This window comes from Salmo trutta, chromosome 33 (genome assembly GCF_901001165.1).
Source record: "Salmo trutta chromosome 33, fSalTru1.1, whole genome shotgun sequence".
In the NCBI taxonomy this organism is placed as follows: Eukaryota; Metazoa; Chordata; class Actinopteri; order Salmoniformes; family Salmonidae; genus Salmo; species Salmo trutta.
Window position 1 is genome coordinate 15216993 of NC_042989.1, and position 72089 is coordinate 15289081.

Below are 72089 nucleotides of genomic sequence, written 5' to 3' on the forward strand. Positions count from 1 at the left end.
AAACTGGCTCAAATCACCATTCTAAAAAAGAGAGAAGGAGAAGAGGTAGAGCAAGAGAGCTAGAGAGAGAGAGAGAGAGGGAGAGGGAGAGAGAGAGAGAGTCAGGTGAGGTATCAGTTCAGAACAGAACAATGGTGACTGATTTAACTATGGACATTTAGAGGTGTCAAATCAATGTTATCATCAGTGTTTTAACGCAGATGAATCTGGATAGAAAGAAGGCAACAGTTGTGAATAATGACATGTATAGTGACATGTAGAGAGTAACAACAGAAAGACAGGGGAAATTGAAATGAGACAATTATGCAAGACCCAGTAAGAGAGAAGAAAGGATGGTGGTACAGAGGAAGTGTCAAATAAAATCAAATCAAATTGCATTGGTCACACACACGTGATTAGCAGATGTTATTGCGGGTGTAGCGAAATGCTTGTGCTTCTAGCTCCGACAGTGCAGTAATATCTAACAAGCAATATCTAACAAATTACACAACATATACCCAATACACACAAATCTAAGTAGGATTGAATTAAGACTATATACATATGGACGAGCGATGTCAGAACGGAATAGACTAAGATACAGTAGAATAGTATAGAATACAGTATATACATATGAGATGAGTAATGCAAGATATGTAATCATTATTAAGTGAATGAGATACTGTAGAATAGTATAGGAAACAGTATATAAATACGAGATGAGTAATGTAAGATATGTAAACATTAAGTAACTAAGATACCATAGAATAGTATAGAATACAGTATGTACAGTGTGGGGTGAAAGAGAATAAGACTTGAGTTAAATCATCCTTGTTCCTTTTCTGAACCCCATGCTCCCCTTTCTCCTCTCCTCTCTCTTCTCCCAAAAAGCACAAGGGGTCAGAAGGGACAAGAATGTATTTTCTTTTTAAACATAAGATATTATTTTCCTCTCCAATAAAGAATCGCTAAAGCGCTATCTATAGCTAGACTCATTTGAAAATAAACCCAAAACACTGTCCAATGCCTGAAAAAATACATTATCTGTTTCTCTCACAACTGGGGTCCATCACAGACAAAGTGAAATGATTATGTTCTTGCACTGTTATGAATATATTAAATGTTATTACAGATATTTTCACCCTATTTAACATCCAGGTTTTGCATTAAGAATCTATTTCTTCTGAGACATGGAAGGATAGCCTCCCGCTGAGTGTCACATTGACATGTTTAATTAAAAGCCATGTAGGCTATTTCAGGAGGGACTTCTTGTGTCACCTCTTAAAATGGTGCATTAGCTTAAATACTTATGTGGCACTAATGATGGATCATGTGATCACGGGTTTTCTTTTTCAGCTTGAGCTTGCAGGCACCATTAGGGGCTCCTGAGTGGTGCAGCAGTCTAAGGCACTTCCTCTCAGTCCTAAAGGTGTCACAACAGACCCTGGTTCGATTCCAGGCTGTATCACAACCGGCCGTGATTGGGAGTCCCGTAGAGCTGGCATTGAAACAGAATGCAGTGAGGTTGTTTCACAGCACATATTTCATGCTCCTTCTGAAGTCATGCGCTGACCCTTGAGAAGTTTACTGGTCAACCCCTAGCCAGACACTCAGACACTCAGATAAAGTGCATGCCACAGGGAGCAGGTCATGGAAAGTCTTGAGTTTGACTAAGTGCTACTCATGACACATGCTTGCTTGAACATTTGCAATGCTCTAAAAGGCTTGGTGTTTGACTAGAGGAGGAAGTTTAAGAAAGCTTTTTGAGTCCCCTTCGACACAAACACGCTGTCCACTTTTCCTCACCCAACCCACATAAACAGCGTCCCCTGTTGGCGCGTGCGTGCAGGGACGGGTGAGAGTTGGAAGTTGAGAGGTCATAGTATGAGGTAAAAAGGTAGCTAGCTGGTGCTGCGATAGCTGCAAAGCTTGCATCCATCTCGCGCTGTTAACTTTCATAAATGCAAGTTTTATAACCAATAATAATAGTTTTGCTTCTACTTAGCATGCGTTTACTACAACCAGGCGTCAGAAAAATTGTTTTCGCTTCAGCAACTGGTTTTATGCTTGCTAACGCTAGCTATCTAGCTGGCTAGTATGTCGCAACCAAGTTGTTGACATTTCGTCTGGCCGCACCCGACTGGTGCTCATTTGTAGCGAATTTGGTGTGAAGAACATTCAGGTGGGTGGCGATTTTTTTGTTTTACGTTTACATTTCTTACAATACTCTGGTATTGACTGAAATTTTGTTTTACGAAACAGTTTGCAAATCAGTGTTGTCAAACCAACTCTTGCCAGCATCTGTTAGTTAGGCTAGCTAGCTAACAGGCTAGCTGTAATGGACTGGCAAAGCTGAGCTAGCTAGCTAATTTAGCGTGTTAGCTAAGCAGCTAAAAGAAAAGCAGACGCATATACGTAACTTAGATTACATTTCAGGTAAATTATTACTTTGTTTTGTTTTTTTGGACAAACCAACTAGCAAACCAAATAGCCAAACAATTGGCTATGTTTACAGCTGACATTATTTCACAGGACACTGTAATTTGTGCAGGTGTGCAGAACTAGGTATTCCATGTGAAGGTGGAGAAATAGGCTTCATTGCAACCAGTTAAGGATTTATCCAGTATTGTATCCAATAATCCCTGTCTTTGAGTTTAAATAAAGGTGTGCTGTTAGATTGCGAAAATGGCTTGGCTCATGATCAAATTAAGTCTAACTATCCTTTTGATTCGTTTTTTTTGTTTAGACTAAATCAACCTAATTAAACTGCTTTCTCTCTGTCAGTATGAGTTTTTCACATGGATTAAGCAGAGCCCATTGATAAACTCACATGCCCTCTGTCACCAACCCAAATCCTCAGTGGTGATGTCCATTAGCGAAATGAGCAGGCAATCTCATGATCTTATTTCAAGCATTTCTAGGCCTATTCACTCTTGATGGTATTTTTGAAGAGCTTTCAGGTTGTTGTTATCCACGCACATTCACAGTACACACACGTTCTTCACAAGGTGTTTCTTTCAGGAGGAGGGAAGGCAGTGCTTTATGTGGTCCTCTGTGGGCACGGTATCCTGGCCAACTTCCCTGACCCTGATAAGAGCCCTAGCTGAATGGTTTAGGTCTCAGATATGAAATCATCACTACACTGGCACCATTGTGCTATTCAAGTCCAATCAGTGTGTCCTGTCTATTGCCCTGGCTTCGATGACCTACTGAAGTGGAATAGCCCATGTGATGCAATTCAAGTGCAATGGACATTGTACTGTGATACATGGATAATGCCACACTTGTAACTACTGGTTAATAATTGGGCCACAGTTAGGCCTAGTTAATGTTGTTGAGGTCTTCTCAGTTCATTTTGAAAGTAGGCTGACCTTAGTCTACTGTATGGACTGACTAGATCTACAGGCAGTGCAGGGCTTGAAATTCAGGTACATTTATCAGTGGCTAAACTGAAAGCTACTGGCTGGAATAACAAAATATATATGTAATACTGGCCTTGGCCAAGATCTCACAAAGCGGATAATAATTTAATTACAATGTGTCATATTTACATTGATTGTTTGGAGGGGAAAAATAAATAAAACCTGTGCAATCTAAAAAAGGGTGTTAATTTTAGTCATTAAGCTAGAGACCATTGTGTTTGGCTAATGGTGTGTTTTGTGCTCCAGGCAGTTGCTCGTAAATCTAATGCCTTCCCCAGACCACTCGTAAAACAGCTGTTTGTCGGTAATGCTTTTTTGCCCTCCCACACCACTTTATACACAGAAGATCTCCGCTAGACATAGAATCACCGTGTTTATCCATCTCTCTGTGATCACCAATAACTTAATGAAGTTAACGACAAATACAAAGTTCCCAATGTCTTTGCAATTGTTACAAACAATGGAAGGATAAAAAAGATGCTTCAATTGAAAACTGAGATGACTACCTATAGTATAGGCCTATATACAGTGCATTTGGAAAGTATTCCACAACCTTAATCTACTGTATGGACTGACTAGATCTACAGGCTGTGCAGGGCTTGGAATTTCCACATTTTGTTACGTTACCGCCTTATTCTAAAATTGAGGAAAAATAAATAATCAATCTACACACAATACCCAATAATGACAAAGCGAAAACAATTTGTTTTAGAAAGTTTAGCAAATGTATAAAAAACAGAAGTATTCAGACCCTTTTGCTATGAGACTCGAAATTGAGCTCAGGTGCATCCGGTTTCCATTGATCATTCTTGAGATGGTTCTACAACTTGATTGGAGTCCACCTGTGGTAAATTCAATTAGTGGGAAAGCACACACCTGTCTATATAAGGTCCCACAGTTAACAGTGCATGTCAGAGCAAAGAGCAAGCCATGAGGTCAAATGAATTATGCATAGAGAAGACAGGATTGTGTCGAGGCACAGAACTAATGAAGTGCTTGAAGAACTAGTGAAGTGCTTTGAAAGGCTGGTCATGGCTCACATCACCACCATTATCCCAGAAACCCCTAGACCCACTCAAATTTGCATACCGCTCCAACAGATCCACAGATGATGCAATCCCTATTGCACTCAACACTGACCTTTCCCACCTGGACAAAAGAGTGAATGCTATTTGTTGACTACAGCTCAGCGTTCAACACCATAGTGCCCTCAAAGCTCATCACTAAGCTGAGGACCCTGGGACTAAACACCTCCCTTTGCAACTTGATCCTGGACTTCTCGAAGGGCCGCCCCCAGGTGGTAAGGGTAGGCAACAACACATCTGCCACGCTGATCCTCAACACAGGGGCCCCTCAGGGGTGCGTGCTCAGTCCCCTCCTATGCTCCCTGTTCACTCATGACTGCATGGCCAGGCAGAGACCTGGCAGTGTGGTGCAAGCATAACAACCTCTCCCTCAATGTGATCAAGACAAAGGAGATGGTTGTGGACATCCAGGAAAAGGAGGACCGAGCACACCCCCATCCTCATCGACGGGGCTGTAGTGGAGCAAGTTGAGAGCTTAAAGTTCCTTGGTATCCACATCACCATCAAACTAACATGGTCCAAGCACACCAAGACAGTTGTGAAGAGGGCACGACAAAGCATATTCCCCCTCAGGAGACTGAAAAGATTTGCATGGGTCCTCAGATCCTCAAAAGGTTCTACAGCTGCACCATCGAGAGCATCCTGACTGGTTGCATCACTGCCTGGTATGGCAACTACTCGGCCTCGGACCGCAAGGCACTACAGAGGGTAGTGCTTCCAGCCAGTACATCACTGGGGCAAAGCTTCCTGCCATCCAGGACCTCAATACCAGGCTAGGTCAGAGAAAGCCCTAAAAATTGTCAGACTCCAGCCACCATAGTCAAAGACTGTTCTCTCTGCTACCACACGGCAAGCGGTACCGGAGCGCCAAGTCTCGGTCCAAAAGGCTTCTTAACAGCTTCTACCCCCAAGCCATAACTCCTGAACAGCTAATCAAATGGCTACCCAGACTATTTGCATTGCGTCCCCCCCCCAACCCCCCACCCCACCTGACTTTTACGCTGCTGCTCCTCTCTTTCTATGCATGGTCACTTTAACTCTACCTACATGTACATATTACCTCGACTAACCTGTGCCCCAGCACATTGACTCTGTACTATTACCCTCTGTATGTAGCGAAGGCTATGGTTATTTTACTGCTGCTCTTTAGTTAGTTTCTTAACTGCATTGTTGCTTAAGGGCTTATAAGTAAGCATTTCATTGTAAGGCCTGTTGTATTCGGTGCATGTGACAAATAGCATTTGATTTGCTGAATCCAAGATTGAACACTTTGGCCTGAATTAGAGGTCAATCAATTAATCGGCATGGCCGATTTTTAATTAGGGCCGATTACAAGTTTTCATAACAATTAGTTAACCTCTATGGGACCGGCGGGACGAATTCGTCCCACCTACGTAACAGCCAGTTGAATCCTGTGGCGCGATTTTTAAAACGTTTGAAATACTATTACTTCAATTTCTCAAACATATGACTATTTTACAGCTGTTTAAAGACAACTCTCGTTAATCTAACCACACTGTCCGATTTCAAAAAGGCTTTACAACGAAAGCAAAACATTAGATTATGTCAGGAGAGTGCCCAGCCAGAAATAATCAGACACCCATTTTTCAAGCTAGCATATAATGTCACAAAAACCCAAACCACAGCTAAATGCAGCACTAACCTTTTATGATCTTCATCAGATGACACACCTAGGACATTATGTTATACAATACATGCATGTCTGTTAAATCAAGTTCATATTTATATCAAAAACCAGCTTTTACATTAGCATGTGACGTTCAGAAAAAGCATACCCCCCGCAAACTTCTGAGGAATTTACTAACAATTTACTAAATTACTCACGATAAACGTTCACAAAAAGCATAATTATTTTAAGAATTATAGATACATTACTCCTCTATGCACTCTATGTCCGATTTTAAAATAGCTTTTCGGATGAAGTATATTTTGCAATATTCTAAGTACATAGCCCAGCCATCACGGGCTAGCTATTTAGACACCCACCTAGTTTAGCCTTCACCAAAATCACATTTCCTATAAGAAAAATGGTCTTACCTTTCCTGTTCTTCGTCAGAATGCACTCCCAGGACTTCTACTTCAATAACAAATGTAGGTTTGGTCCCAAATAATCCATCGTTATAGCCAAACAGCGGCGTTTTGTTCGTGCGTTCTAGACACTATCAGAATGGTAAATCACGGTCGCGCGCATGGCTTAGAACGTGACAAAAAAATTCTAAATATTCCATTACCGTACTTCGAAGCATGTCAACCGCTGTTTAAAATCAATTTTTATGCCATTATTCTCATAAAAAAGCGATAATATTCCGACCGGGAATCTGCAATTAGCTAAACAGCCGAAGGAAAATACTGCACGGGGTCAAATCGCGCACGCGCCTAATTCCATTGTCCTCTGATGGGACACTTGGAAAAGGGGATTCTGTGTTTCAGCCTGAGGCTGCCTCGTCATCGTTCAGGTTTTTCCCGGGTTCTGAGAGCCTATTGGAGCCCTAGGAATTGTCACGTTACAGCTAAGATCCTGACTCTTCAATAAACAGAAGCAAGAACAACATCACCTTGTCAGACAGGGTACTTCCTGCATGAAACCTTCTCAGGTTTTTGCCTGCCATAGGAGTTCTGTTATACACAGACACCATTCAAACAGTTTTAGAAACTTTAGGGTGTTTTCTATCCAAACCTGAACAATAATATGCATATTCTAGCTTCTGCGTTGGTGTTGGAGGCAGTTAAAAATGGGCACATTTTTTCCAAAATTCTCAATACTGCCCCCTAGCCCGTAGAGGTTAAAGGACTTTTTGGTCGACGATTACGTTGCAATCCATGAGGAGACTGCGTGGCAGGCTAACCACCTGTTACGCGAGTGCAGCATCAAAAAGGACATTGTGGCTGCATGGAGCCAAGATAAGCTGCTAGCTAGCATTGATTTTTCTTTAAGTTAAGTAGTCTTCACATAATCACCAGTTAACTACACATGGTTGACAATATTACTAGGTTAACTAGCTTCTTCTGCGTTGCATATAATCAATGCGGTGCCTGTTAATTTATCAGCAAATCACAGCCTACTTCAACTTGATGATTTAACAAAAGCGCATTCGTGAAAAACACAACAGTTGCAATAATGTGCCAAACCACATCAATGCATTTCTTAAAATCAATACTCAAGTATATCTTTTTTTAAACCTGCATATGTAGTTAAAATAAATGGAATGTTAGCAGGCAATATTAACTAGGGAAATTGTGTCACTTCTCTTGTGTTCAATGCAATCAGAGTCGGGGTATATGCAGCAGTTTGGGCCACCTGGCTCGTTGCGAACTGTTGAAAGTAGAGGTCGACCAATTAATCGGAATGGCCGATTTCAAGTTTTCATAACAATCGGTAATCGGTATTTTTGGACCACGATTTGCCGATATTTGTTTAAAAAAATTATATTTGTTTGTTATATTTTTTTACACCTTTTAACTAGGCAAGTCAGTTAAGAACACATTCTTATTTTCAATGATGGCCTAGGAACGGTGGGTTAACTGCCTTGTTCAGGGGCAGAACGACAGATTTTTACCTTGTCAGCTCGGGGATTCAATCTTGCAACCTTACTGTTAACTAGTCCAACGCTCTAACCACCTGCTTAACATTGCACTCCACGAGGAGCCTGCCTGTTACGCGAATGCAGTAAGAAGCCAAGGTAAGTTGCTAGCTAGCATTAAACTTATCTTATAAAAAAACAATCAATCATAATCACTAGTTAACTACACATGGTTGATGATATTACTAGTTTATCTAGCCTGTCCTGCGTTGCCTATATGCGGTGCGCATTCGTGAAAAAGGACTGTTATTGCTCCGTGTACCTAACCATAAACATCAATGTCTTTCTTAAAATCAATACACAAGTATATAGTTTTAAAGCTGCATATTTAGCTAAAAGTAATCCAGGTTAGCAGGCAATATTAACCAGGTGAAATTGTCACTTCTCTTGCGTTCATTGCACGCAGTCAGGGTATATGCAACAGTTTGGGCCGCCTGGCTCGTTACGAACAAATTTGCCAGAATTAAGTAATTATGACATAACATTTAAGGTTGTGCAATGTAACAGGAATATTTAGACTTAGTGATGCCACCCGTTAGATAAAATACGGAACAGTTCCGTATTTCACTGAAAGAAAAAACATTTTGTTTTCGAGAGTTTCCGGATTCGACCATATTAATGACCTAAGGCTCGTATTTCTGTGTGTTTATTATAATTAAGTCTATGATTTGATAGAGCAGTCTAACTAAGCGGTGGTAGGCACCAGCAGGCTCGTAAACATTCCTTCAAACAGCACTTTCGTGCGTTTTGCCAGCAGCTCTTCGCAATGCTTCAAGCATTGCGCTGTTTATGACTTCAAGCCTATCAACTCCCAAGATTAGGCTGGTGTAACCGATGTGAAATGGCTAGCTCGTTAATAGTGGCTAGCTCGTTAATGGCTAGCTCGAAAGTGGCTAGCTCGAAATGGCTAGCTCGTTAATGGCTAGCGCGTGCTAATAGTTTCAAACGTCACTCGCTCTGAGACTTGGAGTAGTTGTTCCCCTTGCTCTGCATGGGTAACGCTGCTTCAAGGGTGGCTATTGTCTATGTGTTCCTGGTTCGAGCCCAGGTAGGAGCGAGGAGACGGACGGAAGCTATACTGTTACACTGGCAATACTAAAGTGCCTATAAGAAGATCCAATAGTCAAAGGTATATGAAATACAAATCGTATAGAGAGAAATAGTCCTATAATAACTACAACCTAAAACTTCTTACCTGGGAATATTGAAGACTCATGTTAAAAGGAACCACCAGCTTTCATATGTTCTGAGCAAGGAACTTAAACGTTAGCTTTTTTACATGGCACATATTGCACTTTTACTTTCTTCTCCAACACTGTTTTTGCATTATTTATATGTTTAATTATTTATTTGTCTAAATTGATTTTATTTATGTATTTTAAGTTAAAATGTGTTCATTCAGTATTGTTGTAATTGTTATTATTATTATTATATATATATATATTTATTTATTTATTAAATTAATAATAAATTAATTAAAGTTGGTCCTCCAATAATCGGTATTTGCGGTGAAAAATCATAATCGGTCGGCCTCTAGCCTGAATGCCAAGCGTCACATCTGGAGGAAACCTGCCACCATCCCTACGGTGAAGCATGGTTTTGGCAGCATCATGCTGTGGGGATGTATTTCAGCAGCAGGGACGGGGAGACTAGTCAGGATCGAGGGAAAAATGAACGGAGCAAAGTACAGAAAGATCCTTGATGATAACCTGCTCAGGACCTCAGACTGGGGCGACGGTTCATCTTCCAACAGGACAACGACCCTAAGCACACAGCCAAGACAACGCAGGAGTTGCTTCGGGCAAGTCTCTGATTGTCCTTGAGTGGCCCAGCCAGAGCCTGGACTTGAATCCGATCGAACATCCTCTGGAGAGACCTGAAAATAGCTGTACAGCAACGCTCCCCATCCAACTTGACAGAGCTTGAGAGGATCTGCAGAGAAGAATGGGAGAAACTCCCCAAATACAGGTGTGTCAAGCTTGTAGCATCATACCCAAGAAGACTTGAGGCAGTAATCGCTGCCAAAGGTGCTTCAACAGAGTAACGAGGAAAGGGTCTGAATACTTATTTTGTTTTTATTGGTTGTAAATTCTTTTGCTTTGTCATGAGGTTTTCTGTGTAGATTGATTGGGGGAGTGCAATTTAATCAATTTTAGAATAAGGCTGTAATGTAACAACGTGAGAAGTCCAAGGTTCTGAATAGTTAACGAATGCACTGTATTTCAATGATATAGAAATGATCATTTTACTGGTCGTGTGTGTATGTATGTATGTATGTATGTATGTATGTATGTATGTATGTATGTATGTATGTATGTATGTATGTATGTATGTATGTATGTATGGTTAGTGTGTGTGTGTGTTTATATGGTTAGCAGATGTTAATGCGACTGTAGAGAAATGCTTGTGCTTCTAGTTCCGACAGTGCAGTAATATCTAACAATTCCACACATCTAAGTAAGGGATGGAATAAGAATATGTACACATAAATATATGGATGGTCAATGACCGAGCATCATAGGCAAGATGGTATAGAATACAATATATACATATGAGATGAGTAATGCAAGATACGTAAACGCCATTAAAGTGACTAGAGATCCATTTATTGAAGTGGCCAATGATTTAGAGTCTGTATGTAGGCAGTATTTTCACGGCCGGATAAAAAACGTACCCGATTTAATCTGATTATTACTCCTGCCCAGAAACTAGAATATGCATATAATTATTAGCTTTGGATAGAAAACACTCCAAAGTTTCTAAAACTGTTTGAATGGTGTCTGTGAGTATAACAGAACTCATTTGGCAGGCCAAAACCTGAGAAGATTCCAAACAGGAAGTGCCCTCTCTGACCATTTTTTGCCCTCCTTGATTATCTCTATCCAATACAGGGGATCTCTGCTGTTACGTGACACTTCCTACGGCTCCCATGGGCTCTCAGAAGGCGGCAAAAAGCTGAATGACGTAATTCCAAGCCCTGGCTGAAAAGCTTTAGCGCATTTGCTAAGTGGTCTATCAGCGGACAATGGGACTCATGCTCGTGCACGAGACGACCCCATGTTTTTATTCTATCGTCTTTGAACGGCTACAACGACTCCCATGCTTCGAAGCATGGGAGTCGTTGTACGGTTGCTTCGTTGTACATGCTTCGAAGTACGGTAATGGAATATTTAGAATTTTTTTGTCACGTAATGCGTCGTGCTCGTAACCCTTCTTTACCATTCGGATAGTGTCTTGAACGCACGAACAAAACGCCACTGTTTGGATATAACAATGGATTATTTGGGACCAAACCAACATTTGTTATTGAAGTAGAAGTCCTGGGAGTGCATTCTGACGAAGAACGCCAAAGGTAATCAAACTTTTCTAATAGTAAATCGGAGTTTGGTGAAGGCTAAACTTGCTGGGTGTCTAAATAGCTAGCCCGGGCTATCTACTGAGAATATTGCAAAATGTGCTTTCACCGAAAAGCTATTTTAAAATCGGACATATCGAGTGCATAGAGGAGTTCTGTATCTATAATTCTTAAAATAATTATGTTTTTTGGGAACGTTTATCGTGAGTAATTTAGTAAATTCACCGGAAGTTTGCGGGGGGTATGCTAGTTCTGAACGTCACATGCTAATGTAAAAAAGCTGGTTTTTGATATAAATATGAACTTGATTGAACAAAACATGCATGCATTGTATAACATAATGTCGTTAGGGTTGTCATCTGATGAAGATCATCAAAGGTTAGTGCTGCATTTAGCTGTGGTTTTGTTTTTTGTGACATTATATGCTAGCTTGAAAAATGGGTGTCTGATTATTTCTGGCTGGGTACTCTGCTGACATAATCTAATGTTTTGCTTTCGCTGTAAAGCCTTTTTGAAATCGGACAGTGTGGTTAGATAAAGGAGAGTCTTGTCTTTAAAATGGTGTAAAATAGTCATATTGTTGAAAAATGGAAGTTTTCGGATTTTAGAGGAGTTTGTATTTCACGCCACGCCCATCATTGGATATTGGAGCAGGTGTTCCGCTAGCGGAACGTCTAGACGTAAGAGGTTGATGGCCTTGAGATAGAAGCTGTTTTTCAGTCTCGGTTCCAGCTTTGATGCACCTGTACTGACCTCTCCTTCTGGATGTTAGCGGGTTGAACAGGCAGTGGCTCGGGTGGTTGTCGTTGATCTTTTTGGCCTTCCTGTGACGACAGGTGATGTGGGTGTCCTGGAGGGCAGGTAGTTTGCCCCTGGTGATACAATGTGCCGACCGCATCACAATCTGGAGAGCCTTGCCGTTGTGGGCGGTGCAGTTGCCGTACCAGGCAGTGATACAGCCCGACAGAATGCGCTCAATTGTGCATCTATAGAAGTTTGAGGGTTTTAGGTGTAGACAAATTTCTTCAGCCTCCTGAGGTTGAAGAGGCGCTGTTGCGCCTTCATCACACTGTGTTTCTGTGTGGGTGGACCATTTCAGTTTGTCTGTGTACGCCGAGGTACTTAACTTTCCACCTTCTCCACTGCTGTCCTGTCGATGTGGATAGGTGGGTGCTCCCGCTGCTGTTTCCTGATGTCCACAATCATCTCCTTTGTTTTGTTGACGTTGAGCGAGAGGTTGTTTTCCTGACACCACACTCCGAGTGCTCTCACCTCCTCCCTGTAGGCTCTCATCGTTGTTGGTAATCAAGCCCACTACTGTTGTGTCGTCTTCAAACTTGATTGAATTGGAGGCCTGCATGGCTACGCAGTCATGGGTGAACAGGGAGTACAGGAGGGGGTGGCTGAGCACGCACCCTTGAGGGGCCATAGTGTTGAGGATCAGCGACGTGGAGATGTTTCCTACCTTCACGACCTGGGGGCAGCCTGTCAAAGTCCAGGACCCAATTGCACAGGGGCAGAGTTCAGACCCAGGGCCTCAAGCTTAATGATGATCTTTGAGGGAACTATGGTGTTGAATGCTGAGCTGTAGTCAATGAACAGCATTCTTACATAGGTATTCCTTTTGTCCAGATGGGATAGGGCAGTGTGATGGCGATTGCATCGTCTGTGGACCTGTTGGGGCGGTATGCAAATTGGAGTGGGTGTAAGGTGGAGGTGATATGATCCTTGACTAGCCTCTCAAAGCACTTCATGATGAAAGAAGTGAGTGCTACAGGGGCGATAGTCATTTAGTTCAGTTTTCTTTGCCATCTTGGGTACAGGAACAATGTTGAATAGTTCTTGTCACGGGTTCTGCGTATAGGATGGCAGGAGCATTTGCCAAAGGGAGGGCGGGGGAGGGCCGTGTTTGCATCGCGGAAATTAGAGTAGCAGTGATCCAGTGTATTACCCGTACAAGTGCTGCAATCAATATGGTGATAGCATTTAAGTAGCCTTGTTCTCAAATTTGCTCATGTTCATTCAATTTAGTTTTTTGTTTAGCTACCGTCAAATTTTTGCCTCAGGCTATACATTATGAACTATCATGTGCGTAGTGATGCACCAAATCTTTAGTACATTTTTATAGGGTAAGCATTAGGGTTTCACAATTTGGGAAATATTCAGAGGTGGAAACTTCTGTGGGAATATATGGGAATTAACGGAATATATGCATATTAATACTATTTCATGTTTTTTGCGTTGGATATATTTACCATATCATATGGCGACAAACACAAACCTTTTACCTTATAAGTAGACAATTAAATCCTTCCAATAGAAATAAAAAACTATTTGGTTATGAATTGAACATTAATTAAATGAGTTGACTCTTCACGTGATTTCACTGAATAAAATGGAATATTGAATGATCCCCAATGAGCCATCGCATCTCCAAAAAAAAACGTTTTCAACATACGTCTGTAAAATAATAGTCTAGAAACTAAAGCTTTGGTTGTCTTCCTCTCAGGCTTCCATGTCTTCTCCCTGGACCGCAATGTCCACCTCTTGAACATCAGTCTCTGAGGCCTCATCTTCACTGTCACTTTCCAACCTTGTTGAGGATGGCTCGTTGTCAGGCTCAAAAAGCCTCAAATTTGCCCGGGTGGCCACCAATTTTTCAACCCTTGTATTGGTCAGCCTGGTGTGTGTGTGTGTGTGTTCCCAAACAAGGGCCAGTTGTGCTCTGAGGTGCCTGATGTTGGTGGGATTTGGAGGATGATGGAGGCAACAGGGGAAAGAGCCTCAGATCCACAAAGTCCCTTCTACCAGGTGGCTGATGCAATATGGCAGTCATGCTAACATATCTCATCTCCATCCAAAAGCCCTTGCTTGGAAGTGTACTTCGCCAGAATGCCAAGAACCTTGTCCTCATCCAGGCCAAGGTGGCGAGACACGGTAGTGATGACACCATAGGCCTTGTTCATCTCTGCACCAGACAGGATGCTCTTGCCAGCATATTTGGGGTCCAACATGTACGCAGCAGCGTGTATGGGCTTCATGCAGAAGTCTTCACAATTTTTGATGTATTTCAGAACTGCAGTTTCCTCTGCTTGGAGTAACAGTGAAGTGGGCAGGGCAGTATGGATTTCTTCTCTTACATCTGCAAGCAGTCTGAGCATCAGACAGGATGGCATTGTCTCCCCCAATCCGTGCAATGGCTACTGCTATAGGTTTCAGGCTGCTTACCACTCTCTCCCAAAATACATCATCCAGGAGGATCATCTTGATGGGGCCGTCCATATCAGCAGACTGTGATATGGCCATTTCTTGGAGAGACTCCTTCCTCTCCAGGAGACTGTCAAACATGATGACAACACCACCCCAACGTGTTGCTGGGCAGTTTTAATGCCGTGCTCTTATTCTTCTCACTCTGCTTGGGGAGGTTGATTGCTGCTATAACTTGATGACCCTTCACATACCTAACCATTTCCTTAGCTCTCTTGTAGAGTGTATCCATTGTTTTCAGTGCCATGATGTCCTTGAGGAGCAGATTCAATGCATGAGCAGCACAGCCAATGGGTGTGATGTGAGGGTAGGACTCCTCCACTTTAGACCAAGCAGCCTTCATGTTCACAGCATTGTCTGTCAACAGTGCAAATATATTCTCTGGTTCAAGATCATTGATGGCTGCCTTCAGCTCATCTGCAATGTAGAGACCGGTGTCTGTTGTCCCTTGTGTCTGTGCTCTTGTAGAATAGTGGTTGAGGGTGGAGATGATGTAGATAATTATTCCTTGCCCACAAACATTCGACCACCCATCAGAGATGACTGCAGTATAGTCTGATTTTTCTATGATTTGCTTGACCTTCACTTGAATTCTGTTGAACTCTGCATCCAGCAAATGAGTAGATAAAGCATGTCTGTTTGGAGGGGTGTATGCGGGGCGAAGAACAGTCAGAAATCTCTTCCAATACACATTGCCTGTGAGCATCAGAGGTGAACCAGTGGCGTACACAGCTCAAGCAAGACATTAATCAGCATTTCTCTGACTACGTTCCTCCATTTGAGTCAAACAAAATTCTGATTCCAGGAGGACCATGAGCTGTTGCTATCGATAAGGTGTCTGATTCATCATTTTCACCTCGAATAGAAGTAGAGGGACTTTTGTCACAGGTTGTGAGCGCTGAGGGAACTTTATGCACTTGGCCAGATGATTCTGCATCTTTGTTGCATTCTTCACATATGATTTGGCACTGTATTTTCAAATGTACACGGCTTTTCGTTCTACATTAGCTGCAATGAAATGTCTCCAGACATCAGATATTATCAGATATTATCAGATATTATCAGATATTAAAGATTGGGGGGGGGGGGGGGGGGGAATGTATTAAAAAAACGAATACAATTCCATGTACAGGTAAACAGTTAAGTAGTTAGATTTAAACAACTCCTTTTGTAAGATGTTTTAAAATGAAACGTGTATGGAAACAGGTGAATTAAAACTCCTCAGTTTGCAGGCTCAAGCAAGCTAAAACCCACATGGTAGCAGGTACTAACTATCAGAAATTGTTGACAAGTTGGAAATGATTTAACACACTTTGCTGTAGGATACTATTTACTAGTTAACAAAAAATCATGTATGTCATATAAAATATATTCACCCCACCCAGTATTGTAATCAAAACTTACCAGAAAGAATGTAGTCCTTGGCTCAGACAGTGTAGTAGTGTGGGCTCAATAGCATCTCATTAGTGTGCAAGATCTTGAGAATCAGCTGTACATGTGATGGAAGAATGCACTGTGCATGCGGAGTTGCAATTCCATTGCATTGGGGATAGTTTAGCCAAAATATGCCACAAGACCTAGAATTGCCTTATGCTTATCCCACAAAAAAGGTTCACTGTTATAAGCAAACTTTTTTGGTGAATTTAGCAAAATTCCAGGGCTTAACTTCCCATTGAAAGTTTTCGGAAAGTTTCCGTCCCTTTGCAGCCCTAGTTAGCATTGGAATAAGCTACCTCGGTATTTGCAACCATAGTTGATCATATCTCTCTAGGAGCTAATTCGTTGTCAGTATTGTGGAATAATTGTGTTAAGGTAAGATTTTGAATGGAGAAAGCTGACCCAAGAGCAGTGCTGCGTTTTTGATTCAATCAGTATCGACACATGCCTCAACGACGCAATGAGAGAACGTTCTCTTTAGGTGGTGTTCTAGGAAACATGTTACATCTTTGACGGTTGTAGGAAAGATGTATCGTTAAAACACTCGTAAGCCTAAATTCCATTGCTATCGGGAAACCGGGCCCTGGAGGATTTCCAAAACCTCCCCGGGCCAGCGGGCAGCCCTGTATGTCGATTCCTGCTGTGTATTGATCATTAGCACAACTAAGCCTTTCACTCTCCCTGACCTTTATCGGAGATCCAATGGAAACAAGTCATTAAAGTGTTTTTTTTTCTCCCCCCACTGACTAACCCTCCACTCCCTGCAAACTGCACAGCTCATCAGACTGCAGAAATTAGCTGTGAGCATAGTGGTGATGGAACCTAGGGGTAGAAGTCCTCTGTTTTCCACTGCAACTGTTCAGCTAGTCTAACTCACAAGTTCAGTTAGGGGCCCGTGTGGCTCAGTTGGTAGAGCATGGCACTTGCAATGCCACAGTTCGATTCCCACGGGACCAGTACGAAAAATGTATGCACTCTGAATAGAAGTATGCCAAATTACTAAAATGGAAGAAATTAAATGTAATTACTTAGGCTAATGGTTTAGAGAGCAGAGAACCAAGAATGGGCAAGACTCGGCTTGCTGTTTAGACATGGTTGAGCTCTCATTTCCATTTGCTCTATGGTGATATCTGGTCTAGTCTCAGACTGGAATGCAGTACCATTGCCAGAGTATGCAGGGTCAGACTAACAGCAAATATTCTGCATTGCAGTTAGGCAAGATCATATTTTAGGCAATGATCTGTGGACATTGCTATGGTGATTTGAATAAACATTTAGTCGACCCTCATCTTATGATTCTATTACAGGTTGTCTGCAGGTCCTTAAATTCATTTAAGACTGACCTTTTTATCCGATTTTAAAAGGCCTTAAAAGCAGGGTAGGTAGCCTATACAATTTGTTAGTATTGTCTAACTAGTGTTTCCCCTACGTATGTATTTTTTTATGACTAAAATCAGATATATTGCACCATAAAATGTTATAAAGTATATCTTTAAATAAGTCTTTGAACTAACAGTCACCAAAATAAAAACTAGACAGTCAGGGAAAATCTAAAATTCCAAAAATGTCATGGCATGGGGTTCCCATTTAATTTTTGTGAAAACGTTTGAGTCACTCTGACAGTGTAGAATTACAGGAAACTAGCATTAAAGAGCTGAACACTCCAATAGGCATGTGTTATTTTGTTGCTCATTAGAAAAAACATATTTCAGGCTTGGTGTGTTTCCTGACCGATTCCGCTTTTGGTTTATTATATTAATTACATTTGTCCTCCATGAGACACTGAAGCCTATTTCACTTCCTCAAAATCCACAGAATGAAACCAAGGTGACTCAAGACATCTGTAATGAATGTTTGTTTTTGCCGAGGATGTTTTAGTTGTGCAATTTGACATCTAACTAAGGTGTTTGGCGCTGTATTTATCAAGTAAAAACAAAAAAGTGTTGGTATGTAAACAGTCTGAGCTGCTGGGCAGGTCTGTCTCATTGTCTATTCGACTGGATAATGCAATCACTGCAGCTGTTCACCCAATGTTAGTGGGCAAATGGACATCGTCAAATCAAAACCCAACTTTAATTTACCTGTTGTGACACACGGATGTTCCAAACTCCATTTTAGACTAAATAAACCTATTTACACTTTGTAGTCAATGTTGACACTAGAATAACTGTTTTCTGACTCATATCGATGCCAAATAGGCCGTTTACAAAGGGATTCATTGCTTTTTAAAGGCACTCTCCTTTTTTAAAACTGTAAAATGTTTTCTCCACCCCATGGCAAAACGTGTAGTATTGTAGGAAATTTGATTTAACTCACATTTTATTGGTTGCATACACACATTTAGATGTTATTGAGGGTGTAGTGAAATGCTTGTGTGTTCTAGCTCCAATAGTGCAGTAATATCTAACAATAGACACACGTTAAAAGCAAAAGAATGGAATTAATAAATATTAGGTTGAGCAATGTTAGTCCGGAGTATAAATATGCAGTGCATTTGGAAAGTATTCAGACTCCTTCACTTTTCCACATTTTGTTACTTTAGCCTTTTTCTAAAATTGATACTTTTTTGCCACATTTATTAAAAATGTAACTGATATTAAATTCACATAAGTATTCAAGCCCTTTACTCAGTACTTTGTTAACCTCTTACATCTAGACGTTCCGCTAGCGGAACACCGCTCCAATATCCAATGATGGGCGTGGCGCGAAATACAAACTCCTCGAAAATCCGAAAACTTCCATTTTTCAACAATATGACTATTTTACACCATTTTAAAGACAAGACTCCTTTATCTAACCACACTGCCGATTTCAAAAAGGCTTTACAGCGAAAGCAAAACATAAGATTGTCAGGAGAGTACCCAGCCAGAAATAATCAGACACCCATTTTTCAAGCTAGCATATAATGTCACAAAAAACCAAAACCACAGCTAAATGCAGCACTAACCTTTGATCTTCATCAGATGACACTCCTAGGACATTATGTTATACAATACATGCATGTTTTGTTCAATCAAGTTCATATATCAAAAACCAGCTTTTTACATTAGCATGTGACGTTCAGAACTAGCATTCTCACCGAACACTTCCGGTGAATTTACTAAATTACTCACGATAAACGTTCACAAAAAACATTATTATTTTAAGAATTATAGATACAGAACTCCTTTATGCAATCGCGGTGTCCGATTTTAAAATAGCTTTTCGGTGAAAGCACATTTGGCAATATTCTGAGTAGATAGCCCGGCCATCACAGGCTAGCTATTTTGACACCCACCAAGTTTGGTACTCACCAAACTCAGATTTACTATAAGAAAAATTGGATTACCTTTGCTGTTCTTCGTCAGAATGCACTCCCAGGACTTCTACTTCAACAACAAATGTTGGTTTGGTTCCAAATAATCCATAGTTATATCCAAATAGCGGCGTTTTGTTCGTGCGTTCAAGACACTATCCGAAGGGTAACGAAGGGTGACGCGCGGACGCGTATCGTGACAACAAATGTCAAAATATTCCATTACTGTACTTCGAAGCATGTCAAACGCTGTTTAAAATCAATTTTTATAAGATTTTTCTCGTAAAATAGCGATAATATTCCGACCGGGAGCCGTTGTTTTTGTTCAAAGACTGAAAATGTAAAATGGCCTCTTCACGTGCACGCCCGTCTCATTGTTCTCAGATCGACCACTATCCAAATGCGCTACTGTTTTTCAGCCAGAGACTGCAGAGTCATCATTCAACGTTCTGGCGCCTTCTGAGAGCCTATGGGAGCCTTAGAAAGTGTCACGTTACAGCAGAGATCCTCTGTTTTGGATAGAGATGACAAAGAAGGCCAAGAAATGGTCAGGGTACTTCCTGTACAGAATCTTCTCAGGTTTTTGCCTGCCATATGAGTTCTGTTATACTCACAGACACCATTCAAACAGTTTTAGAAACTTTGGAGTGTTCTCTATCCAAAGCTACTAATTATATGCATATTCTAGTTTCTGGGCAGGAGTAATAACCAGATTAAATCGGGTACGTTTTTTATCCGGCCGTGAAAATACTGCCCCCTATCCATAACAAGTTAAAGCTCCTTTGGCAGCGATTACAGCCTTGAGTCTTCATGGGTATGATGCTACAAGCTTGGCACGTGTTTGGGGAGTTTCTCCCATTCTTCTCTGTAGATCCTTTCAAGCTGTCAGGTTGGATGGGCAGCATAGCTGCACAGCTATTTTCAGGTTTCTCCAGAGATGTTCGATTGGGTTCAAATCCGGGCTCTGGCTAGGCCACTCAAGGACTTTCAGAGCCTTGTCCCAAAGCCACTCCTGCGTTGTCTTGGCTGTGTGCTTAGGGTTGTTGTCCTGTTGGAAGGTGAACCTTCAACCCAGTCTGAGGTCCTGAGCAGGTTTTCGTCATGGATCTTTCTGTATTTTGCTCTGTTCATCGTTCCCTTGATCCTGATTAGTCTCCCAGTCCCTGCCGCTGAAAAACAAACCCACAGCATGTCGTCAATGGGTCTGAATACTTTCCAAATGCACTGTACAAATGAAGTCAAATCTAATTTTATTGGTCACATACACATGGTTAGCAGATGTTATTTGCGAGTGTCGCGAAATGCTTGTAAGGACTAGAAGCGAGGCAGCCCTCTGTCGGGTCCATCAAGTGGGTAAAACAGTATGTAAACATTTATTTAAAGTGACCAGTGTTCCATGACTACGTACATAGGGCAGCAGCCTCTAAGGTACATGGAAGAGTAACTGGGTGGTAGCCGTCTAGTGACGGTGACCTAAAGTTCAAGGCATTGTACTGGGCGGGGGCCGGCTAGTGGTGTCTCTTTAACAGACTGATGGCCTTGACATATAAGCTGTTTTACAGTCTCTCGGGACCAGCGTTGATGCACCTGTACTTACCTCACCTTCTTGATGGTAGCGGGGTGAACAGGCCGTGGCTGAGGTCCTTGATCTTCTTGGCCTTCCTGTGACACCGGGTGCTGTAGATGCAGGCAGTGTGCCCCCGGTGATGTGTTGGACAGACCGTACCACCCTCTAGAGAGCCCTGCGGTAGGCGGTGCAGTTGCCGTACCAGGCGGTGATATAGCCCGACCAGATGCTCTCAATGGTGCATCTGTGAAAGTTTGAGGGTCTTATGGGCCCAAACAAATTTCTTCAGCCTCTTGAGGTTGAAGAGGTGTTGTTTCACCTACACCACACTGTCTGTGTGGGTGGACCATTTCAGATGGTCAGTGACGTGTACACTGAACTTTTAAGCTTTTAACCTTCTCCACTGCGGCCCCGTTAATGTGGATTGGGGAGCGTAACTGTGAGGTTCTTTTCGCCCCATGTCAAAACATGTAGAATTGCAGAAAATGTAAATTCAAAACGGCAGCATTTTCTTTCTGCGACCCACGCTAAGTTTGCCACAGCTGCTGAAAAGATTCTAGGAAAAACACTGAACTAGAGCTGGGACAACAAACAAAATGACTGACGTTGCCTTCCTCTCACCTGATTAGGTGACACAATGTTCCTGCTGATTTTGGGGTTTAAAAAACATTTTGGGCAACAGTAATGTGCAGAATTTGTATTTTTTAAATATTTTATTTAACCTTTTATTTAACTAGGCAAGTCATTTCCTGCAATGAAAGTGTATGCCTTGTCCCTTTCGCTTCACTCCTGCTCCCCCCTTTTGCACACTGAGTAAAGCAAGCATACTGACAGTGAGCAACAGTTTTTAAAACTGTTGGAGTTGAATCTCTGCTTTATGTGAGAGTAACAATTATTTCTCAACTGTCAATATAGAGGAAATGGCACCACAAAAAGAGAATGTAATTGAGATGAAGTGCCAAAGGAGCGCAGAGGGTATTTGCGGTGAATACCACAAATAGCATATATTGGTCTACAAAAGGGATGCTTTTGCAGGACATTACAGTTTACTGTTAAATCAATTGCATGCTAACTAGCAACAATATCATATTCAGAGTTTGCAATCTAGCTAATATGTTTTGAGTTCCCACTTCCTCTGGTGGTAAATTATGTATAAAATAGCCTAGGCCAATATGTACAAAAAACATGCAGGCAAATTAATCGCTCAAGGTATCAGGTTATTCTGGATCCTATTTTGACATGTCCATTGTGCATTCCCTGAACATGCTAAATGAAATAGCTGACTTCTTTCATGTGTGGCACTGGAAAAAGTCAGTCTCGAGCCCTCCCGCTTAGCTACCTTGCTTCGAAGTATAGACGTGATACCTGAATCACTGAATGAGGGAATTATTTTATAAGACTTTTTGGTTAGTCTGTTACAGCATAATATCTCCTGGAGAGCCACTGGCTGTGTCATTTTTGTTGTTGCTGAATTACAGTTCGTATAAGCAAATCAGTCAATTGAAATAAATGTAATTAGGCCCTAATCTATGGATTTCACATGACTGGGCAGGGGTGCAGCCAATCAGTCCCGTCCCCCCCGTCCCCCGTCCCCCAACAAAAGTGCTTTTAAATTGAACCTTTATTTAACTAGGCAAGTCGGTTTAAGAACAAATTCTTATTTACAATGACGGCCTACACTGGCCAAACACGGACGACGCTGGGCCAATTGTGCGCCGCCCTATGGGACTCCCAATCACAGGCGGTTGTGTTACAGCCTTGATTCGAACCAGGGTGTCTCTAGGGACTCCTCTAGCATTGAGATGCAGTGCCTTAGACCCAAGTGGCGCAGACAGAAATAGTCCACTTTTCACCTCTCATCCTCTGAGGACCCTAACGGTGTGTCCTCCCCACTTCCTGTGTGTGCTCTTCAGCGTGTGTGTTGGGAGGAAGTTGTGGGAGAGAGCAGTAACAGGGGAGGTGTAATTGTGCTGAGCCAGGGTGTTCCTCACCTCTGCAACACTTCATGTTAAAAAATAACTCTTAAACCCCCATCCTGGCTTTGTATGACACACACCTGAGTTGTTAGTGCACCAGTCTATCATCCACTTTGCGTGCTGCTGCCGTGAGAGCTGCTGTGTCATGCTGTTGCTATGCATGGTGGCAATGACAAGAGGGGGTTTGGGACTGGGAGACTTGTGCAATAACAGCGGTAATTGAGGTGGAGGAGCGTGAACAACAGGTGAGACACCTGCTTGGTCGAGCAGAACTCCCTTCACCAAGTCAGCAAGACCAAGCAATAAAGACTAGCTGCATAAATAAAGCCATAGGTCTACTGATTTAGTGTAATTATAATTTCTTTATTTCCTTAGGATAAGCTTATACTTTTATCCAAAGCACATGCATAGCATACGTAGCCTACATCCCATTTTTTTAGGCCAGTAGCTGACACTAACAGTAGTTCGGGGAAAGTTTGTCCCACCTGTTGGGTTTCAAATAAAATTGTATTTGTCACATGTGCTGAATACAACAGGTAGACCTTACTGTGAAATGCTTACTTATAAGCCCTTAACCAACAATGCAGTTTTGATAAAATAATTTATTTATTTAATTTATTTATTTTGTAATTATAGTTAATTTATTTATTTTGTAAATATTTTCTTAAGTTACACAATAAAATAACAATCATGAGGCTATATACAGCGGGTACTGGTACCGAGTCAATGTGTGGGGTACAGGTTAGTCGAGGTAATATGTACATGTAAGTAGGGGTAACGTGACTATGAATAGATAATAAACAGCGAGTAGCAGCAGTGTAAAAACAAAAGGGGAGGGGGGGGGGGTTGTCAATTGATTAAATGAAAAGTTTCTTGGCGGTTTCCTGGACTTTCTGACTGGCCACCCCAGGTGGTGAAGGGAGGAATCAACATCTCCACTTCACTGACCCTCAACACTGGGGCCCCAAAAGTGTGTGTGTGTGTGCTCAGCCCTCTCCTGTACTCCGTTTACCCATGACTGCGTGGCCATGCATGCCTCCAACTCAATCATCAAGTTTGCAGACGACACAACAGTAGTGGGCTTGATCACCAACAACGACGAGACAGCCTACAGGGGGTGAGGGCACCCGGAGTGTGGCGTCAACAAAACAAAGGGGATGATCGGGGACTTTAGGAAACAGCAGAGGGAGCACAAACCCCCCCCCCCCCATCAAAGGGTCAACAGTGGAGTTGGTGGAAAGGTAAGTTCCTGGGCGTACACATCACAGACAAACCGTCCACCCACACAGTGAAGAAAGCACAACAGTGCCTCTTCAACCTCAGGAGGCTGAAGAAATTTGACTTGTCACCCAAAACCCTGACAAACCTTTACAAATGCACAATCGAGAGCATCCTGTCGGGCTGTATCCCAGCCTGGTACGGCAACTGCACCGCCCTCAACCGCAAGGCTCTCCAGAGGGTGGTACGGTCTGCACAACGCATCACTGGGGGCAAACTACCTGCCCTCCAGGACACCTACAGTACCTGATGTCACAGGAAGTCCAAAAAGATCATCAAAGACAACAACCACCCGAGCCACTGCCTGTTCACACCGCTATCATCCAGAAGGCGAGGTCAGTACAGGTGCATCAAAGCTGGAACCGAGAGATAGAAGCTGTTTCTCAATCTCAAGGCCATCAGACTGCTCAACAGCAATCACTAACTCAGAGAGGCTGCTGCCCACATTGAGACCCAATCACTGGACACTTTAATAAATGGATTACTAGTCACTTTAAACAATTCCACTTTAAATAATACCACTTTAACCTTACATTACTCATATCACATGTATATACTGTATTTTATACCATCCACTGCACCTTGCCTATGCCGCTTGGCTGTCGCTCATCCCATATACTTATATGTACATATTCTCATTCACCCTTTTTAGATTTGTGTATTAGGTTGTTGTTGGGAATTGTTAGATATTACTGCACTGTTGGAAATAAATGCACAAGCATTTCGCTACACTCGCATTAACATCTGTGACCAATACATTTTGATTTGATTTGCTGCCGATGCAGGGTAGAAGCTGTTAAGGACCTTTTGGACCTAGCCTTGGCATTCCGGTACCGCTTGCTGTGCGGTAGCAGAGAGAAGAGTCTGACTTCAGTGACTGGAGTCTTTGACAATCTTTTGGGGCTTCCTCTGACACCGCCTAGTATATTGGTCCTGGATGGTAGGAAGCTTAGGTCCAGTAATGTACTGGGCTGTACACACTACCCTCTATAGCGCCTTACGGTCACATGCCGAGCAGTTGCCATACCAGGCGGTGATGCAACCGGTCAGGATGCTCTTGATTGTACAGCTGTAGATCTTTTTGAGTATCTGGGGACCCATGCCAAATCTTTTCAGTCTCCTGAGGGGGAAAGGCGTTGTCGTGCCCTCTTCACAACTTTCTTGGTGTGTTTGGACCATGATAGTTTTTTTGGGATGTGGACACAAGGAACTTTAAACTTTCCATAGAGTTTGATAGAGGACTCTAGATGGATAAAACCCATGTGGCATGGACATTGTCAGTGGCTTCCACCATTTTAAAATGGTCAAGTTGGTGTGACTCTATGGGTTAAGGAAGGAACAGTTAGGGAAGCACTTTATATTGGTGAACATATCGGAATCGGACGATATTAGCTAAAAATGCCAACTTACGTATTGGCCAGATGTGTAGTTTAACGCCGATGTGCAAAACCGATGTCAAAGCTGACGTGCATACCTATATGATGTAGGTACATAATATAATGACGCCACATAAAATGCTGCGCTACACGTGCAACACAGCATTCCTAACCTAGCCCACAATGTCTGCTGTGTGGATCGAGCAGTCATTTGAAAGAGTAAGAACATTTCAGCGTGACAACTCAAAGGCGAAATCCAATAACGCCAAGATAATGGAATTGATTGCCCTTGACAATTAACAGTTCTCTGTCATGGGTGATGTTGGCCTTCACGACTGGTTGAGCACCGGTACACACTACTACCAAGTGTGCTATTTTTCAGATGTTGCCCTACCGGAGTTACACAGTAATAACGTCACTGCTATTAGCTTCACAACATACTATGGAACGCCGTTTGGGTCTTTGCGTGTCAAATAACACTATTTGACAATAACACTATTTGACAATAACGCTTTGATGCGTTAAATAAGCTTTTAATTTGACACTTCAAAAAACACAGTTGTATTATAGAAGGATGTGTGTTCTGAAATTGCATGTGCAAGCCAATATTTAGACTAGATAATGTTAAACAAGGTTGGAATGTTAAGCAATGAAATGGGGTATCGGTCTACTCTGTGACACCCACAGAACTGAAGAGTTTACGCCAATATTAGCGTTGTAGCTCTTATTGCGGGACATAGGTTGACAAATATGGCTCAATTCTGTTGTTTAGAGTCCCACCATAAGATCGACGACGCTAATGTTCTCTGGGTGTCACTAAATAGACTGATACCTATGGATTGTGGATAAATGACATGGGGTAAGGCTGTACAGTGAAATAAGTATGCCCTCAATGCAATTCTAAAGTGTAATACATCCAGTGTGATTTCAACAGATTTTTGTCAAATTAATAAATTGTCTTTTGTTTATTTTTATATAACATTCCAACCTCGTTTTGCATGATGCAGTCAATTATGGCATAATTCTACTATTTGTATTCATTTGCATCACTGTCAATGACGTACTTTTATTAAGGCTAACCGCAAAGTCCACTATTGTGGCTATTCCTTATTGTGGCTAGCTTCACATAGATGGGTCCGACCACCATTAATCAGATAAGAACGGTCTTATAAATGATGGTTATTTTAGATGACACCTAGCTACTGAAACATTGTCATTTTGCTATGTTTTTGGGGAAGAACATTGTTTGCATCCATGAGCAAGCTAGCTTTTTTTTATGACCAGCACTGTAGGTGCTACCAGCATCATAACATACGTATCGATGAATAGTTGTGACTTATGAAATCCGAGTGATAGTGTAATCAATGTGTAATAGCTACGTAAAGAATGTATGAATGCGTTACATTATTATGTGACGTACAGTCATATTCAGGTCCTGATTGGTCAGTGTTATTCGACACGTAAGTGAAAGAAATAGGTTTTTATGTTTTACTGGTAATGGGGACATGCATAAATGCCAACTCTGTATGTATGTGTGTGTGTGTGTGTGTGTGTGTGTGTATATATATATATATATATATATATATTTATTTATTTATTTATTTATTTATTTATTTATTATTTTTTTTCCCCCCCACCTTTTATTTAACCAGGTAGGCCAGTTGAGAACAAGTTCTCATTTACAGTTGAAGTCAGAAGTTTACATACACCTTAGCCAAATGCATTTAAACTCCGTTTTTGACAATTCCTGAAATTTAATCCTAGTAAAAATGCCCTGTCTTAGGTCAGTTAGGATCACCACTTTATTTTAAGAATGTTAAATGTCAGAATAATAGTAGAAAGAATGATTTCTTTCAGCTTTTATTTCTTTCATCACATTCCCAGTGGGTCAGAAGTTTACATGCTACAAAATATGAATTGAGTGTATTACCTTTAAATTGGTTAACTTGGGTCAAACGTTTCTTCGGGTAGCCTTCCACAAGCTTCCCACAATAAGTTGGGGGAATTTTGGCCCATTTGCTCATGACGGAGCTGGTGTAACAGAGTCAGGTTTGTTGGCCTCCTTGCTCGCACATGCTTTTTCAGTTCTGCCCACACATTTTCTATAAGATTGAGGTCAGGGCTTTGTGATGGCCACTCCAATACCTTGACTTTGTTGTCCTTAAGCCATTTTGCCACAACTTTGGAAGTATGCTTGGGGTCATTGTCCATTTGGAAGACCCATTTGTGACCAAGCTTTAACTTCCTGACTGATGTCTTGAGATGTTGCTTCAATATATCCACACCATTTTCCATCCTCATGATGCCATCTATTTTGTGAAGTGCACCAGTCCCTCCTGCAGCAAATCACCCCCACAACATGATGCTGCCACCCCCGTGCTTCACGATTGGGATGGTGTTCTTCGGCTTGCGAGCATCCCCCATTGGCCTCCAAACATAATGATGGTCATTATGGCCAAACAGTTCTATTTTTGTTTCATCAGACCAGAGGACATTACTTCAAAAAGTGTGATCTTTGTCCCCATGTGCAGTTGTAAACCGTAGTCTGGCTTTTTTTATGGCGGTTTTGGAGCAGTGGCCTCTTCCTTGCTGAGCGGCCTTTCAGGTTATGTCGATTATAGGACTCATTTTACTGTGGATATATATATACTTTTGTGACTGTTTCCTCCAGCATCTTCACAAGATCCTTTGCTGTTGTTCTGGGATTGATTTGTACTTTTCACACCAAAGTGCGTTCATCTCTAGGAGACAGAACGTCTCCTTCCTGAGGGGCATGACGGCTGCGTGGTCCCATGGTGTTTAAATTTGCGTACTATTGTTTGTACAGATGAACGTGGTACCTTCAGGCGTTTGGAAATTGCTCCCAGGGATGAACCAGACTTGTGGAGGTCTACAATTTTTTTTTCGGACGTCCTGGCTGATTTCTTTTGATTTTCCCATGATGTCAAGCAGAGGCACTGAGTTTGAAGGTAGGCCTTGAAATACATCCACAGGTACACCTCCAATTGACTCAAATTATGTCAATTAGCCTATCAGAAGCTTCTAAAGCCATGACAACATTTTCTGGAATTTTCCAAGCTGTTTAAAGGCACAGTCAACTTAGTGCATGTACATTTCTGACCCACAGGAGTTGTGATACAGTGAAATAATCTGTAAACAATTGTTGGAAAAATTACTTGTCATGCACAAAGTAGATGCCCCATAAACCTAAATCCGATACACTCCACTCAGCAACTGATTTCTATCCACGCTAGTAGACAAAGGGGCAAGACTGGATATCATCTGACATGATCACCTGGAGATTTTCTGTCAGTCTCAGTACTGGGTTTTGAATTTCTGCATGTTTATGTTACAGTATGTCTCTTATGTTATACTGATTTTATAAGAAAGACCACTGACTGTGAAACAGCAGTAGCTTTTAAAAGAAAGTGGAATATAGGCCAAGGAATATGATGCCGGTATTGAGTGGGCTCCAGATAACATAATTCTCAAAAGCATGATCCAACAAAAGACACAACTCTAGTAGGCTGGTTTATATACAAATATATTTAGGCTATTCAGTGAAAATGTGAAATATTCAGGTCTATGATGAGGACGTCGGCGCTCTGCATAAAATCCAGTTCCCTGATCACAGCATTTTAGCAGTAAGAAACCCCTGGCTCCGACCCCTATTTACATTCCACAATAGGAATGTCTGCCTTGGTTTTTCCACTGTTTGTGTGGAAATGTAGGAAGATCCGCAGAACATGAGGGTTTGCTATTGCTGAGGACATAACTCCATTTTGTCTTACATTAGGCTGGTTCATGATTAATCCAATCCTTCCTCATTACACCCAAACTTGCAGTTCCACATCAACATAGGAATTCGGTAGAATTGATTAGCCTATTCTGGAGGTGTTTTTCCTACTTATCTCCTTCATGATCAGTTTAATACTGTAGTGAACTAACAAGTTGTCTTCACTGATGCATAAGGAGAGTCTGAATATAAATGTGAAGTCATTTCTCTCCTTCCCAGGTATGGCAGTGTCTGTGCGTGGGCTGTACTTTGTGGTGACCCTGTTTCTGGGCAGTTTCTTTGGCAGCATCTTCATGTTGGGCCCTGTGCTACCTCTAATGCTGCTGTCACCCTCCTGGTACCGCTGGATCACAGACCGTATCGTGGCCACCTGGCTCACCCTGCCCGTGGTGAGTCATCTTACCCCTTGTCTGTGTTCCTTATGTCTGCATCCACTTATGTCTCTTATCACCTTTGTTTGACCACTGTGGGTAACTGTTTTGCCTTTTTGGTTTTGCCCTAATGTTCTTTGATCTCTTGTCTTGATGTTCTTTGACCTCTCACTGACTTTTGTATTGTACTATTCTTGGTGTCTGTGTTTTGGAACCAAATGAAATTAGTCTTCCTGTTCCTACGTACCTCCCCTACCCCTGTGCAGGCCCTGCTGGAGCTGGTGTTTGGGGTGAAGGTGGTGATCACGGGTGATGGCTTCATCCCAGGGGAGCGCAGTGTGATCATCATGAACCACCGGACGCGTCTGGACTGGATGTTCCTGTGGTGTTGCCTGCTGAGGTACAGCTACCTGCGACTGGAGAAAATCTGCCTCAAGGCCGCCCTCAAAGTTGTGCCAGGCTTCGGTGGGTGTAGGCAACACACATACACCTCAGCATGGGTTACACAGTGAAAGAAAATGTATACACACTACTAAGTTGCTTTGGATAAAAGAGTGCTAAATGGCATTAATCTGGTTAATTTGCGTCAGGCTGGGCCATGCAGGTGGCCTGCTTCATCTTCATCAAGCGTCGGTGGGAGGAGGACCGCAGCCACATGGAGAACATGCTAGAGTACTTCTGTGACATCAGAGAGCCCCTGCAGCTCCTCCTCTTCCCTGAGGGCACTGACCTCACCGGTAACAGCTTTCAGTGACAACAGTCACTTAGCCAACCAGGGCAATGGGTTGGCTAGGACATCAACAATAGTACCCTGCATCAACCTCTTCCATCTCTCATCCCCAAGCTTGTTAACATCGGTTTTATAACTCCCTGAGGATGTATGTGTGATCTGTGTATACAATCCTCTTAAAATCAGTTGGACTTACAGACCCTGGGCCAGATATGACATTTTAGTAATGGTTCCTCCACTTCCCCTACTCTCCTGGAGGGCTGGTGATAGGATTTGGATCAGGGTGTGCTTTTATGTGACCCCTTCTAGATCAAAGATGTCTTAGCTTTGTCCCTAAGATATCTAAGGATCTGCAGGTGTAGTGCTCCCCGTAGGCCGGTGTCATATCTTTTGATGAAATCAGCTTATGTAATGATATTTTATTCATATCTAGGAAGGACATTTAAAAATATATATATATATTCATTTAACCTTTATTTAACTAGGAAAGTCGGTTAAGAACAAATTCTTATTCACAATGACGGCCTGGCACACGGGTTCCTGCGGGGACGGGAGCTGGGATTAAATAAATTCATAAACATACAAGACAAAACACACATCGCGACAACACAACACTACGTAATGGGTGATGTTTGGTATATGACCAATGTTCTCTCCTCTTACAGTAGTGTGCTAAACCCTATACAAGAAATGTAATATATGACAGTCAATTATCCTAGATGCTGACAATATTATTGAGCCTACTTCTCATTTTCTGTTTTTCTCTCTCTCCTGCAGACTACACTAGAGCAAGAAGTGATGAATTTGCGGAAAAGAACGGCCTGCCTAAGTTTGAGTATGTGCTGCACCCCCGCACCACCGGATTCACCTTCATCGTGGACACTCTCCGCAAAGGTCAGGGGTTAACTTTTTCTATATTTACTGTCATGTTTGACCAATGTTGCTGTAACATGCAGTAAAGTGAAACCAAGGGTGTTTTACTGGCTGTTTGTATTGTAGTCATCTGTCATCGCTTGTTATGACAACAGTTAGCCTATGTCAAATGACTCAAGCGTGAAGGAATTATAACAAGCCACATCAGTGTTACCTGTTTTTCTTTAGGAATCTCAGACTAGTACTTCATCAACACTGTGACACATTACAGCACCCCAAGGCATCTCATATTGCCCTGTGAGCTAATCCTGGCAGCCTTCCATCAGTCTTAAATACCGCCGCCTGCGGCGCTTAGCTGGGCACTAACTCACCAAGCAGGTGTTCTGAACCACAGTGATGTCATCAGACTTAGCCCTGTTCCCTCACCTCTGGTGATTGACATGTTATCTAGGTGGTCTTTGTCTGAGTGCGCTGGGCCTCTGGCCTATTTATATCCACTGACTCTCATACAGTACAGTAGGGAGTCGGTGGGAGCTCAGGGCTGGCAGGTGTCGTGTCATCCTCCCAGGCTGATATTTCACTCAAGCCCCAGCTCATTGTGTGGTATGGAAGGGAGTGGGGCTGCAGGCTTATTTAAGAGACAGGAATGATATAGTGCTCAGTGTGGGATGCAAGAATGTCCGCAATATACTTAGTTAGTTACATTTGACTCAAGGATATGGATCTTCTGCATCAGCATCCACACAAACCCCACGGTTACAATAAAGATGCACGTCGGTCATGCATACCTCCCCTCCTTTACAGGAGACAACCTGGATGCTGTCCATGACATCACCGTGGCCTACCCCAAGAACATCCCTCAGACAGAGCGCCACCTGATCCTGGGGCAGTTCCCCCGGGAGATCCACTTCCATGTGCGCCGCTACGAGGCCTCCACCCTGCCCACATCCCCTTCCGCCCTGCAAGCCTGGACTCAGGAGCGCTGGGCAGAGAAGGAGGTCCGCCTGAGGGACTTCTACACCGCTGAGCCCCGGGGCTTTGACAGGGAGGGCATGTGCCGCGTGCCCCCTTGTAAGACGGAGCTCCGTGTGGCTCTGATCAAGGCAGCATCTCTGTTCTACTGGAGCTCTTTCATAGCCTTGTCCTTCGCAGGCCTCTGGCTCTGGGCCCCGCTCCGTCTGTACTTCTTAGTGATGATGGGAGTCTACTTCGGCCAGCAGAAGCTGATAGGAGGGCTAGAACTACTGGAGCTGGCCTGTCATCGCTACTGGAAGTCTGTGACTGGGGACGAGAAGGAAAAGGTGGTGGACGGGAAGAAGGAGTGAGGAGGAAGGGACGGCAGGAGGCTAATGTTTCTGCATTGTTCAGTGGGGATGCTAAGGCCTGAGTCCACAGTTGGGCTTGGTGCTTATGCTGGAGGGTCATGGGTAATCTCCCTCGCTTCACAGGGAGTAAAGGGTGAACCGGCAGGCAATGTGCATGGCTTCTAGGGTGAGCTAACCTCATGGCTGAGGTTGCAGAAAAAAAACACAGGAAAGAATGAATGTTCTTCTTGCTGGCTTGCTGGGGTCATAGTAGCTCATCACAGCCATTACGCTGTAAAGCCTTCATGTGTCTGACTGTCTAGCACCTTTGCTGTCTACAATTAAGAGGACTATCATTGGTCATCCTTTTTGTTCTTATGTTTATATTTCGTATCGTTCTGGAACCAGTGTCCATACATGTGTATGGGTTTCACAATAATATACAGAATATTATGTCTTAGCCATGTGTTTTAAATTGATTTTATTATTGTTTTGTGTGTTTCCTTGGTTATGTATTTATTTATTTTAAGTGATGGAACAGAGCCATATACACAGCACTCATACATTAGATGTGTGTATGCTGTGATTATTTTAGTCCATATTTTAACTGTTAATGTTCTGTGTTTAGCCAATGTAGATTATCCATTAGTCTAGCCAAATTAATCACTGTTTTCCACAAGCAATCATTAGCCAACAAAAAATGATTACCGGTAGAAATGAATGTTATCTGTCCAACCGATGAGTCAGTTATACACTTAGTGTAGAATTGTTTACTGGCGTTGAATCTGAACACTCTTAAGACATTAAGGTCACTGTCATGCCATTTACATTAAAGGTGCAATATGCAGAAATTGCTTTGCCATTCCCTAGTTGCTAAAATTCTAATAGTTCGCCAAATTTCAGTTTATGACAAAGCAATGTATAGTGTAGCGAATCATTGTACCATCTGAACCGCAGTGAAATATATTTTCAATAACCAAAAATATTGTATTTTCAGCTGTTTTGAAGCTGGTGTACAAAACCGAAAGTCAAAGATGCAAAAACAAAACTTAACGGGAAGCATAGAAATAGTGCATATAGAACAGACTTGCTTTCAACGATATAGACAGATCTATAACTCACATTTCTATGTGAATTTGGTCAGGTTGCCCAAAAATTTACATATTGCAGCTTTAAGCCTTTATAAGTTAAGCTGTTTTCATTGTTTAACTCTTGATAAACCTGATGATTTTTGTATGCATGCTGGAAAATATAGCTTTTGCAGGAGGAAATCCAAAGGCAAGAATTGGCCATGTGATATAAAAAGGAACCAAACGGAATGTAGTAATCTGCCAAAACTGGGCAGGGCATTTTCACCACGCGTTGCTGACAAAGGTGCTGTGGACTGCGGACTGCAGCAAGACTATCGTGCACTCTGGATGGAATGGGTGACGATTTGAGATCTGTGACTGAGCACATACAAAATCAGCTTAGTTTTCTGCTCTTTTTCGGAACCAATCGAAAGAGGGTCGAAGAATGTCATTGGGCAACACCACACCACAGCATCCACAGAGGACCAGACTTGGAGTGGAAAACTGGTCTTGAAGTCACCCTAATCCGAAAAAGCCTCATGCCCACCTCTCTCTCTCCCTGGGGAACTGGCATCGATGTTCTTGGTGCGCTAAACTCAATTTAGTGAATGACAACTGAGAAAGCTCTACTGGTTGTGCCAGAAAAAATGTATTTAAATTAGAGCATCAGATTGAGTAGTGCTCTGTCCACTAGTACCTAGCCACTGCTCTCAATGCCACCTCCAACCTTGCCATATATAGAGTTGAATGGTTTCTCGCACAATCCAGAACCGTTTTTATCAATGACACTGTGCACTGTTTGATCTACCGACCACCTCAATGCTGCAGGTCAAATGATCATTTTTGTAAGAGAAGTGTCCTATGTACCAAGTCATAGATGGTTGTCTGTTTTTGTTTCTTGAAATACGAGGCCCTGTTCAAGTGTGGGGGCTGGTTACTGTGATTTAGGCTGTTAACAATTCTCATCAGCATGTCAATGGTTTACCAAATTACTAATCATCTCTATTACTAGAATCTTTGAACCAGCTAGAATTTCCACAATTCTCCCATCTTTCTCATCTGTTGTCTTTGTTTCCCTATTTCTATCTTTCTTGGTTGCTCAAAATTATTTTGTGTTTTCTGTTTTTGTTCTTGTCCATAATAGACTCAACTGCTGATGCTGGACTCCTTTACAATCACTGTCCTCAGGTAAATCTTTACTGGCCACTGTTATCAGTTATCACGCTGTTCAATAAATATATAATTTCAACCCATGCAGATGCCCTGCACTGCGTGTCTATAAGAAATGTGTAATGTCAAATTATTTCTTCCCTGGTTTGCTTCCTGGATGCTGACCCAACATTGTCAGCTCATCACTGTGGGTGGTCCAGATATTCAACCTAACTTTTAAAATGTTCAAAGTTTTCCAACCTGCCCAACTATTAGAATCTCGTAGTTGTGGACTCCTGGAGCGTTCCTACTAAACATTGCAGTGAATGAATCAAGACCCTACACGCTCATGTTACACAACACCGAGCCATGGTGAGCTCATGCCATAGACCGTATATATAAATACACACACACCACCGCAGTCTGCTGCAGTGCCGACAGACAGAGGGCAAGAGATTTGAAGGTGAAGTGGTGTTGCTGTGGCAACTAATGTTGACTCCACCATTCCCTAGCAACGTGATGCAGAATGATGTCAATGGAAAGTACGCTATTATTTTCTCTACTGCTAACGGAATGATGCCAGTTTGTGTGTGCGTGTGCACGTCGGTTGGGTCTATGAGCTTTGTCTCCAAGCATGAGTCGGCTCTGATTTTAAATCCCAGCTCATTAATGCTGGTGGTTGAGAGGGAGGGAGTGATGCTGACATCTTTGGGAAAATGCAGGTATAGACACCAGGTTTACACAGGACTTTTTAAAATAGTCACCCCAGGGACTATTAATCACAGGGCAATTATGGATATGGGTTGAATTATTCTGTCAGTTTGTCCTTAGCTGTTTCTTTTATCTGTGCTTTGGCCAACTTGAAGTCCACAACTCACTGACAGTGGGTGGATGCATACAGCTTCCATCATTCAGTGGACATGGTCCTATTCTTCTCATTCCTGGTGGGACATGAAATCAGGGGCTCCTTATACGTAGCTTTCTTAAGAGCTGCATAAAAGCATACTGACTACATGGGAAGGCTTATGCAAGAAGTATAATGCTGTCACTTAGTGGCAAGAAAAAGTATGCGAACCCTTTGGGATTACCTGGATTTCTGCATAAATTGGTCATCAAATTTGATCTGATATGCATCTAAGGCACAAAAATAGACAAACATAGTGTGCTTAAACTAATAACACAATCATTTGTGTATTTTTCTTGTCTATTGAATACATAATTTAAACAATCACAGTGTAAGTTGGAGAAAGTATGTGAACACCTAGGCTAATGACTTCTCCAAAAGTTAATTGGAGTCAGTTAACCTGGAGTCCAATCAATGAGATGCGATTGGGGATGTTGGTTAGAGCTGCCTTGCCCTATAAAAAAAACTCACAAAATGTGTTTGCAATTCACAAGAAGCATTGCCTGATGTGAACCATGCATCTAACAAAAGAGATCTCAGAAGACCTAAGATTAAGAATTGTTGACTTGCATAAAGCTGGAAAGGGTTACAAAAGTATCTTGAAAAGCCTTGATGTTCATCAGTCCATGGTAAGACAAATTGTCTATAAATGGAGAAAGTTCAGCACTGTTGCTACTCCCTAGGAGTGGCCGTCCTGCAAAGATGACTGCAAGAGCACAGCGCAGAATGCTCAATGAGGTTAAGAAGAATCCTAGAGTGTCAGCTAAAGACTTACAGAAATTTCTGGAACATGCTAACCTCTCGTTTGACGAGTCTACGATACGTAAATCACTAAACAAGAATGGTGTTCATGGGAGGACACCACGGAAGAAGCCACTGCTGTCCAAAAAAAACATTGCTGCACGTCTGAAGTTTACAAAAGTGCACCAGGATGTTCCACAGCGATACTGGCAAAATATTCTGTGGACAGATGAAACTACAGTTGTTTGAATGGAACACAATATGTGGAGAAAAAAAGTCACAGCACACCAACATCAAAACCTCATCCCAACTGTAATGTATGGTGGAAAGGAGCATCATGGTTTGGGGCTGCTTTGCTGCCTCAGGGCCTGGACAGTTTGCTATCATCAACGGAAAAATGAATTCTCAAGTTTATCAAGACATTCTGCAGGAGAATGTTAGGCTATCTGTCTGCCAATTGAAGCTCAACAGAAGTTGGGTGATGCAACAGGACAACGACCCAAAACACAAGTAAGTCAACAACAAAAAGGCTTCAACCGAATAAAATACATCTTCTGGAGTGGCCCAGACAGAGTCCTGACCTCAACCCGATTGAGATGCTGTGGCATGACCTCGAGAGCAGTTCACACCAGACATCCCAAGAATGTTGCTGAACTGAAACCGTTTTGTAAAGAGGAATCGTCCTCCTAGCCGCTGTGCAGGTCTGAAAACGCTTGGTTGAGGTTATTGCTGCCAAAGGTCAATCAGTTATTAAATCCAAGGGTTCACATACTTTTCCCACCCTGCACTGTGAATGTTTACACGGTGTGTTCAATGAAGACATGAAAACGTATAATTGTGTGTTAGTTTAAGCAGACTGTGTCTACTGTTGTGACCTAGATGAAGATCAGATCAAGTTTTATGACAAAGTTATACAGAAGTCCAGGTATTTCCAAAGGTTTCACATACTTTTTCTTGCCACTGTATACATAAACGGTGCTTCCCAACATATACAGTTCCCAGTGTATTAACTTATATCCTATTGCGTGCAGAGTAATAGGAAGTGTAATTAACCTAAGATGACTTCGATGGCCAAGTCTGCTGAAAGAGATCTAACTGTGGCTTAGGGTGGGTGTGACTGCATGGGGGGACAACACAGCTAGGGAAAATAATCACCAATACAATGCATATTGGGGACCAAAAACTTGTTTGTTGATCTTTCTGTTTTTTTCTACCTTGAGTATTGGTGGAGTTGTTGAGTGCCAGACCTAATCATGTTGATCTTTTAATCCACCCTCTTTTAACCTCCTGACCCTTATCCTCTTTAGTTCAATCAGCTGAGATGCAGTACCTTACAAGTACACTACCCCACCTAGTTCTAACAAAATGGACCACCTATTCTATCCTGCCAAACCTGTGTAGTTAATCAAGATTTCTGAGAGCCTGCCTAGTAACTGTTGGTTAGCATTCTGTTCCTTCCTTGAGTGATTCCAGACCCCTGCTGATTCTACCATCCATGACACCCACAGACAAAGATGGCATCCAACAGGATCAACTCTAAAAATAACCCCCATGCTTAGCGCTAATATTTATGGCTGGTTTAGGAATGCTTTGTCACTGCCTTTTTTTAATAAGCCAATTTTACACACCACCAAACCCCTTTAGTGGGGATATTTTGTGGCCTGTGTTGAGTCACAAAAGTGCTTGTGGTTGCGTTGTCTGGTCACACAGCTGTGCCTGTTTGTCTCCTTATCTGGGTTGACTGGGGGTCCCCATTCCTCACACTTTCCACTCCTCTCTGTACCCACTTTGAAGTTATCCACTATCAGTTTGTTGTGAGAGTTGGTATTGTTTTCTATTCATTTTTTGTTGTTAATTTCCACTGTCCCCTAATGGAGAGCATATTTCCTGTATTTTAAAGTGTGCTGTACATGAGTCAAAATTTTTTTTTTTTAAATACATTCTTTAGACAAAACAGGTGAAAGTGGCAGTGTGTGACTCCTGTGTAGGCTATGCACTAACACAGTGTGATTAACCCTCCGCCGTTGCTGTTATTTTTAGTCTACACAAAACTATTGATAAGATATTGGCCGTGTTCGAGAGCATCAAAACCGTGATGTATCATGGGTAAATTGTGACTTACCTACAAATACTATGGAGTAGTTATTTATGATGCTAGGGGATTTGTAGATCAGTCAGTTTCGACTCGCCTTTAAATTTGGCCATTGTTGAATGTGCCGACTGTCCATAGGATTACCATCGCAGCACACAGTATGTCATTTGTATTCGGTTGCCATCTAGTGATCTAAAGTTCAAATTGCATCAAACAACAATTGGAAAATTACTTTCAGCAAGAATACACACTTTATTCAGAAATCATCACTACAAAGGAAAAATTGCCAAAGCAGACTAATGGGAAAAATAGATGATCTTGCTCTTTCTTTTTTAACCTCATATCAAGAAAAACATCTGAATAATAATAACTACTAAGAATAAAAATACAATGATAACCATTAATAAAATGATAACATCTCTACTAATGAAATAATGATTTGATATTGTGTCAAATTGATCTATTGCATATTGTCCTGGGCAGAAGTTGGAAACAGAGGATACAGTGTGACTGAAAACACCGCTCCCTTCATTCCAATTGGCTGGAATCATCAGAGTTTGTGAGGAAGAGCAACAGTTCATGTAAAGGCCATCCCAGCAGGCCAACAGTCTTTGGGCATGTTACTGCCCTGCCCTGCTCAGCTCCACACTTACAAAGAGGCAACGGGCTGCTTGTATTCCTCACTCACACAGAGGTACTTGTGAGGATGTGCATGGTGACAAGCATCCAGAATGGTAGAGATCCAGGATACACGGTACACACAGCACTGGGAGGAAGTTATAGTGACTCCAGCTATAAAGTTGACAACATATCCAGAGTGAGTGAACATATCTACTACTTGTCATTAGGACCGGTACGATACCAGTATCGCGATACTCGTTAGGATGGTGGCAAGGCGAAAAAACACGAAGCAAATTTAGCTTCTTAAGGAAAACAGTCTTAATTGTGGAAACAAACATTATGTTGTCATCCAGAGTCACATTGATTTATTTCCCAAGCTAAAGCACATATTTTCGTGAGATACTTCGTCCCGGCCGTATTAATCATGAATGTGAGCGTCTCGTATGTAAATATGAATGCGTGTGTCTTGCAGTGTTTGTAGTTGTGTTCAAAATCCTGTGTGCGAGTGTGCATGGAGTCCATAGCCATGTGAAAGCGGGCCCCTGTCAAAGTCTCTAGGTGACAGGAGGTGGTCTTTGGAGGAGGGGTTTAGGAGATGCCAACACAGCATCAAGAGATCCAGCCAACCAGGAGAGGTCAAAAAGTCATAGCTACCTGTAGGTCAAAGGTGAGGGTGGAGCCAAGACAATATGGCCTGGGATGCTGAGTTTGAGGCTGTGGAGTGTGGGGGAACAGGGTTAGGGCAAGGGCGTGAGCGAGTATTTCGAGCATCAGCTCAGGAGTTGTCAGAGGGGACATGCTCTTCGAAGCCCTCACTCTCTCTGACCAGTGCCCTCCTTGTAGCGCTGGCTATCCTCTGAGGCAAACTCATAGATCCAGCCCAGCTTGCTGTAGCAGTTCTTACAGCTGACGTCTTGCACCATGTGTGCCCGTCAGTATCACGCGATCCTGTACCTGGCTGTACTGCAAGTTCACCATCTAACAGATAATGAATAATAATGCTAGGTTATTACAGTCATCACATGGTAATTAACATGTGTTTGCTAGGTGTGTTACTTCTCTCTATTGCGGAAGTGGGTTTTCTAGGGGTCACATGTAGTGTAACTTTCTGTGTAAGTTATGTGAGTGCACTTGCTAAGCATAGTGAGCCTGGCATAAACGTTTTTAGTTTGAGTGTTGAGCATAAAAGGTGTTTTCATTGGACTATTTCACTCCAGGGGTGGAAATACCAACAGGAAACATGTCTCTGGCAGTAGTAGCAGGCTGGTGTCATGGCGGCGTGCCTTGTTGAAGAGGAGGACTCAGCCAGTGGCTCCGGTGAAGCGGGTGGAGATGAGTTCCGAGCTGTTGGTCAGGATGGTGTCACATTTGGCGCAGGCGAAGAGTCGTGTGCCTCCACACTCACCTGCAGGACCAGAGGGAAGGAGTGGGTTAATGCTGATCTCTGAAAGATAAGATGGAGAATTTAAATGACACCTCTAACGTTACACTCACATCAATGGCAACTGCCATACAGGCTCTAACCACACTCACTCACTCACTCACTCAGTCTTTCATGGCCTTCTTGTCAAACTCAGTAACGCCATATCTAGCAAACGACGTCGATGGCATCTAACGTTTGAGAAAGTCGAAAACCATGATATCATGCCCTAAACACAACCCGGTCTTAATGTTCAAAGTCTTTTCGATTAGTTGGACTTTAGCTAGATGTAGTTAATATGTCCTTTTCCATGTTAATAATTTTATTCCCTCAAGTCTGTTTTTGTTCATTATCGCTTTGTTGTTGTTCTCTCTCAGCTGTTTCTGTGGATTCTGTATAAACATCCGGTACATAAACGCAGAGAGGAAAAGCGAGAGGAAAAGCGAGAGGTTTGCTCCGCCTAAAATCTGTCCATCAAAATAAGCCCACGAAGTGAGGAAATATATATATATATATATATACACACACACACAGTTGAAGTCAGATGTTTACATACACCTTAGCCAAATACATTTAAACTCAGTTTTTCACAATTCCTGACATTTAATCCTAGTAAAAATTCCCTGTCTTAGGTCAGTTAGATCACCACTTTATTTTAAGAATTTGAAATGTCAGAATAATAGTAGAGAATTATTTATTTCAGCTTTTATTTATTTCATCACATTCCCAGTGGGTCAGAAGTTTACATACACTCAATTAGTATTTGGTAGAATTGCCTTTAAATTGTTTAACTTGGGTCAAACGTTTCGGGTAGCCTTCCACAAGCTTCCCACAATAAGTTGGGTGAATTTTGGCCCATTCCTCCTGACAGAGCTGGTGTAACAGAGTCAGTTTTGTAGGCCTCCTTGCTCGCATAGGCTTTTTCAGTTCTGCCAGTAGTTGTCGAGGGTGCAACAGGTCAGCACCTCAGGAGTAAATGTCAGTTGGCTTTTCATAGCCGATCATTGAGAGTATCTCTACCGTTCCTGCTGTCTCTAGAGAGTTGAAAACAGCAGGTCTGGGACAGGTAGCACGTCCAGTGAACAGGTCAGGGTTTTGTAGCCGCAGGCAGAACAGTGGAAACTGGAGCAGCAGCACGGCCAGGTGGACTGGGGACAGCAAGGAGTCATCATGCCAGGTAGTCCTGAGGCATGGTCCTAGGGCTCAGGTCCCCCGAGAGAGAGAAAGAGAGAATTAGAGAGAGCATACTTAAATTCACACAGGACACTGGAGAAATACTCCAGATATAACAGACTGACCCTAGCCCCCCGACACATAAACTACTGCAGCATAAATATTGGAGGCTGAGACAGGAGAGGTCAGGAGACACTGTGGCCCCATCCGATGATACCCCCGGACAGTGCCAAACAGGCAGGATATAACCCCACCCACTTTGCCAAAGCACAGCCCCCACACCACTAGAGGGAAAACTTCAACCACCAACTTACCATCCTGAGACAAGGCCGAGTACAGCCCACAAAGATCTCCGCCACGGCACAACCCAAGGGGGGGCGCCAACCCAGACAGGAAGACCACGTTAGTGACTCAACCCACTCAAGTGATGCACCCCTCATATGGACGGCATGGAAGAGCACCAGTAAGCCAGTGACTCGGCCCCTGTAATAGGGTTAGAGGCAGAGAATCCCAGTGGAGAGAGGGGAACCGGCTAGGCAGAGACAGCAAGGGCGGCAAGGGTGGTGCTTAGAAATTCTAGGGAGGCCTGCGTCTTGTGACCATGTAATGCTTTGTAGGTTAGCAGTAAAACCTTGAAATCAGCCCTTGCCTTAACAGGAAGCCCCCCCACAAAAAAGTCAATACTTTGTAGAGACACCTTTTGCAGCAATTACAGCAGCAAGTCTCTTGGGGTATGTCTCTATAAGCTTGGCACATCTAGCCACTGGGATTTTTGCCCATTCAAGGCAAAACTGCTCCAGCTCCTTCAAGTTGGATGGGTTCCGCTGGTGTACAGCAATCTTTATGTCATACCACAGATTCTCAATTGGATTTAAGTCTAGGCTTTGACTAGGCTATTCCAAAGCATTTACATGTTTCCCCTTAAACCACTTGAGTGTTGCTTTAGCAGTATGCTTAGAGTCATTGTCCTGCTGGAAGGTGAACCTCGGTGCCAGTGTCAAATCTCTGGAAGACTGAAACAGGTTTCCCTCGAGAATTTCCCTGTATTTAGCGCCATCCATCATTCCTTCAATTCTGAGCAGTTTCCCAGTCCCTGCCGATGGAAAAACATCCCCACAGCATGATGCTGCCACCACCATGCTTCACTGTGGGGATGGTGTTCTCGGGGTGATGAGAGGTGTTGGGTTTGCGCCAGACATAGCATTTTCCTTCATGGCCAAAATGCTAAATTTTAGTCTCATCTGACCAAAGTACCTTCTTCCATATGTTTGGGTAGTCTCCCACATGCCTTTTGGCGAACACCAAACGTTTTTTCTTTAAGCAATGGCTTTTTTTCTGCCCACTCTTCCCGTGAAGCCCAGCTTTTTGGAGTGTATGGCTTAAAGTGGTCCTATGGACAGATAATTCAATCTTCGCTGTGGAGCTTTGCAGCTCCTTCAGGGTTATCTTCGGTCTCTTTGTTGCCTCTCTGATTAATGCCTTCCTTGCATGGTCTGTGAATTTTGGTAGGCGGCCCTCTCTTGGCAGCTTTGTTGTGGTGCCATATTCTTTCCATTTTTTAATAATGGATTTAATTGTGCTGTGTGGGATGTTCAAAGTTTCTGATATTTTGTTTTATAACCCAACCCTGATCTGTACTTCTCCTCAACTTTGTCCCTGACCTGTTTGGAGAGCTCCTTGGTCTTCATGGTGCCGCTTGCTTGGTGGTGCCCCTTGCTTAATGGTGTTGCAGACTCTGAGGTTTTTCAGAACAGGTGTATATATACTGAGATCATGTGACACTTAGATTGCACACAGGTGGACTTTAACTAATTATGTGATTTCTGAAGGTAATTGGTTGCACCAGATTTATTTAGGGGCTTCAGCGTAGCCTAGTGGTTAGAGCGTTGGACTAGTAACCGAAAGGTTGCAAGATCGAATCCCCGAGCTGACAAGATACAAATCTGTCGTTCTGCACCTGAACAAGGCAGTTAACCCACTGTTCCTAGGCCGTCATTGAAAAAAATGTGTTCTTAACTGACTTTCCTAGTTAAATAAAGGTAAAATAAATAATAATAGCAAGGGGGTGAATACATATACATGCACCACTTTTACATTTTTATTTAAAAAAATAATTGAAACAAGTTTTTTTTTTTTTTTCATTTCAATTCACCAATTTGGACTATTTTGAGTTTGTCCATTACATTAAATCCAAATAAAAATAAATTTAGATGACAGGTTGTAATGCAACAAAATAGGAAAAACAGCGAGGGGATGAATACTTTTGCAAGGCACTGTAGTTGCAAAACAAATTGAGAATCAATGCACGTGCATAATGTGGTGTGAATAAATACAACAACACTTGCGAACAGTTAAGTTGATATGTGAATTAATTCAATAAGATTTTCAAGATTGCAACTTTACTGAACAAAAATATAAACGCAACATGTAAAGTTTTGGTCCCATGTTTCATGAGCTGAAATAAAAGATCCCAGAAATGTTCCATATGCGCAAAATGCTTATTTCTCTCACATTTTGTGCACAAATTTGTTTGCATCCCTGTTAGTATTTCTCCTTTGCCAAGATAATCCATCCACCTGACAAGTGTGGCATATCAAGAAGCTGATTAAACAGCATGATCATTACACAGGTGCACCTTGTGCTGGGGACAATAAAAGGCCAGTCTAAATTGTGCAGTTTTGTCACACAACACAATGACACCGATGTCTCAAATTTTAAGGAAGAATGCAATTGGCATGCTGACTGCATGAATGTTCCCCAGAGTTGTTGCCAGAGAATTGAATGTTAATTTTTCTACCATAAGCCGCTTCCAAAGTTGTTTTAGAGAATTTGGTAGTAGGTTCAATCGGCCACACAACCACATACCACGTGTAAACTGCCAACCCAAGACCTCCACATCCGGCTTCTTCACCTGCGGGATCGTCTGAGACCAGTCACCTGGACAGCTGATAAAACTGAGGAGTAGTTCTGTCTGTAATAAAGCCCTTTTGTGGGGAAAAACTAATTTTGATTGGCTGGGCCTGGCTCCCCAGCTAGCCATGAGGAATCAGGAATGTGGAATGAGGAATCTTTAAGCATACACAATACATGAACATAAACTGTGTACGTGTAATTCTGTGCCGTGTGTCTTTTCGTCTCTGAATCTAGCTGGAACTTTGATCTCTCTACCTAGTTGTTTGACACGGTTGTGGCTCTCTGAGGTGTGTCAGGCTGGTATGTGATCTTGTTAGATGCTGACTGATTATCATCATCCGCGTGAGTGTTTGTGATCCCAGAATCAGCACTAATGTCTCTCTCTGACTCCGTTTGTAAAAACGCTTGTTCGCCTGTTTTCAGCAGATGCTTTCTGTTTCTCCTGTAGATTCGTCCATCCGGCGTACGAACAACAAATTACATTGGCTGCTCTTGTCTGTTCAGCACGGCACCTGGCTGCCACACATCTCCTCTCTGGATCCTGACGTTGTCTCCTGCGTGTATGTCTGGTAGTTGTCTCGTTTGTCTGTTGTAGTAGCTTTTCTGTTTAAGCTGTCTGTTCTTCAGCTTGTCTTGGATTTGAACGTTACCTTCAGGAGTCAGTAGGGTGGTAGAGGTTGGCAACTCGGACTTCAGCCGTTGTCCCATTAGTAGTTGTGCTGGTGATAACCTTATGCCCTCTAGTAGTGTGTTGTGGTACTCCAGCAGAGCTATGTAGGTGTCACAGTTGCTTCTTTGCGCCTTCTTGAGTAGGTTCTTGACCATTTGCACAGTCCTCTCCGATTGTCCATTTGACTGAGCGTGTCCTGGATTGGAATTTATGTGCTCGAACTCCCAGCTTTCAGCAAAGCATCTGAACTCGGTGCTTGCATATTGTGGACCATTTTCGGAAACAACAACATTTGCTATGCCATGCCTGGTGAATGTAGACTTCATGGCTGTGATGACACCTCTGCTCGTAGTTTCCCTCAGTTTGGTGATCAGTGGATATTTGGAGTAATGGTCGACACAGAGAAGATACTCTGAGCCGAGGTAGTGAAACAGATCAGTGCCGATCTTTGCCCATGGTCTTTCTGGTGGAGTGTGTGGAAGCAAAACTGGATGCAGTCTATCACAGTGCCATCCGTTTTGTCACCAAAGCCCCATACACTACCCACCATTGCGACCTGTACGCTCTCGTTGGTTGGCCCTCGCTTCATACTAATCACCAAACCCACTGGCTACAGGTTATCTACAAGTCTCTGCTAGGTAAAGCCCTGCCTTATCTCAGCTCACTGGTCACCATAGCAGCACCCACTCGTAGCACGCGCTCCCACAGGTATATCTCACTGGTCACCCCCAAAGCCAATTCCTCCTTTGGTCGTCTTTCCTTCCAGTTCTCTGCTGCCAATGATTGGAACGGACTGCAAAAATCTCTGAAGCTGGAGACTCATATCTCCCTCACTAGCTTTAAGCACCAGCTGTCAGAGCAGCTCACAGATCACTGCACATAGCCCATCTGTAAACAGCCCATCTATCTACCTACCTCATCCCCATACTGTATTTATTTATTTATCTTGCTCCTTTGCACCCCAGTATCTCTACTTGCACATTCATCTTCTGCACATCTACCATTCCAGTGTTTAATTGCTATATTGTAATTACTTCGCCACCATGGCCTATTTATTGCCTTAACTTACCTCATTTGCACTCACTGTATATAGACTTTTTGTTTTCTTTTGTTCTACTGTATTATTGACTGTATGTTTTGTTTATTCCATATGTAACTCTGTGTTGTTGTATGTGTCGAATTGCTATGCTTTATCTTGGCCAGGTCGCAGTTGCAAATGAGAACTTGTTCTCAACTAGCCTACCTGGTTAAATAAAGGTGAAATAAAAAAATTAAAATTAAAAAACAATAGCTCTCTCGGATTGCTGTTCTTGTTCTTGTTGGCGAGACACAATGTCCTCAATCTGTGTTGACATACCTGGCCAACATATAATGCCTCTTGCTCTTTCTTTACTTCTTTACACTTGACTGTTCCCAGATGTGATTTGTGAACTCTTCAGCATTTCTTGTCTCAGTTGATTTGGTACAATGAGCTTTGCGGCTTTGAACATCAGTCCTAATGTGTAGCTGATTTCCTCCTTGAACGTCCATTATGGATGGATTTATTTGGGACTATGGAAAGTAGTTCCTTCTCAATCTGAGCATATCTACTTTGACAGTCTGTGAGTGACCGAGAACCACATGCAACAGGTCTACCATCTTGGAGTATGACTGCTCCTATACAGTACTTCATGAACTGGCATCTACTTACAGTAGTAGGTGTTTATTAATGTCAAAAAATGTCAGTGTTTCCACGTTTATTGCCGGTCTTTTGAGTTTATCAAAACTGTTCTTCTGTTTTTGTTCCCAATGCCGTTCAGTTTCACTCTCCGGTAGCTTACTGAGTGGTGCGCTAACCTCAGACAGGTTAGGAATTAATTTGGCAAGATACTGTAGCATTCCCATGAATCTAGTCAAGATGGCCACCAGATCCTCAAAGTCTTTCAGTATGTCATTGTCTTTGACTATGATATCATGTATTCTCTTCACAATGCCTAGTTTTTGACATGTATCTCACCCGAGAATTGCTGGAGCATCTCTTTCAATAATCTGGAACTCAACCATGTCTCTCTGTCCTTTCTACACACAGGTTAATGATTTATGACCCAATGGTGACATCTGGTAGACAGAATAGGTAAGGAGTTTGCAGGTAGACTTATTCAATTTCTTTCTCAGTCCAAGTGAATTGAAGATCTTTGAAGATATTATGTTGCACTGAGCACAAGTGTAAGCTTGAATAGCACATCTTTGTTGTTCATTCTCAGTTTCTCAGTCCATTTCTCTTTGCCATTGTCCATATCTGCAGTGACAGCTTCAATTTGTTTTATTTTTCCAGTCATCTCAACTTCAACTGTGCCAAGGAACATACTGTCACTGTCCTAATTGCTCAACTGCCTGCATTTTCCTTGGTTGGCTCTGCTGGCTCTGTGACTTGCAGATTTTGGCTGTGACTCTTCTTTTGTGAATCTTGAGCTGCCTTTTCTCTGTTCTTGTTGAACCTCTTTACAGGTTTAACTTTTCTTATCTTGTGTACATTTTTACCTGACTGGACGTGATTTCACTGGCACGACACACATCAATAGCTTTAGCCAATGTGAGATACGCTTCTCTCAACAACCTGCCTCTTACTTGGTCATCTTTTATGCCACAAACGATTCTCTGTCTTACTCATGCAGTTGACCGAACACACAAGTCTTTTGCTTTGTTCCTCAAGTCAGTGACGTAAGCATCAATACTTTCTGAAGGCCCCTGAGCCCTCATGAAAAACATGTGTCAAATGTAAGCTAGGTTCCTCCTGGGTTCACAATAGTCTTTGAATTTCTGTTTCACCGAGGCAATCTTGTCTTTCACGCCTTCAGCAAATTCAAACGTGTTGCATACCTTGATTGCCTCCTCTCCCGCAACGTGTAAGAACGTAGCATATTGCAATTTTTCCTCCTTTTCAGCAACGCCACAATTAAAACTTTTGCAACCAAATCTTCCGGTTTTCGGCAAGATTTTCTTGTAGACACAAGCTGAATGGTAGTTGTAACAGAGCCATCTATTTTTTGGTGGTTTAGTCTGACAGCATGTTATGTTGTTACAATATTAATTGTAACTGTCTAGAACTCGAGAGGGGTCCAGCTGCGACATCATATCTCAGACCAGTCATCACTCAGAGTCTCTATTTTGCCACCTACTGATATGTCATCTCTCAGTGCAGTGCATCGCTCAGGAAAAGTGGGTGGTCATTTCGAAAGGAACCATATAAAGAGAAGAGGGGGTTTCGAAAGGTGCCACTCAAGACATTGTTAGGGTTATCGGACGTTAGTCATGGTCTACAGAGATGACAGTAAGGAATTTCAGTTATGCAAAAAAAAATAGTATAGTCACTCACTGTGAGCTGTGTCTTTGAACGTTACCTACCGGTAGCCATGTATGTAACATTACGTTTTTTGTAAATGTAAATGCTAGCTAAGGTTAGCTACCTTACCTTATAAAAAATGCATTCATTTTACAATGTATTATTTATTATTGAATATTGAATAATAATAATTGAAATATCAAGTCATGGCGGTTCTAGTGGTTATGGAATTCCAGCGCTTCTAGTTTAAAATACTCCTTTCGAAATCCCCACTTCTCCTTATATGGTTCCTTTCGAAACCCCCACTTCTCCATATATGGTTCCTTTCGAAACGCCCACTCCTTTCGACACCCCCACTTCTCCATATATGGTTCCTTTCGAAACGCCCACTCCTTTCGAAACCCCCACTTCTCCATATATGGTTCCTTTCGAAACGCCCACTCCTTTCGACACCCCCACTTTTCCTGAGAGATGCACTGCACTAAGAGATGACATATTGGTAGGTGGCAGCATATGGACCCTGAGGGATGACTTCTCTGAGAGATAACTTCGCAGCTGGACCCTATTAGACTCTCCAGTTTACCGAAGTACAGTCTGAATACACATCACGTCACTCCAGTTCAGCTACGGATACCTGAATAGTACATCACAGTTATCTAGCTAGCATTAGAGGCTTCTGGCTGGCCTGTATCTAGTGGTTCATACATTGTGTATCAGAGCAATAGGTCTGATGTACTTGTCTTTTAGTAGAGAATAACATTAGAAAATAATTGTTTGCTCTGTGTATATTTGGTGTGTAGTTGGTTGACTTTGCTAGTTAGCAAGCTGAGATATTTTCTCAAGTTGGCTAACGTTAGGAGGCTAGATCCCTGCAGTGGCGACCCGTCATCATTTATTTTGCCTGTTTTGCATGTTATTTTGGCATTAATACGTGTCACATATCAGTTTGCAAACAATGTAAAAAAAAATGAAATCATAAAGTTAATAAAGCCACATACAAACATGGTCTCTTTTTTTCTTTCTTGAGTAAGGCAGCTCCAAAATGCAGTTATTTCAGCCTAGCTCAGTGCTTTCTGTGGTGGTGGAAAATACGAAGCATAGGGTTGGTAATGTTCTCTAGTTGCGCTGTGATTGGCTCAGTGTTCTGTCACTCATGGGGACACTACATCAACGCATAATCTAATGGGGGGAGCTCAAAAATTCAACCACCTTGGATGCTGCCATAAAGTTACATTAGAAGTGCCAATCCAAGAAGGCTCAAAGTCATTGGCCACAGATAAAATGATGTCAAATCACATGATATCTACAGTAGCTTTGATTGGACTGATATCAACATCATACTTTCAAAAATCTTAGCAAACAAGCTAGACAAGTAGTCATCATCATGAATCACGTCGACAATCTACTTGCAAATCCTTTTCAATCCTTGTCATATGATGATAAATTATGCATAAAATGTATCGGTGCTCATCGGCCATTGGATATAAACATTACACAACAAGTTGAAAATCGCAAGTTCAACAATGAGTGGTTTGGAAGAAATCAGTGGCTAACTGACTGGGAAAATACTTTTTTAACGGTCTTCCAACTCTGCATTCCAAGTCAGGAACCCACGCCTCTTTCTACACCTACGACCTGAAGATCCCTGATGTCATGATTCAACCTTTTTCAGAGTTCCCAGCTGTCTTGAAAGCACCATAAATTCAGAGAATGCCAGACTTTGATTACAAAGTTTGAAGACAAAATGTGCCCACAAGAAGGACCACCACGCCACCTTCCTGTTCAAGTGAGCACAGCACAACAAGGCGAGTCCAAAAATATATTGTATGCTGCTACATAAATGATGTAATATGCCAAGGAGATATGTATACTGTAGATAAGAAAGTAATACTAAGTGTATGTTGTGTAGTAAACTGTTAGTAGCCCATGTGCCTCACCCTAATAATTTGGTCCCTTTCCCCTTCATAACTTAGCCTACTGTTCTGACTTTGTGGTGCACATGTAGCCTATAGCCTGTTTAAGAGAAATGTAATCATTGAATATTGTAAGAGCTTTCATTGTCTGCTTATATGCCCCATTTATTTATCCTACGGTTCTGGCTTGGTGTACAGGGAGAACACTGTAAGTACGGCCCATGTTCTGAATTCTGTCACTGTACATTTCAAAAGTGCTGAAAAATAGTTATATTGACTACGTCCGTCCTAGTTCGCTCATTAATATCTTAATCTAAATTACTTATCCGCTCATCGCCCCCTTATGCCATATTTTGTACATCTCAATTGTCAGTAGAAACCACATTTGTTTAAGCAAGTCAGCCATATCAGCTATGTTTTTTTTAAAGGCAGTAAATGAGGCTGAATGAACTGATTCGCTGCCAGACAAGGCTCCGCTGACAGCCAGGTGTAGCAGTGGTAAGGATTCACTCCATGGTGCTGAAAAAAAACCTCTGCTGTTGGGACAACTTTATGTAGGCCCTAACAGTTTGTGGGCACCGTTTGTCACTGTTATAGTTCAATTAATGTATTGATTAGTGTTGCTTTGTTTTGCATAGTGACTTTGCTGGCATGCCTCAAGATGTACATGCTAAAATCGCCACTGGCTTCATGGAGAATCAAGACGAGGGGATGGGGAAGATTAGTACCCAGGCGAGATGAGCTAGCTCGATGCCAATGTCGAACCAATGCAATGATATTCATTTTATTGGCTTGCTATAGAGCTGCTTTTCCTGAAAATGTCTATCTCATATAGCTAGATAGTTGTTGTTGTTGTAGTGTCCGTTAAATGTTACAGTACAGCCACAACATCATGATCATGTAGTCTGCAGACCAGCGAGGAGGAGAAAAGCCTGCTTTGGGTGAGCTAGCTAGAACAACATCAACTAACTAGCTAACGTATAATATCAGATTAACATCAGATTTCTCCTATCTCCACAGTTCCTCTGTGGAGATAGGATAACCTTCCAGAAGGACAATCATCTCTGCACCACTCCACCAATCAAGCATTTATGGTAGAGTGGCCAGACAGAAGCCACTCCTCAGTAAAAGACACATGACAGCCCGCTTGGAGTTTGCCAAAAGGAACCTAAAGACTCTCAGATCATGAGAAACAAGATTCTCTGCTCTGATGAAACCAAGATTCAACTCTTTGGCCTGAATAAAAACCATCACGTCTGGAGAAAACCTGGCACCTCTCTACGGTGAAGCATGGTCGTGGCAAAATCATGCTGTGGGGGTGTTTTTAAGGTGCTGGGAGACTAGTCAGGATCGAGGCAAAGATGAACGGAGCAAAGTACAGAGAGATCCTTGATGAAAACTGCTCCAGAGTGGGGCGAAGGTTCACCTTCCAACAAGACAACGACCCTAAGCACACAGCCAAGACGACACGGGAGTGGCTTTCAGACAAATCTCTGAATGTCCTTGAGTGGCCCAGCCAGAGCCTGGACTTGAACCCGATCGAACATCTTTGGAGAGACCTGAAAATAGCCTTGCAGCAACGCTCCCCATCCAACTTGACAGAGCTTGAGAGGATCTGCAGAGAAGAATGGGAGAAACTCCCCAAATACAGGTGTGCCAAGCTTGTAGTGTCATACCCAAGAAGACTCGAGGCTGTAATTGTTGCCAAAGGTGCTTCAACAAAGTACTGAGTAAAGGGTCTAAATACTTACGTAAATGTCATATTCTGTCTTATATTTTTAATCAATTAGCCAAAATGTCTAAAAACCTCTTTTGCTTTGTCATTATGGGGTATTGTAATGTCGATTGATAAGGGGGAAAAAATGTTTAATCAATTTTAGAATAATAACAAATTGTGGGAAAAAGTGAAGGGGTTTGAAATCTTTCCAAAGGCACTGTACATGGATATCTCAATACTGTGCTCTCGCTCTCTGCATGTACTGTAAATGCATTGTGTAATATTAGTCAAACGGATTTCCAACATTTCCAGTTTGCAAGATTATCAATGTCGTTATATTTAGCTACCAAGTGTGAAGTCTTCGTGTCAACAGTAAATCTATTTTAGTTTTATGTAAACATTCTAAATTATGCAAATGTTTCTATCTCATTTCTCATAGCGACTGGAACGAGCTGCAAAAAACACTAAAACTGGACAGTTTTATGTCCATCTCTTCATTCAAAGACTCAATCATGGACACTCTTACTGATAGTTGTGGCTGCTTCACGTGATGTATTGTTGTCTCTACCTTCTTGCCCTTTGTGCTGTTGTCTGTGCCCAATAATGTTTGTACCATGTTTTCTACTGCTACAATATTGTGCTGCTGCCATGTTGTGTTGCAACCATGTTGCCTTGTTGTGTTGCTACCATGCTATGTTGTTGTTTTAGGTCTCTCTTTATGTAGTGTTATGGTGTCTCTCTTGTCCTGATGTGTGTTTTGTCCTATATATATATTTTTTTTAAATCCCAGCCCCCGTCCCCGCAGGAAGACTTTTGCCATTTGGTAGGCCGTCATTGTAAATAACAATTTGTTCTTAACTGACTTGCCTAGTTAAATAAAGGTTAAATAAAATAAAACAGCACTAATTTTATCTCTGCTCATCGATCCAAGCACTTAGACCTCACTACAGTGTCAAACATTGTATTGAGCCGAACCCAAAGAGTGTGTTGTTTTGTATAGGACTCACTGCTGGTGGCACTCCTTCCTGACCAGTCTCTTCATGGCAGTCTACCTGTTGGTCTACGACATGCACTACTTCTTCTCCAAGCTGCAGATCATCAGCCACCACCATCCTCTACTTCCCCATTGTCATGGTGCTCATATTCTTCTTCTTCACAAGGGAGTCGATGACAGTGCCACACTATGCAAGGCTAGACTCTGTAACAGGTTTTTGCGGAGGAGCTCAAACAAATGGGGTATCTCCTGATTTTCACTGTAACAAACACAGTGCTGTAGCTTTTGGCAGACTTTGGTCGATTCATCTGCAGTTTCCAGCCACCTTTCTCAATAGGAATTTTATCCGCCTTCAATAAATAGAAATTGGTGGTGCTGTAATAGCGAGCCGAGCCAGTTGAAACTATTGATGCCAGGGATATTGTTGGTGTCTGTGTGCTCCTGAAATGTGTGGCCCTGTCTGCTCTTTCATTAGTTTTGTGTTTTTATTCGTTTACCCACATGCTCTAAGTCCTCTGTGCTCTACCTAGATATTTTAATGGGCTGATGTAGGTAATACTAATATAGAGATAACCATTGTAAATGTATTTTCTCTTTATTGCGTTTTGCCTTTTTATGCCATTGTTTACTAAGCATATATAAAACATGTTGTTTCACTATATTACATATTCAACAATAAACATACTACACAACACCTTACAAGGGTATCTGTGATGATTCTTCCCATCCAAGTATGTTTGACGGCTATCTCTCCTGGTCAATTTAGTTTTATACGTTTAGGTTTTCAGCACTCAAGTCCACTTTACATGCATACTTAATACACATCTGAGGTTGACGAGTGCTAAACTTTTTAAAAAGGGGAGACGTTTACAGATCATAGTCTAGCCCAAAACTAATGACTGTTTCAGCATGTACAATTTATACATACAGCATCTTAGCAAACATTTAAAAATGTAACATATTACTGAACAAAAATATAAATGCAAAATGTAAAGTGTTGGTCCCATGTTTCATGAGCTGAAATAAAAGATTCCAGAAATGTTCCACATGAACATAAAGCTTATTTCTCTCCAATTTTGTGCACAAATTCATTTACATCTCTGTTATTGAGCATTTCTCCTTTACCAAGATAATCCATCCACCTGACAGGTGTGGCATATCAAGAAGCTGATTCAACAGCATGATCATTACACATGTGCACCTTGTGCTGGGGACAATAAAATGCCAGTCTAAAATGTGCAGTTTTGTCACACAACACAATGCCACAGATGTCTCAAGTTTTGAGGGAGTGTGCAATTGGCATGCTGACTGCAGGAATGTCCACCAGAGCTGTTGCCAGAGAACTTAATGTTAATTTCTCTACCATAAGCCGCCACCAACGTCGTACCGGCCTCACAACCGCGGACCACGTGTAATCACGCCAGCCCAGGACCTCCACATCCGGCTTCTTCACCTGAGACCAACCACCCAGACAACTGATGAAACTGAGGAGTATTTCTGTCTGTAATAAAGCAATTTTTCTGGCGAAAAACACTTTTTGATTGGCTAGGCCTGGTTCCCCAGTGGGTGAGCCTATGCCCTCCCAGGCCTACCCATGGCTGCGCCCCTGCCCAGTCATGTGAAATCCATAGATTAGAGCTTTGCATTTATATTTTTGTTCAGTACTGGATAATATTGAATCAAATGTTCAGAGATGGAGAACTCTCCCTATTTCTATCTTAGGTAGGGCCAACTTAAAAATGAATGTATTAACAAGGTTGATTTATTTATTCCAAGATTTACCCATTTCAATTCCATTCAATTTATTTAAGAAAATAAATGGCTAACTCTCCAACTTTATTTGGAATGGAAAGACGTCAAGAGTCAAATTGAATGTTTTACACCTACCTCATATGAAAATGCGTTACTGGGCCGCACAACTGCGCTCATTTAAACAATGGACAGCAGACTATCTTTGTGCTTGGAGGAGTATTGAAGCCATACACGTAATACCCTATGATTTAAAATATATTCACTACTTTGGGTCCAAGGCATTAAAGAAAAAACTGACCATCCAATGATTTTCAATTCGTATTTGGGAGAAGGTGCATAAATTCATGAAATGGAAGAAACCAATATCGCCAGGCACCAATATTTGGAACAACACAACCTTAGCTCCAGCATTTAATGGCAATACCTTTAAGTCCTGGTTCCAAAGTGGCATCATGAATTTTGAGCATATATATTATAATGGCTCTCTACTGTCATTCAATCAATTACAAGAAAAATATGAGTTATCCAAGACCAATTTCTTTAAATTCGGACAACTAAGAAATATTAGTCAATCGCTTCAAAAGAATCTGGATGGACCTAAAGCATCAAGCATTGAAAAAATACTGAAAGAAGCTGCAACGCCAAAGAAGCTGATTGCCATGATATGGGTTAAATGCATTTCTACCTGACAGCTCAGAAAACAGATCTCAAAGAAGAAATTGATGAGAACTATTGGCCACAGATATGTGAAAATGTTCCTATTTGCTCCTACAACCTTACACATAAATTATTGCAATTCAAGATAATCCATAGGACGTACTACACTCCTGCCAGAATACATGTAATACATCTAGAAATGTAATATCTGTTGGAGATGCAATTTTTTTTTTAAGGAACCCAATTATTATGCTCTGGTCCTGTGACAAACCGACATCACTTTGGGATAATGTCTGTGCAATCACATCATTGTGTCTAGGAATTTATATCCATTCATCTCCAAAAATACGTCTGTTGGGAAATATATACATTGAAAGTTTTGTAACTTAGGTCTAATTGCTGCAAAAAAAGGTATAGCTATCAATTGGAAAGCATCATACTAACAGTCAAGAACGAAACTGGAGGGCTGAACTTTGTAGTTACATTCCATTAGATTTTGTGTTAAAAAAAAAACAAGTTGGATAAAATCTGGAAACCATACATTGAACATCTTGAGGAGTGTGACCTTTCCCAACACTCTTAATCATGTTTGAATTTGATATTTAATATTGAGTTGCACCCCTGCATTGTTGACTCCAATGCAGTTGTGTCAAGTTGGCTGGATGTCCTTTGGATGGTAAACCTTTCTTGAAACACACTGGAAAGTATTGAGCTTGGAAAAATACAGCAGCATTGCATTTCTTGACACAAACCAGTGCGCCTGGCACCTACTACCATACCCCGTTCAAAGACACTTACATTTTATGTCTTGCCCATTCACCCTCTGAATGGTACACATACACAACCCATGTCTTAATTGTCTCAAGGCTTAAAAATCCTTCTTTAACCTGTCTCCTCCCCTTCATCTACACTGATTATAGTAGATTTAATGAGGGATAATAGACTATCCAGGTGAAAGCTATCTCATTGAAAGAGCAGCCTATAGGGATGAGGTCACAGACCTGACCATGTGATGCAAGGACAACAACCTCTCCCTCAACGTGATCAAGACAAAGGAGATGATTGTGGACTACAGGAAAAGGAGGACGGAGCACGCCTCCATTCTCATCGACGGTGCTGTAGCAGAGCAGGTTGAGAGCTTCAAGTTGCCTGGTGTCCACTCACCAACAAACTAACATGGTCCAAACACACTAAGAAAGTCCTGAAGCGGGCACGACAAAGCCTATTCCCCCTCAGGAGACTGAAAAGATTTGGCATGGGTCCTCAGATCCTCAAAAGGTTTTACAGCTGCACCATCGAGAGCATCCTGACTGGTTGCATCACTGCCTGGTATGGCAACTGCTCGGGCCTCCGACCACAAGACACTACAGAGGGTAGTGTGTACGGCCCAGTACGTCACTGGGGCCAAGCTTCCTGCCATCCAGGACCTCTATGCCAAGCGGTGTCAGAGGAATGCCCTAAAAATTGTCAAAGACTCCAGCCACCCTAATCATAGACGGTTTTCTCTGCTACCGCACGGCAAGCGGAACCGGAGCACCAAGTCTAAGAGGCTTCCAAACAACTTCTACCCCCAAGCCAAAAGACTCCTGAACATCTGCTGCTACTCTCTGTTGTTATCTATGCATAGTCACTTTAATAACTCTACATACATGTACATATTACCTCAATTACCTCGACACCGGTGCCCCCGCACATTGACTCTGTACCAGTACCCCCTGTATATAGCCCCGCTATTGTTATTTTACTGCTGCTCTTTAATTATTTGTTAATCTTATTTTTAGGTATTTTCTCAAAACTTCATTGTTGGTTAAAGGCTTGTAAGTAAGCATTTCACTGTAAGGTCTACACCTGTTGCAATGTTTTGTATACCCATTAGCTGTGTTCGAATACCCATACTAGCTTCTGGGCCGATTCAAGGTAGGGGTGGTATACAGAAGATAGCCCTATTTGGGAAAAGACCAAGTTCATATTATGGCAAGAACAGCTCAAATAAGCAAAGAGAAACAACAGTCCATCATTACTTTAAGACATGAAGGTCAGTCAATCCGGAAAGCGCTATGATGAAATTGGCTCTCATGAGGACCGCCACAGGAAAGGAAGACCCAGAGTTACCTCTGCTGCAGAGGATAAGTTCATGAGAACAATTTTGACACACACAATGTTTTATCTTATATATATATATATATATATATCTGCCTCTGATTGGTCTACACCTGTTGCCTATATACACTGCTCAAAAAAATAAAGGGAACACTTAAACAACACAATGTAACTCCAAGTCAATCACACTTCTGTGAAATCAAACTGTCCACTTAGGAAGCAACACTGATTGACAATAAATTTCACATGCTGTTGTGCAAATGGAATAGACAACAGGTGGAAATTATCGGCAATTAGCAAGACACCCCCAATAAAGGAGTGGTTCTGCAGGTGGGGACCACAGACCACTTCTCAGTTCCTATGCTTCCTGGCTGATGTTTTAGTCACTTTTGAATGCTGGCGGTGCTTTCACTCTAGAGGTAGCATGAGACGGAGTCTACAACCCACACAAGTGGCTCAGGTAGTGCAGCTCATCCAGGATGGCACATCAATGCGAGCTGTGGCAAGAAGGTTTGCTGTGTCTGTCAGCGTAGTGTCCAGAGCATGGAGGCGCTACCAGGAGACAGGCCAGTACATCAGGAGACGTGGAGGAGGCCGTAGGAGGGCAACAACCCAGCAGCAGGACCGCTACCTCCACCTTTGAGCAAGGAGGAGCAGAAGGAGCACTGCCAGAGCCCTGCAAAATGACCTCCAGCAGGCCACAAATGTGCATGTGTCTGCTCAAACGGTCAGAAACAGACTCCATGAGGGTGGTATGAGGGCCCGACGTCCACAGGTGGGGGTTGTGCTTACAGCCCAACACCATGCAGGACGTTTGGCATTTGCCAGAGAACACCAAGATTGGCAAATTCGCCACTGGCGCCCTGTGCTCTTCACAGATGAAAGCAGGTTCACACTGAGCACGTGACAGACGTGACAGAGTCTGGAGACGCCGTGGAGAACGTTCTGCTGCCTGCAACATCCTCCAGCATGACCGGTTTGGCGGTGGGTCAGTCATGGTGTGGGGTGGCATTTCTTTGGGGGGCCGCACAGCCCTCCATGTGCTTGCCAGAGGTAGCCTGACTGCCATTAGGTACCGAGATGAGATCCTCAGACCCCTTGTGAGACCATATGCAGGTGCGGTTGGCCCTGGGTTCCTCCTAATTCAAGACAATGCTAGACCTCATGTGGCTGGAGTGTGTCAGCAGTTCCTGCAAGAGGAAGGCATTGATGCTATGGACTGGCCCGCCTGTTCCCCAGACCTGAATCCAATTGAGCACATCTGGGACATCATGTCTCGCTCCATCCACCAATGCCACGTTGCACCACAGACTGTCCAGGAGTTGGCGGATGCTTTAGTCCAGGTCTGGGAGGAGATCCCTCAGGAGACCATCCGCCACCTCATCAGGAGCATGCCCAGGCGTTGTAGGGAGGTCATACAGGCACGTGGAGGCCACACACACTACTGAGCCTCATTTTGACTTGTTTTAAGGACATTACATCAAAGTTGGATCAGCCTGTAGTGTGGTTTTCCACTTTAATTTTGAGTGTGACTCCAAATCCAGACCTCCATGGGTTGATAAATTGGATTTACATTGATTATTTTTGTGTGATTTTGTTGTCAGCACATTCAACTATGTAAAGAAAAAAGTATTTAATAAGATTATTTCTTTCATTCAGATCTAGGATGTGTTATTTTAGTGTTCCCTTAATTTTTTTGAGCAGTATATATAATAAAAAATTGTGTCAATTTCGACCAGCCCACCCAACTAAACATTTTTCCAAAGTATTCCCACGCAAAACAGAGAGAAGTAGTTCTTTACAAATGTAAGCATGGTTTGAAAATGTAAAAAATATATCTGTTTGTGTCACGCCCTGACCGGAGAGAGACGGTTTATTTCTCTATTTTGTTAGGTCAGGGTGTGGGGTGGGCATTCTATGGTTTATATTTCTATGTTTTGGCCAGGTATGGTTTCCAATCAGAGGCAGCTGCCTATCGTTGTCTCTGATTGGGAACCATACTTAGGCAGCCCTTTTCCCTCCTTGAGTTGTGGGATCTTATTTTTGTACTGCTCGGTATAGCCTGCAAGACGTGACGGTTGTTTATTCATTGTTTATTATTTTGTTTAAGTGTTCTGATTTAAAATAAATTCCAGATGAACACTTACCACGCTGCACCTTGGTCTACTCCTTTAGACGATCGTTACAGTTTGGGCCCATGGCTGAATCTAGTTGATGATCTAGGGTGACGTAACTCATTTGAGTAGTACTGTATATAATGTTGAAACAATTTGTAAAAACGGTTAATCATGTGCAATGGGTGTACCAGATAATCAGGTGGTCAATCACACACACACACACACACACACACACACACACACAAAGTTGTCATTGGTGCAAAAGAAAAAAAGAAAACAGCAGTCCCTATCTAATCTGTAACAATCCATTGACACTGAAAGGTGGTTATAAAATACTTGGACACAGAAGTTAAAGTTTTTCTCTACAGATATCTTGTTGGTCTATGGTAAAAAATTATTGTTAAGGACACATTTCCTTCATGTTAATTTTCAGCTCAATCATATTTGTGAGGCTTGCCAGTGGGCAGGGATCTCACTGAGCTTTGTTGAATATCAAATAAAATCAAAAGTATTTATAAAGCCCATTATACAGCAGATGTCACAAAGTGTTTATAATGAAACCCAGCCTAAAACCCCAAAAGGCAAGCAATGCAGATGTAGAAGCACAGTGACTAGGCAACATTCCCTAGAAAGGCAGGAATCTAGGAATGCAAGTGTTCTTCATGTTGGCACTGTGCTGGCACTGTCAGTAATCATTATTGGAGGAGTGGTATTGCTCATCAAAGGCTTTCAGGATTATTTTAAAGGGACCAGGCATCAATCCAATAGGTATTGTTTTCTATAAGAGTCTGTGGTCCTACAATGGATGGAACAACTTAAATTGTGACAGAAGAGCTGAAACATCCTGAGGTAGAAAATAACAGAACTGTCACACATTGTAGAGCTGTCACACTTACATTAGCCTATAGAAACTGCACATTATAGTTATGTTAGTACTGATTTAAAGTACATACTGTAATACATCATATTTTCATTATATCTCATACAGGGTGATTTCAAAGGACCACTAAAAGTGGTTTAGGTATGCTGTGCCTGCATCTTTTTGGTATCTACTGTATTTTCAATAATGCAGCATGCTTTACTCCAAGGCTCAGGGAAGCATAACATGCCCTACTTTAACTGTGTCCCTGACACATAAAAAACAGTATACCTATTGATGATTTAGGGCCAACTCGGTTGATACCAAAGTGAAACATCATACATTTTAGTGAACCACCCTTCCTCTAAGCTATTTGAGGTACTACTACTGTTCCAGAATGTTTGAAATGATAGTATATGGGTATATATATTCCTGGTATGTTTCTTTCTTCTTTAGTAGGTTAAAGTTTCCTAGTAGATTAAAGCCGACAGCCTTGACTCAACTTAGTCCCAGTCTAGTAATAGTTAACTGATGTAATAGTAGGTGTGACCTTGTCCTGTACGGACAAAACATTTATGCCTCTCCCCAGTTTGGACCTCGTTGTTGGTAAAACATATCTGTTGAGAATAGATCTACTACCAAGTCTCAGGATGGCAGCTAAAACACAGAAACTCACCTTGAAGCGTGAGGTGGGGCTTATTGGTGCTATCTCATTCATTGCCGGGACCATGATGGGATCTGGAATTTTTATGTCCCCTCAGTCTGTGCTGGTCAACATAGGAAGCCCAGGAGCCAGCCTGGTGATCTGGGCAGCCTGTGGTCTGCTGGCCACGTTGGGTTCCCTTTGCTATGCTGAACTGGGCACTGTCATTTCTGAGTCTGGGGCAGAGTACATATATATTCTGCGGATATTTGGCCAAGTAATTGCCTTCATGTTTGTCTTTAGCTTCGTCGTTGTGATGAGACCTGCCAGTGCAACAGGGATAGCACTGAGCTTTGCTGAATATGCAGTGGCTCCTTTCTACCATGACTGTACCCCTCCAGAGCTGGTGGTCAAGTGTGTGGCTGCAGCAGGGATTTTGGTGTTAGCAATTGTGAACAGTATGAATGTACGTCTGGCTATGTTCATCCAGGTATTTTCCATGGTGATCAAGCTGGTGGCCTTGGCAGTGATAATTATTGGAGGTGTGGTGCTGCTTTTCAAGGGGAACACTGAAAACTTTGAGGATTCCTTTAAAGGGACCAATGTGGAAATCAGTTCCATTGGGATTTCTCTTTATCAGGGTCTGTGGTCCTATGATGGCTGGAACACTTTGAATTATGTCACAGAAGAACTAAAACGGCCTGAGGTAAGGAACAAATAAACAGTTTATAGTGTTTTGTCTGGATATTTCTGGAGTGCTACAATTGTATGTTTTACCTGGAGTAGAAAAAATAGACCATTTCATTTTTTGTACTACTGAGGTTACAGGCCACATGAAACAAACCAAAAATACTGAGTATAGAATATGCAGGAAAATCAACTACACCAATACCTGACAAAAAGTATAATTTATCGCATCCTGACAAAATGCTTTGATATTTGAACAATCCCACGGACAGCGATACTGTGTGCCCTTATCTAGATTGCATTTGATACACTGTCTTTCCATCTGGATCAGTCTAACATATAGTATGTCTGCAGACCAACATCATCAGCTAGGGGGCAAGTCTACACTCAGCTGTAATTTCTATATTCACATGGCTTCTGACAGCAATTGCATGTGGCTTTAGCACCAACACACATAACAATGGTGAGAGGTCAACCTTGGCCTTGATTTTTCCAACCCTCAGGGAAAGAGAAGAAATCTACGCCATCCATAAACATTTAAAGGAATAATCTAACTGTACGATGACATAGCATCCCCTTTTATCACTCTCCTAGGGGGGGGTGTAATCTTTATGGGAACCATTTTACAGCTATAAACAAAGACGACACAACAATATACTTTATTTAACCTGAGAAGTTAATATTAACTAAGGACTTTACACCCAGCATCAAAGATTAGCCAGGTGTTTGTCATAATTGTTCTTGCCTAAAAGAAGAGACGATCTATCGTTGACAACAGTTTCTCCTGTTGTTTGAATACATTTGGGGTCTGGCCATGGCAGAAACAGAAACAGAGAGGATTCAACTGAAGCGCGAGTTGGGTTTAGTCAGTGCTGTGTCATTGGTAGCAGGAACCATGATTGGATCGGGAATATTCATGTCCCCTCAGTTTGTGCTGTCATACATTGGAAGTCCAGGGGCAAGCCTGATCATTTGGGCATTGTCTGGCCTTGTAGCCATGCTGGGGGCACTCTCATATGCTGAGCTAGGAACCATTATTAAAGAATCAGGAGGGGACTTTATCTACATTCTTCGAATCTATGGACAGTTTCCTGCCTTCTTTGTGGCCTTCACCTTCCTACTATTGGTGAAACCAGCAAGCATTGCAGCAATATCCCTCAGTTTTGCAGAATATGCTGTGGCACCTTTCTACCAAGGCTGTTCTCCTCCTCAGCTAATAGTGAAGTGTGCTGCTGTTGCAGCCATCATGGTTGTAGCCATGGCAAACATCTTGAATGTACGTTTAGCCATGAGAATTCAGGTGGTCTTCTTGGTGGCTAAGCTATTTGCACTGATGGTTATAGTAATTGGAGGGATAGTGATAATTGCACAGGGCAATGTTGCTGTACAACAAAATGCTTTTGATGGTACGAACTTGGGTTTGAGCTCCATAGGGATGGCTTTTTACCAAGGCCTCTGGTCCTTCGCTGGCTGGTACAACTTGAACTATGTGACAGAAGAGTTGAAAAGACCTGAGGTAAGAATGCACTGTAATAAGTAATGCATTTCCTTACATGATCTTAAGGATGTAAACTATCTTTCTCCACCTTGCACCCTCTCAGGTAAATCTGCCCAGGGCAGTTATAATTGCCATCCCCATGGTAACCATGCTGTATCTACTAGTCAATGTGAGCTACCTGGCTGCCATGACGCCCAGAGAACTGATGTCGTCAAATGCAGTGGCTGTCACCTGGGGGTGAGAGAGCTTGACTCCATTCACACACCTCTCTCTCATTTCTTTACATTTGTGGTGAGCTGAGAAATTACCTAGTTGTCGTCAACAGGAATAAGGTGCTCGGGAGCTGGGGATGGGTGATGTCCATCGCAGCCGCTTTGTCTGCTTTCGGCTCCCTGAATGGAACATTCTTTAGTGGCGGCCGGGTGTGCTTTGTGGCTGCAAGAGAGGGACACATGGTGAGAAACACATTCGAGAGACAGACAATTTTAGCAAAACCTTTTTTTTCTGATGTAAGTGATAGTTTTTTATGTCAACATTTGTGTTTTTTTTCCTTCCCCAGCCTGATATTCTGTCCATGGCCCATGTGAATCGACTGACCCCCTCTCCAGCCCTGATCTTCACCACGGCTATCTCACTCCTGGTTCTCATCCCTGGTGACTTTCAGAGCATTGTCAACTACTTCAGGTAGTTTATGCTGACTTTAAAATTGCTCAATACATCAACTTTTTGTTGTTGCTTTATTTATCTCACATCCCTCTCCATTGATATTGCCAGTTTCACTGCCTGGTTCTTCTATGCAATCACTCTGTCTGGGCTCCTCTACCTCAAGATCAAGAAACCTGAACTTCCCAGGCCATATAGGGTGAGTCTCATACAATATCTCATTTCTACTTTTATTTATAAAGGTCTGAGTCCATTTGAACAAGACATTGGTTTATAACAATTTAATTACACAAATGGTCACATCTGCTGCCCACACCTCTTGTGAGCGTACCATTGTTTTTGTTTGTTCATCCAGGTTCCTATTGTAATCCCCATCTTGGTCATCATCGCAGCAATTTTCCTTGTGCTGGCACCTATAATTGACAACCCCGCGATAGAGTACCTCTATGTCACCTTGTTTATCTTTAGTGGTGTTTTGGTTTATGTGCCATTCATCCACTTCAAACTGTGCCCTGGACTGTTGGAGAAAGTCACTGTGTTCCTGCAGCTCTTCCTAGAGGTGGCCCCAGCAGACAAAAATCTATGATTTATTTTACAGAATATATGTCTGAGGATAATATGGTCTGCTGAGTAAAAATTGACAAAAATAAGTTTGTCTCAGATTGGCACCACCATAACCAAATTGTGAATGACTTTTCAATAGTATGTTCAGTGCCTTCAGAAAGTATTCATACCCCTTGACTTATTCCACATTTTGTTGTGTTACAACCTGAATTCAAAATTGATTAAATATATTTTTTCTCACCCATCTACACACAATACCCAATAACGACAAAGTGAAAACATGTTTTTAGAAATGTTTGCAAATGTATTGAAAATGGAATACAGAAATATCTAATTTCCATAAGTATTCACACCCCTTATCTAATTTACATAAGTGTTCACACACCCGAGTTAGAATTTATTTTGGCAACAACTACAGCTGTGAGTCTTACTTGGTAAGTCTCTAAGAGCTTTGCACACCTGGATTGTACAATATTTGCACATTATTATTTAAAAAATTCTTCAAGCGCTGTCAAGATGGTTTTTGATCATTGCTAGACAGCCATTTTCAAGTCTTGCCATAGATATTAAAGCCGATTTAAGTCAAAACTGTAAATTGGCCACTTAAAAACTTTCAATGTTGTCTTGGTAAGCAACACCACAGTATATTTGGCCTTGTGTATTAGGTTATTGTCAGTGGCGACCTATCATTCAGGGCAGGTGTGACACGCATGAATACGCGTCACATATCAGTTTGCAAACAATGTAAAAAATGTAGTTAATAAGGCCACATACGAACATGATCTCTTTTTTGCTTTCTTGAGTAAGGCAGCTCCAAAATGCAGGTGTTTCAGCCTAGCTCTGTGCTTTCTGTGGTGGTCAGGCAGCCAGCGGAAAATACGGAGCGTAGGCGTTGGTAATGTTCTCTAGCTGCGCCGTGATTGGCTCAGTGTTCTATCACTCATGGGGACACTACATCACCTCCAAATCTAAGGGTAGAGCTCAAAATTCAAGCCCCATTGGGTGCTGCCATAGAGTTACATTAGAAGTGCCAATCCAAGAAGGCTCAAGGTCATTGGCCACATATAACATGATGTCAAATCATGTTATATCTACAGTAGCTTTGATTGGACTCAACATTAGACTTTCAAAATCTTAGCTAGCAAGCTAGGAGACATCATCATGAATCAAGTTGACAATCTACTTGCAAATACTTTTTAATCCTTCTCATATAAATATAAATTATTGATAAAAACGTATCGGTGGTCATCGGCCATAAACATTACACAGGTTGGAAATCGCAAAATGAACAATGAGTGGTTTGGAAGGAATTACTGGCTAAATGCAAGCGTTGCAAAGAAATCACTAGCCTGTCATTCAGTGGAGTGGCTGTGTGGCCCCAAGTCTGGGTTTAAGGGTCTCTTTTCCAAGCTTATTTTTTATTTTATTTTAACTAGGCAAGTTAGTTAAGAACAAATTCTTATTTACAATGACGGCCTACACCGGCCAAACCCAGACGATGCTGGGCCAATTGTGCGCCACCCTATGGGGCTCCCAATCCCGGCCAGTTGTGATACAACCTGGATTCTAACCAGAGTGTCTGTAGTGACGCCTCAAGCACTGAGATGCAGTGCCTTAGGCCGCTGCACCACTCGGGAGCCCGAACGATAAACTTTCAACATTGGCCATGCTGTCAATCCAGCATGATTTCTGCCACGCTCAAAACAACTTAACTCGGAACTGGGAAATCTGACTTCAGTGAGTTCAAGACAACTGGGAAAACAAGCTCCGACTGGGAAAATACATTTTGAACCGTCATCCAACTCGGAATTGTAAATCGGGAACTCAGGCCTTTTTCTACAGCTCCGACCTGAAGATCACTGACGTCATCATGATTTGACCTTGTTTTTTTTCAGAGTTGTCAATTGTCTTGAATGCCCCATAAATCCAGATAATGCCAAACTTTGATGACAAAATTTGCCCACGAAGGACCTCCGTGCCACCTCCCTGTTCAAGTGAGCACAGCACAACAAGGTGAGTCCAAAAATGTCTTGTAGGCTGCTGCATAAATTATGTAATATGCCAGGGAGATATGTATACTTTAGGGAAGAAAGTAATACTAAGTGTATGTTGTGTAGAAAGCTGTTAGTAGCCCATGTACCTCACCCTAATCATTTGGTCTATTTTCCCCTCTTATTTTTGCCTACTGTTCTGACTTGGTGGAGAACATGTAATTATCAAATATTTTAAGAGCTTTCATTGTGTGCTTATATGCCCCATTTATTTATCCTATGGTTCTGACTTGGTGTACAGGGAGAACACTGTAAGAACGGCCCATGTTCTGAATTCTGTCGCTGTACATTTCAAAAGTGCTGAACAAATAGTTATATTGACTACGTCCGTCCTAGTTCACCCATTGTCTTAATCGTAGTTACGGATTGCCTTTTATCCACTTGTCGTCCCCTTATGCCATAGTTTGTACATCTCAATTGTCAGAAGAAACCACATTTGTTTAAGCAAGTCAGCCATATCAACTATGTTTTTTTTGAAGTCAGTAAATGAGGCTAAACTTACTGTTTCGCTGCTAGACAAGGCTTCGCTGATAGCCAGGTGTAGCAGTGTTAAGGTGTTGGGACTGCTGTTGAGACTCTGCTGTTGGAACAGCTTTATGTAGGCCCCAACAGTTTGTGGGCACCGTTTGTCACCGTTATAATGCAATTAATGTATTCTTCAGTGTTCCAATTTTATTTGTCATGTGCGCAGAATACAATAGCTGAAGACCTTACAGTGAAATGCTTACTTACAAGCCCTTAATCAACAATGCAGTTTGAAGAAAAATAAGTGCTAAGTAAAAAATAGATAAGTAAAAAATAGAAATAACTAATAATTAAAGAGGAGCAGTAAAACAACAGTAGCGAGGCTATATACAGGGGGTACCGGTACAAAGTCAATGTGCGGGGGCACAGGTTAGTCGAGGTTACTGAGGTCATATGTACATGTAGGTAGAATTAAAGTGACTGTGCATAGAAAATAAACAGAGAGTAGCATCAGCATAAAAGAGGGGGGAGGGGGCAATGCAAATAGTCTGGGCAGCCGTTTGATTAGCTGTTTCGGAGTCTTATGGCTTGGGGGTAGAAGCTGTTAAGAAGCCTTTTGGACCTAGACTTGGCAGTCCGGTACCGCTTGCCGTGCGGTAGAAAAGAGAATATGACTTGGGTGACTGGAGTCTTTGACTATTTTTAGGGCCTTCCTCTGACACTGCCTGGTATAGAGGTCCTGGATGGCAGGAAGCTTGGCCCCAGTGATGCACTGGGCCGTATGCATTACCATCTGAAGTGCCTTGCGGGTCGGAGGCCAAGCAGTTGCCATACCAGGCAGTGATGCAACCAGTCAGTATGCTCTCGATGGTGCAGCTGTAGAACTATTTGAGGATCTGAGGACCCATGCCAAATCTTTTCAGTCTCCTGAGGGGGAATAGGCTTTGTCGTGCCCTCTTCACGACTGTCTTAGTGTGTTTGGACCATGTTAGTTTGTTGGCGATGTGGACACCAAGCAACTTGAAGCTCTCAACCTGCTCCAATACAGCCCCGTCGATGAGAATAGGGACATGCTCGTTCATCCTTTTCCTGTTGTCGACAATCATCTCCTTTGTCTTGATCACGTTAAGGGAGAGGTTGTTATCCTGGCAGCACATGGCCAGGTCTCTGACCTCTTCGCTATTGGCTGTCTCATCGTTGTCGGTGATCAGGCCTACGACTGTTGTGTCGTCGGCAAACTTAATGATGGTGTTGGAGTCGTGCCTGGCCATGCAGTCATGGGTGAACAGGGAGTACAGGAGGGGACTGAGCCCGCACCCCTGAGGGGCCCCCGTGTTGAGAATCAGCGTGGCAGATGGTGTTGTTGCCTTCCCTTACCACCTGGGCGCGGCCCGTCAGGAAGTCCAGGATCCAGTTGCAGAGAGAGGTGTTTAGTCCCAGGGTCCTCAGCTTAGTGATGAGCTTTGAGGGTACTATGGTGTTGAACGCTGAGCTGTAGTCAATGAATAGCATTCTCACATAGGTGTTCCTTTCGTCCAGGTGGGAAAGGGCAGTGTGGAGTGCAATAGAGATTGCATCATCTGTGGATCTGTTGGGGTGGTATGCAAATTGGAGTGGTCTAGGGTTTCTGGGATAATGGTGTTGATTTGAGCCATGACCAGCATTTCGTTGCACTTTACGGCTTCAGACGTTAGTGCTAAGGGTCGGTAGTCATTTAGGCAGGTTACCTTGGAGTTCTTGGGCACAGGGACTATGGTTGTCTGCTTGAAACATGTTGGTATTACAGACTCAGTCAGGGACAGGTTAAAAATGTCAGGGAAGACACTTGCCAGTTGGTCAGCACATGCTCGGAGTATACATCCTGGTAATCCGTCTGGCCCTGCGGCCTTGTGAATGTTGACCTGTTTAAAGGTCTTACTCACATCGGCTACGGAAAGCGTGATCACACAGTCATCTGGAACAGCTTATGCTCTCATGCATGCTTCAGTGTTGCTTGCCTCGAACCGAGCATAGAAGTAATTTAAGTTATCTGGTAGTCTCGTGTCACTGGGCAGCTTGCGGCTGTGCTTCCCTTTGTAGTCTGTAATAGTTTGCAAGCCCTGCCACATCCGACAAGCGTCAGAGCCGGTTTTACGTTCTCCTAACCAACTGTGCTATTTTGTTAGTTTATTTGCATTGTTTGTAACTTTAAAAAAACGTTTTTTCCATACATAATGTTGCTGCTACCATCTTATGACAGAACATAACTTCTGGACATCAGAACAGCGATTACTCACCTCGAACTGGAAGAAACTTTTTCCTTTAACGAGACCGACGTGAAGAATATACTGCTTTCTCTGGAACAGGCCCAAATCCCCATCATTTGCTTGAAGAAAAGACAGAGAAAAAGAGGGCGGAGGGCGGTCTGCCTTCTGAGAATTTGTAGGCAAGCGACTAAACCCCCACTGCCATCCGTTCTATTGGCCAACGTGCAATCATTGGAAAATAAAATCGATGACCTAAGATCAAGATGATCCTACCAACGGGACATTAAAATCTGTTTGATGGTTCATCGGAGGGCATAGCGGGATGTTGTCTGTAATCCATGGCTTCTGGTTGGGGTATGTACTTATGGTCACTGTGGGGATGACGTCATCGATGCACTTATTGATGAAGCCAGGGACTGATGTGGTGTACTCCTCAATGCCATCGGATGAATCCTGGAACATATTCCAGTCTGTGCTCGCAAAACAGTCCTGTAGCTTAACATCTGCGTCATCTGACCCCTTCTTTACTGACCGAGTCACTGGTGCTTCCTGCTTTAGTTTTTGCAGGAATCAGGAGGATAGAATTATGGTCAGATTTGCCAAATGGAGGGCGAGGGAGAGCTTTGTGCGTGTCTCTATGTGTGAAGTAAAGGTGGTGTAGAGCTTTTTTTTCTCTGGTTGCACATTTAACATATTGGTAGAAATGAGGTAAAACAGATTTAAGTTTCCCTGCATTAAAGTCCCCGGCCACTAGGAGCGCCGCCTCTGGTGAGTGTTTTCCTGTTTGCTTATGGTAACTAGTGTTGTGTACAGCTTATCATGAGATACTCTACCTCAGGCGAGCAAAACCTCGAGACTTCTTTAGTATAAAATTTTGTGCACCAGCTGTTGTTCACAAATATACACAGACCGTCACCCCTTGTCTTACCGGAGGCAGCTGTTCTATCTTGCTGATGCAGCGTAAACCCCGCCAGCTGTATGTTATCTATGTCGTCGTTCAGCCACGACTTTGTGAAACATAAGATATTACAGTTTTTAATGTCCCGTTGGTAGGAGATTCGTGATCGTAGCTCGTCTGTTTTGTTATCCAATGATTGTACATTGGCTAATAGGACTGATGGTTGAGGCAGATTACCCACTTGCCGTCAGATCCTTACAAGGCACCCTGACCTATGTCTCCGTCTCTCCATCTCTTTCTCATGCGAATGATGGGGATTTGGGACTTGTCGGGTGTTAAGTAAATCCTTTGCGTCTGACTCGTTAAAGAAAAAAATCTTTGTCCAGTACGAGGTGAGTAATCGCTGTCCTGATATCCAGAAGCTCTTTTCAGTCATAAGAGTTAGTGGCAGAAACATTATGTACAAATTAAGTTACAAATAACGCGAAAAAACACACACAATAGCACAATTGGTTACGAGCCCGTAAAACGGCAGCCATCTCCTCCTGCGCCATTATTCAAAATGGTGTTGTGTAGTGGCTTTGCTGGCATGCATCACCCAAAATGTTTAGTTTGCCCCATCAAGATTTAAATGCTAAAATCACCACTGGTTATTGTCCTGCTGAAAGGTAAATTTGTCTCCCAGTGTCTGTTGGAAAGCAGACTGAACCAGGTATTCCTTTAGGATTTTGCATGTGTTTAGATCTATTACATTTTTGTATCCTAAAAAACTCCCTATTCCTTTCCGATGACAAGCATATCCGTTACATGATGCAGCCACCACCACGCTTGAAAATATGAAGAGTGGTACTCAGTGATGTGTTGGATTTGCCCCAAACATAACCCTTTGTACTGATGACATAATGTTAATTCCTTTGCCATATTTTTTGCAGTTTTACTTTAGTGCCCTATTGCAAACAGGTTGCATGTTTTGGGAAAAAATGTATTCTGTAAAGGCTTCCTTATTTTCACTCTGTCATTTAGACTAGTATTGCAGGGTTACTACACTACAATGTTATTGATCCATCCTCAGTTTTCTACCATCACAGCCATTACACTCTGTAACTGTTTTAAAGTCACCATGAAATCTTTGAGCAGTTTTCTTCCTCTTCCTCTCCTCTTCCTCTCCGGCCACTGAGTGCACCATCCAGTGTAATTAATGACTTCACCATGCTCAAAAGGATATTCAATGTCTGCTTTTTTTTTTACCCATCTACAAATAGGTCCCCTTCTTTGTGAGGCATTGAAAAAAAACCCTGGTCTTTGTGGTTTAATCTGTGTTTGAAATTCGCTGCTTGTTGAGGGACTTTACAGATAATTGTATGTGTGGGGTACAGATATGAGGGAGTCATTCAAAAATAATTTTAAACACTATTATTGCACACAAAGTGAGTCCATGCAACTTATTTGACTTCTTAAGCAAATTTTACTCCTGAAT

General features: G+C 42.4%; 2 protein-coding genes across 3 annotated transcripts; both read left to right on the forward strand.

Annotated features, from left to right (window-relative positions):
* Positions 1–1823: 1823 nt before the first annotated feature.
* On the forward strand, positions 1824–35069 carry LOC115172447 (lysocardiolipin acyltransferase 1). The gene is made up of 6 exons (XM_029729896.1): positions 1824–2161; positions 29655–29824; positions 30073–30271; positions 30397–30543; positions 31314–31430; positions 32214–35069. The coding sequence occupies exons 2-6, from the start codon at positions 29657–29659 to the stop codon at positions 32732–32734; spliced, it is 1152 nt and encodes a 383-aa protein (XP_029585756.1). The 5' UTR covers positions 1824–2161; positions 29655–29656; the 3' UTR covers positions 32735–35069.
* A 26414-nt stretch (positions 35070–61483) lies between these two features.
* On the forward strand, positions 61484–65195 carry LOC115172448 (b(0,+)-type amino acid transporter 1). Of its 2 annotated transcripts, none has more exons than XM_029729898.1 (6): positions 61484–62246; positions 63829–63962; positions 64051–64180; positions 64285–64409; positions 64500–64587; positions 64744–65195. In XM_029729898.1, exons 1-6 carry the CDS (start codon positions 61548–61550, stop codon positions 64972–64974), a joined length of 1407 nt encoding a protein of 468 aa, XP_029585758.1. In that variant the 5' UTR covers positions 61484–61547; the 3' UTR covers positions 64975–65195. The 2 variants fall into 2 exon arrangements, with proteins under 2 accessions (XP_029585758.1, XP_029585757.1); XM_029729897.1 differs by lacking the exon at positions 61484–62246 and adding an exon at positions 62273–63743.
* The last annotated feature ends 6894 nt before the right edge of the window (positions 65196–72089 follow it).

What these genes read in the sequence shown, in the direction of transcription:
- LOC115172448 (XM_029729897.1), top strand. Translation starts at nt 63,042, where the DNA reads ATGGCAGAAACAGAAACAGAGAGGATTCAACTGAAGCGCGAGTTGGGT. An exon ending in AGCATTGTCAACTACTTCAG is followed by an intron (nt 64,410 to 64,499) that starts GTAGTTTATGCT and finishes TGATATTGCCAG; the next exon opens with TTTCACTGCCTGGTTCTTCT. An exon ending in AACTTCCCAGGCCATATAGG is followed by an intron (nt 64,588 to 64,743) that starts GTGAGTCTCATA and finishes TTGTTCATCCAG; the next exon opens with GTTCCTATTGTAATCCCCAT.
- LOC115172447 (XM_029729896.1), top strand. Translation starts at nt 29,657, where the DNA reads ATGGCAGTGTCTGTGCGTGGGCTGTACTTTGTGGTGACCCTGTTTCTG. An exon ending in TGAGGGCACTGACCTCACCG is followed by an intron (nt 30,544 to 31,313) that starts GTAACAGCTTTC and finishes TCTCTCCTGCAG; the next exon opens with ACTACACTAGAGCAAGAAGT. An exon ending in CGTGGACACTCTCCGCAAAG is followed by an intron (nt 31,431 to 32,213) that starts GTCAGGGGTTAA and finishes CCTCCTTTACAG; the next exon opens with GAGACAACCTGGATGCTGTC.